The sequence below is a fragment of the Helianthus annuus genome, chromosome 9, assembly GCF_002127325.2.
Source record: "Helianthus annuus cultivar XRQ/B chromosome 9, HanXRQr2.0-SUNRISE, whole genome shotgun sequence".
Lineage (NCBI taxonomy): Eukaryota > Viridiplantae > Streptophyta > Magnoliopsida > Asterales > Asteraceae > Helianthus > Helianthus annuus.
The window spans coordinates 17,076,123-17,148,211 of record NC_035441.2 but is presented as its reverse complement, the minus strand read 5'-3'; the positions used below and the strand labels follow the sequence as shown (position 1 = coordinate 17,148,211).

The 72,089-nt window shown below is 38.4% G+C and overlaps 3 protein-coding genes across 6 annotated transcripts; 2 read left to right on the top strand and 1 right to left on the bottom strand.

Annotated features, from left to right (window-relative positions):
* The first annotated feature begins 24,884 nt into the window (after window positions 1-24,884).
* Window positions 24,885-47,875, top strand: LOC110877253. Of its 4 annotated transcripts, none has more exons than XM_035977353.1 (5): window positions 24,885-25,036; window positions 25,315-25,357; window positions 26,391-26,492; window positions 30,096-30,146; window positions 47,280-47,875. In XM_035977353.1, exons 3-5 carry the CDS (start codon window positions 26,457-26,459, stop codon window positions 47,766-47,768), a joined length of 576 nt encoding a protein of 191 aa, XP_035833246.1. In that variant the 5' UTR covers window positions 24,885-25,036; window positions 25,315-25,357; window positions 26,391-26,456; the 3' UTR covers window positions 47,769-47,875. The 4 variants fall into 4 exon arrangements, 1 of the variants encoding a protein (XP_035833246.1); XR_004866565.1 differs by lacking the exon at window positions 47,280-47,875 and adding an exon at window positions 41,440-42,474 and having other exon boundaries at window positions 24,894-25,036; XR_004866564.1 differs by lacking the exon at window positions 47,280-47,875 and adding an exon at window positions 40,547-41,430 and having other exon boundaries at window positions 24,894-25,036.
* Window positions 45,132-46,485, top strand: LOC118481982 (serine/threonine-protein phosphatase 7 long form homolog). Its single transcript, XM_035977352.1, has 3 exons — window positions 45,132-45,220; window positions 45,299-45,745; window positions 45,827-46,485. The coding sequence occupies exons 1-3, from the start codon at window positions 45,206-45,208 to the stop codon at window positions 46,106-46,108; spliced, it is 744 nt and encodes a 247-aa protein (XP_035833245.1). The 5' UTR covers window positions 45,132-45,205; the 3' UTR covers window positions 46,109-46,485.
* Window positions 47,876-52,006: 4,131 nt separating the features above from the next.
* Window positions 52,007-54,022, bottom strand: LOC110875339. The gene has a single exon (XM_022123536.1). The coding sequence runs from the start codon at window positions 54,020-54,022 to the stop codon at window positions 52,007-52,009; it is 2,016 nt and encodes a 671-aa protein (XP_021979228.1).
* Between the last annotated feature and the right edge of the window lie 18,067 nt (window positions 54,023-72,089).

Below are 72,089 nucleotides of genomic sequence, written 5' to 3'. Positions count from 1 at the left end.
TGCCCCGTAGGGGCTTTTCGGTCATTTTAAAGACTTTAAAAGGGATTTTCGAGTTCTACAGGAAATCTGAGTTTCCCGAACAGCTTATAAAGCTTAAAATACTTTATTTATTATTTAAAACCAGTAGCAACTGGAATCGGGTCAAAAGACCTTGTAGAACTCCCGTTTTGGTCAAAAAGGGCATATTCGGTATTTACCGAACCGTAGCCATAACCGCAGGTTATGAGCAAGGTAAAAATTATTAAAAATCTTTAAAATTCCCAAAATATTATTTTACCACAGTGGGTAAAAGTTTTGGTGCCGAAAACTTGGGTTAGATGAGCGTTATGCTAATTGCGCCGTTAATTACAAAACTTTCTTAAAAGTGCGCCTTTTAGCATAACTCTCATTCTAGGCCTCGGATTGACGTGAAACTTTAAGGACATGCTTATATTTTAACAAGCAAGGTTTTGGTCCGTTCACGTGTCCGAAATACTCGTTTTAATTTTAAAAGGCCGTTACGGTCAACTTTTTGGCGAATGACGGAAATGCGCTAAAGACTCGGATAACTCATGAACCGACCACAGAGGCTTATACCAACATGTGACCTGGTCCTAAGAGAGTCCTAGGGTATATTTATACCTCACTAAAACGGGTCAGAACTGAAGTCAAAGCAATAGTCAAACTTTTGCGACTTTCGGCTCCGAACCGGTTCTATATAGTAAATGATTGATTAAAACGAGCGCAAACATGTTTATATACTTATTATCATGTTTTATGATTGTCAAAACAGGTTCCATAACATATATATTACAGATTATGCATAAATCGCCAAAATAGCTTTCTGTTGACTTTTTAACCGCACGTTTGACTCGATATTTGACATAGTTAGAGTGGTGATCAGGGGGAACCCTTTTAGAGGTTTAATACCCACATAAATACCAACTCAAAACTACTTTTGGTTCGTCATAAGACTGAACCATTTGCAAGGTATTGCAATGACAACCGTTAGTTACGACGGTTGCGTTTATAGGCTATAACTATGGAAATGTGAAACCAAAATGGTTATGAACGACTTACAGAAGTTAACTCTTGATGAGAGAACAGAAGGGAAAGCTAGAGAGCTCTTGAATGATCAGTTGCAAGTGTTTTGTGTTGTGTGATTGGTAATGCACAAGATGTGGCTATTTATAGCCAAAGAAGGCAACTTATGATCATTACAAGCACTACTATCAGTCCAGAGCTGATGGGTAGTTGTCCCCTAAGTGTATGGGTTGAGCATAGGGTGCCCATGCCCCATAATTATGTGCATGATCGTTCAAAGGTGCCAAAAGCCAAGTAGTTACAAGGTTTCTGCATCTGGGCGTCGTACGCGACCCGCATGGACAATCCATGCAGCTTGTACGCGGGTCGCCTGGGATCAAAAGATCAGATGCGTAATTGAGGAAGCTCGCGGCCCACCTCAACTTATGTTTAAACCTTACGCGGGTCGCGTGGGGTTATATTTTCAGAATTTTCCAAATCTTTTTATAATCATTACAGAATCGGGCCATTAATAACGAAATCTTTCGTAATGATTCACCTGGCCTTTCGGTTCTGAAGGGGTAACTTTGCGGTTTGGCCCTCGGTTATTTACCGATAGGGGCCTCGTGTTAATTACCCGCATTATTAAGTCCCCGGTTTATTTATTAATTATATTGGAAAGCCTTAACTTTCACTGTTGACGCTTTTAACCCTTCTTCTACGAATTCGATCGTAACTTTCTCGTTTCATATCGAAACTTCGCGAAATTCATATATATTATTTTAGTGAGGGTATAATACCGTTACAAAGTCTTGGGAACGTTAAAGGGTCACTCAGAGGTATTATTAAACATGTTGACACAGTTAACCCCTGTAGTTTGTAATCTCTCACTTTCTTCCGCGTTTTAGTTTTGTACGATCTATAATTTATTCGTTTGAAGGTTTAAGCATTATTTAGGGATACTATACAGTATATTTACCCTTGTTGACATTTATAACCCTCGAATTTATATACTTTCAAGGTTTGTCAAAATTAGTCCTTTATTTATTATAGATGCCATGTGTAAACAAATGACACGTGTTAACACATCATTGGACACAAAATTTCGAGGTGTTACATCCTCACCCCCTTAAAATAAATCTCGACCCGAGATTTACTCAAATAAATAGGGGTATTTTTCTTTCATTGTAGCTTCGACTTCCCACGTATATTCAGGACCTCTACGAGCATCCCATTTGACTTTAACAATCGGTACGTGCTTTCTGCGAAGCTTCTTCACCTGTCGATCTTCAATCGACAAAGGTTTTTCTATGAACTTTAAGCTCTCATCTATATGCACATCTGTGTGTGGAATCACCAACGATTCGTCGGCGAAGCACTTTTTGAGATTGCAGATGTGGAACACATTGTGAATTCCATTGAGCTCTTCAGGCAAGTTCAGTTTATAGGCAACTGATCCGACTCGTTCAATGACCTCAAAAGGCCCTATGTATCTCGGACTCAGCTTGCCTTTCTTGCCGAAACGCATCACCCCCTTCCAGGGTGACACCTTAAGTAATACTTTTTCACCCACTTCGAAGTGAAAATCCTTACGCTTTGGATCAGCGTAGCTTTTCTGCCTATCGCGGGCAGCCTTGAGACGTTCCCGGATCTGGACAATCTTGTCCGTTGTCTGGAAAACAATCTCTGGTCCCGACAATTGGACCTCTCCTACTTCCGCCCAACAAACAGGCGATCTGCATTTCCTACCATATAATGCCTCAAAAGGCGCAGCCTTTATGCTGGTGTGGTAGCTATTATTGTAGGAGAATTCGATCAGGGGTAGGTTTTTATCCCAGTTACCACCTAGATCGATCGCACATGCACGAAGCATGTCTTCTAGTGTTTGGATAGTACGCTCACTTTGGCCGTCCGTCTGTGGATGGTAAGCCGTACTAAAGTTTAGACGCGTGCCCAAAGATTGCTGGAAACTCTTCCAGAAGTGAGATGTGTATCTAGTATCTCTGTCGGAGATAATAGACACAGGTATGCCGTGTAAGGCTACAATCTTATCAACATATAGTTGGGCTAACATATCGGAGCTATACGTCTCCTTAATGGGTAGAAAATGAGCTGATTTAGTCAGCCTATCCACTATGACCCATATAGTATCGTTTCCTTTCCTGGTTTTGGGTAACTTGGTTATGAAGTCCATAGTTACGCATTCCCACTTCCACTCGGGAAGTTCAGGCTGTTGTAGCAAACCAGACGGCTTTTGGTGCTCGGCTTTGACTTGAGCACAAGTCAAGCACTTTGCTACATGGGCGGCAACAGACTTTTTCAAGCCTATCCACCAATAATTTGCCTTTAAGTCTTGGTACATTTTATCAGCACCAGGATGGACTGAGTATTTGGAACTATGGGCTTCCTGGAGAACAACATCTCGTAGTCCCCCATAAATCGGAACCCATATACGTCCATTCAGCCTAAGAATTCCATCCTTGCTAAGAGTCAACTGCTCCTCAGTTACTCCCAGCTTTTCATTAGGATAATTAGCTTCCAACACAGCCTCTCGCTGTGCAGCTAATATCTTTTCCATTAAATTATTCTTAACCTCAATGCTCTTGGCATTGATTCGAATGGGTTTTACCCTTTCTTTCCTGCTCAAGGCATCGGCGACTACATTCGCCTTGCCGGGATGGTACCTGATTTCACAGTCATAATCATTCAGGGTTTCCATCCAACGGCGCTGTCTCATGTTCAACTCTTTCTGGTTGAACAGGTGCTGAAGGCTTTTGTGATCTGAATAAATCACAAATTTAATACCGTAAAGGTAGTGCCTCCACAACTTAAGTGAAAATACAACGGCACCCAACTCCAAATCATGGGTGGTGTAATTCTTTTCATGCACCTTTAATTGTCTTGAAGCATAGGCAATCACCTTGCCCTTCTGCATAAGCACACACCCCATGCCTGTATGTGATGCATCGCAGTAAACTACGAATTCATCTGTACCCTCAGGTAAGGTCAACACAGGTGCGTTGCTTAGCTTCTGCTTCAGTATTTCAAAGGACTCTTGCTGCTTCGGGCCCCAAATGTACTTTTCTTTCTTCTTGGTCAAGGAAGTCAAGGGCGCAGCAATCCTTGAAAAATTTTCAATAAATCTCCGGTAGTATCCTGCTAATCCCAGGAAACTACGGATTTCGGTAGGCGTCTTTGGCTCTTGCCAGTTCATGACTGCCTCTACCTTAGCGGGATCCACTTGGATACCACGCTCACTCACAACGTGTCCTAAAAATTGAACTTCTCGTAGCCAGAATTCACATTTCGAGAACTTGGCGTAGAGTTTCTCACGTTGTAGTAATTCGAGAATGCAACGGAGATGCTTCTCGTGGTCAGCTTGATTCTTGGAATAGATAAGGATATCGTCAATGAAGACTATGACGAATTTGTCCAAGTACGGCTTGCAAACGCGATTCATGAGATCCATGAACGCAGCCGGTGCATTTGTGAGCCCAAAAGGCATCACTAGGAACTCGTAATGACCATAGCGAGTCCTAAATGCTGTCTTATGTACATCTTCATCTCTGACCCTTAGTTGATGATAACCCGACCTTAAGTCGATCTTTGAGAAGTAGCTTGCTCCTTGCAGCTGATCGAATAGATCATCGATCCTTGGTAAAGGATATCTGTTCTTTATGGTAACTTTATTCAGCTCTCTATAGTCGATGCACAACCGCATCGATCCGTCCTTCTTCTTTACAAATAGGACAGGAGCTCCCCAGGGAGATGAACTAGGTCTGATAAAACCTTTCGCCAGCAGTTCATCCAACTGGGTCCTCAGTTCTTTCATTTCCGTTGGCGCTAGCCTGTAAGGTGCTCTTGCTATCGGAGCTGCTCCAGGAATGATGTCAATTCTGAACTCCACTTGTCTATCTGGTGGCAAACCAGGTAGTTCTTCAGGAAAAACCTCGGGGTATTCAGAAATGACAGGAAGATCCTCGATCTTCGGCTTTGGTTCTTCAATTATCACCTGAGCCATGTAAATTACACAGCCTCTGTTCAAACACCTTGAAGCTTTCAGCATAGATACGTCTTCGGGCAATCCGTACTGCGTATCTCCTCGAATGGTAAGAGATTCACCACTCGGAGTCTTTAAAACTATTTGCCTTTTACCGCAAATGATTTGGGCCTGGTTATGGGATAACCAGTCCATGCCTAGCACGATATCAAAACCCGCAAGTTTGAAAGGAAGTAGAGATAAAGGAAAAGAATGGTTCCTAATTGATTGGCATATTTAGTAGTTGGCAAAATTTCTGGTCTACAAAGGATTTGTCAGCGCCAGAATCGAACAGTACTCTTGCAAATATATTATTTACGAGAAAAGTACCTGTAAGCACATTGTCGTCCTTGACCGCTTCCTTTGCATCCAAGCGAAAAACTCTCGCATTTGTCTTCTTAGTCTCTTCTGCCTTCTTGGCATACTTCGGGCAATTACTCTTTATGTGCCCCTTTTCATTGCAATTAAAGCAGGTTGCATCCTTTATCTTTTTGCACTCCACTGTCTTATGATCCTTGGACTTGCATAGCCCACAGGATGGAGTCTTTTGTTGCGACTGTGAACCAGACGCAAACCTACACTTCCCGGAGTGAGGTTTCTTGCAGACCTTGCAGTAAGGTCTTCCATCTGCTTGCTCCTCCTTCCTTGCCTCCGACCCTTTCTTGCCCTCACCGTTTCCACGGTGCTTTTTACCGGACTTTCGTGAGGTATCATCCTCACGCTTTCGCTTCTCAGCCTCCTTGCTCCTTTGTGCCCTCAGACGGACAGCATCAAGTGTAAGAGACAAGGAGAGGTCAGTAACTGACCTGAAGGTCGTCGGCCTAGAGGCTTTTACGCTGGCCTTGATCGCCGGCTCCAAGCCCCCAATGAATCGGGCAATCCTTCGTGGTTCTGGTGTCACAAGATATGGCACCAGGCGTGACATAGTGTTAAAGCTTGTCAGATAAGCTTGACAATCCAGGTTTGTCATCACCAGTGAGACAAAATCTGCCTCAATCTTTTCAACCTCGTGCTGAGGGCAGTAGTTTTCTTTTATGAGGGTAATAAACTCCCCCATGACATTTTGTACAAGGCAGACTTACCTGAAGCCTGCACCAGAGCTCTCCACCATGCCAGGGCCTCGCCCTTGAATGACTGGGACACAAACTTAACCACGTCCCTCTCAGCGCACCCGCTGATGTCCACAATCGTGTCCATCTCGTCCAGCCAGGTGATACAATCAACCGCACCTTTCTCCCCTGTAAATTCACGGGGCTTGCATGATACAAAGTATTTGTAGGTGCAACCCTTAGCACTGGACGCATCAGTATATTCTCTATCGCGGTGAACGCTGTGCTCAGTAGACGAATGCTTGTCGTCATCTTTCTTGGGTTCAGAGGGTGGTTTGGAGTGTGTCTTTGGTTTAGAGGGTGGTTTTGACACAGATCTGCCTTGAGACTCAGTATGTTGACGATCAATAGCTGCCTGGACAGCATTGTTGATCAGAGCCTTTAGCTGTGCGCCTGTCAAATGTGCTGACGCATTGTCATAGTCATCTTCATTCGTGTGGCTGTTCTCTCCATTGGGATCCGCCATTGTAACTTGAATCTGTTACAGAAGATAACAAAATTTTAATTTAGGAGATTATTATAAAATTGTCTTTTATGACAATTTGTCAACCATGGTACAGAGACCATATCTGGTTAACTTATTATTTCATTATATATTAGGATCTGAATATCTCCTATTTCAACTATATAAATAGTATTGGCGGCATAAAGCCTAATCATGATGATGTTTTATAATGTTAGCCGAGATTTCAGAGAATCAAGGCATAGAGAGTTGAACCGTAGTTCTTTTATCTCTTTCTGACAGAGAGTCATAGACTACCACTGCCTTTAGTCTTTATAAGACAATTATTATGGCCCATAGGCACTACACCTCTAATGGATGTCTTAATATGGTCGGCCCGTAGGCACTACATCTCGAATGGATGTTTTTAATATGGTTGGCCCGTAGGCACTGCATCTCTAATGGATGTTTTTAATAATATTGGCCCGTAGGCAACGCATCACTAATGGATGTCTTTAATAATTCTGGCCCGTAGGCACTGCATCACTAATGGATGTTTTAATATGTTGGCCCGTAGGCAATGCATCACTAATGGATGTCTTTATAATACTGGCCCGTAGGCACTACATCACTAATGGATGTTTTAATAGTTCTGGCCCGTAGGCACTGCATCACTAATGGATGTTTTAATAGTACTGGCCCGTAGGCATTGCATCACTAAATGGATGTCTTTATAGTACTGGCCCGTAGGCATTGCATCACTAAATGGATGTCTTTATAGTACTGGCCCGTAGGCATTGCACCACTAAATGGATGTCTTTATAATATTGATCACCTTTATTGGTGATGTAACCCACGATCTATATATCATTTAGTTGGGTTTTGAAGTCCTCAAAGGATTATTGTATAAGAATGACGTGCGTGATTATAACGAATCACATCTGCCATGAATGTTAACATGCGTACAGAGGTTAACAGGGAAATCAGAATCTTTTCAGCTAGGTCGTACCATCTTGACTGATCTTAAAAGACCCCAAGCTAGGTTTCACCCCCTTAAGATTCTTTATTTAGGCAGATCAATATAAAAGGAATGGTTTTGATTTATTTTTATATATATTAAAACAAAACTCATAACATACATTCCGAAATTTCAAATACAATTACATATTGCCCTAAACGGGTCTTTCAAATAATACATACCTCCAGAGAGGTTTAAAATAGGTGACAAGTCCACGCAGGGACTAATATAAGATAGGTGTCCGTGCAAGGACGAAAGATAAGTCCACGTAGGGACTGAAATATGATAAGTTGTCCACGCAGGGACTTATTTCAAAATAGAAATTACATTCGTACTACTATTAAGGGCTAGTGGTCACGTTTCTTCTTTTTGCCCTTTAGTAAGTTCGCCAAGCCCTTGAGAAATCCTCGGTGGCTTTTCTTCTCTTCCTCGAACTCTCTCTCCACACGATCTAGTCGATGGAGTATTTCTTCCTGTTCAGGAGGAGAGAATCGTGGCTGTGGCGCTTGATGCGGAACTGGAGGTCTGGGAGGTATCGGATACCCATGAGCTGAGTAGTCCGGTGGTCCCATGTTTCCATGTGCTCCGTCAGGGTAGCGCGCATTATATCTAGCCGACACCACATATGGGTCGCGCTCATAGCCGTAGTTGTATTGTGCTTGTGACGGTTCAAACGGGTTGTAAGCCGTTGGACCTGTATAAGCAGGTATGGGTTGGTCATACCCAAATGGTGGCGAATTTCGTGCAGTAGGTGCGGAGTTCGCTTCTTGTATAGGATTTGAAGGTCCTTCTTCTTGTAGCGGCGGATAGTGGCTCCTACTAGAATGTCGAGGAGTGCTGAAGTGGTTACCCCCTCCTCCTCGTGTAGACATACGAGCATTGGTCCTCCTACGCCTCGGCGGATCAGGTATTACTGGTTGTGCCGGTGGCGGAGGTGGTGGCGTAACTGCCTCAAAGCGTGAATCCTCAGAGGGATCCTGTGGATGTCTCGGTTGTTGTGTCTGATGAGATGGTGTGTTGTACCACTCATGTCGGTCAAACAAGGCCATAAAGCTATCTGGGCCTTGATACTGCGGACCATGATATGAAGATCCATCAGATACTTCTATCGGATGCGTGGGCGTACCACGAGCTGGTTCAGTTGGATCCTCATCTTCCTCCATGGGATCTTCAGAAAAATGGTCTTGTGGCCCTAGTGGAACAAAACCTGAAGGTTCCTGTATGTAGTCAGCCGGATTAAACTGAGCTACGTAGTATGGACTAGGGTCGTCGTAGTTTCGGTGCGATACCGAACGTTGCAGAGGTATGAAGGAAGGTTGTGGGTTGTTGGGATTATTTTCTGAATCTGGCCCAAAGGAGTGCCGGTAGGATGGCGTCGAGCTGTGCGAAGTGGAATGCCTCGCTGGTTCGTAAAGATCTCTTCGTCTCTGTGGCTCTTCGCTTCTTGTCATCGAAGGATGTCTTGTACCAGATGGTCCAGCTTCTTGATCGTGATGTGTCACGATTTCTCCTCGGCCTCTACGTCCCCTTCCTCTTCCTCGGAATATAACAGGTGGCATTTTCCTGCTCCAAAACTTATTAAAAAAAAATCAAATCGAAAAATAAAGACAAAAAGGAGTAATAATCCGAATTTGTCCTAAGTTATTGTCTAGACTCAAGTATGTGCAATTGTGTTATTGAGATTAAACACAATAGGATAGTGTTTAATTCACTCAATGTTGGCTCTGATACCAACCTGTCACACCCCGATTTCCACGTGTCTCACCGGTGGGCCCGGTGGGGGATTACCGTGACGATGTTGGCAACCATATAGTCAAACCACACAATTATATAATGCACAGCGGAAGCATAATTTAAATATATAATTTCAACCTCTGATCGTAATATCAAAATGTATTACAGAAGTTGAATATCCACAGTGGATCGTAAATACAGATAAAGTATTGTTCCATTAGATACTGCAATCAAGCTTGCGAGGCTTATCCCGACGCTAGGGAGCTAATACCAGCCAATTACGTTTAGGTACCTGCACTTAATCTTTTTGGGGAAAATACGTCAGTTTACACTGGTAAATACATTCAACTGACACATTTGAAAATGTTTATTAAAATTGATTTGAATGCACAAGGCACAAACTCTTTTATAACTTGGGAAAATTCATAATGATCTTGTGAACGTTTTACATGTTCTTTTATGCGTTCAGTAGCCCGGGTCGTGCCGGGTTAAAGATTTATAGACACACCACGTTTGCGTAAAACCGTAGTGCAGAAACCAACGGCTACGTCTTTTAGTTTTAATGTCGACACTTTATACCGGGTGTACGCCTACACCGGGATGTCGATGGTCGTGGCCATTTCGTAAAATGATGCCGAGGATATCCGGGACAACGGTCATTAAACCCCCCAAAGGCTTATAAGCAACAAAACTGTTTAAATGAGCCGATCATATTATTTAGTTATCCACCTAAGCGATGGACGAATATAATGCTCAATCAAGCGGTATTAATATACCGTAACCCAAGCCCATATAGGGGAAATAAGTCAAAAGTATTTACCTTTGCAAGTATTAGTCCTTATTTTAGATCAAGTCACCGATAGCTTTTACTGGGGCTCCTAATCTGGAACGAAGGTTTTTATTAACCTCTTAGAATCCTAACGGTCCTTGTATTAGCCGTAGCTTAAACCGGTTGATTCCGATATTTAGATATGGTTAATTCGCACGAAAAGGCGAAAACCGAGAATGGAGTATGATTTGGACCCAACAAGTTCAGAGACTTGTTTTATATGGGTTTATAGTTCATACTCTGGATCTTGGGGTTCAAATAATATATTTTGACCCGTATCGGCTAATGTATGAAAACTAGCTTCATAGGCCGAACCGTGCGCGCAATAGGCGAAACGGTTAACTATGAGAGTCGTACGCTTATTTCCTAAGTCAATATGCCTTAAAAGTATTTTGGTATCAGTAGGATACCTTCCGTAATGCCCGTAACGGGTTTAAGTTTATATTATGCCCCGTAGGGGCTTTTCGGTCATTTTAAAGACTTTAAAAGGGATTTTCGAGTTCTACAGGAAATCTGAGTTTCCCGAACAGCTTATAAAGCTTAAAATACTTTATTTATTATTTAAAACCAGTAGCAACTGGAATCGGGTCAAAAGACCTTGTAGAACTCCCGTTTTGGTCAAAAAGGGCATATTCGGTATTTACCGAACCGTAGCCATAACCGCAGGTTATGAGCAAGGTAAAAATTATTAAAAATCTTTAAAATTCCCAAAATATTATTTTACCACAGTGGGTAAAAGTTTTGGTGCCGAAAACTTGGGTTAGATGAGCGTTATGCTAATTGCGCCGTTAATTACAAAACTTTCTTAAAAGTGCGCCTTTTAGCATAACTCTCATTCTAGGCCTCGGATTGACGTGAAACTTTAAGGACATGCTTATATTTTAACAAGCAAGGTTTTGGTCCGTTCACGTGTCCGAAATACTCGTTTTAATTTTAAAAGGCCGTTACGGTCAACTTTTTGGCGAATGACGGAAATGCGCTAAAGACTCGGATAACTCATGAACCGACCACAGAGGCTTATACCAACATGTGACCTGGTCCTAAGAGAGTCCTAGGGTATATTTATACCTCACTAAAACGGGTCAGAACTGAAGTCAAAGCAAAAGTCAAACTTTTGCGACTTTCGGCTCCGAACCGGTTCTATATAGTAAATGATCGATTCAAACGAGCGCAAACATGTTTATATACTTATTATCATGTTTTATGATTGTCAAAACAGGTTCCATAACATATATATTACAGATTATGCATAAATCGCCAAAATAGCTTTCTGTTGACTTTTTAACCGCACGTTTGACTCGATATTTGACATAGTTAGAGTGGTGATCAGGGGGAACCCTTTTAGAGGTTTAATACCCACATAAATACCAACTCAAAACTACTTTTGGTTCGTCATAAGACTGAACCATTTGCAAGGTATTGCAATGACAACCGTTAGTTACGACGGTTGCGTTTATAGGCTATAACTATGGAAATGTGAAACCAAAATGGTTATGAACGACTTACAGAAGTTAACTCTTGATGAGAGAACAGAAGGGAAAGCTAGAGAGCTCTTGAATGATCAGTTGCAAGTGTTTTGTGTTGTGTGATTGGTAATGCACAAGATGTGGCTATTTATAGCCAAAGAAGGCAACTTATGATCATTACAAGCACTACTATCAGTCCAGAGCTGATGGGTAGTTGTCCCCTAAGTGTATGGGTTGAGCATAGGGTGCCCATGCCCCATAATTATGTGCATGATCGTTCAAAGGTGCCAAAAGCCAAGTAGTTACAAGGTTTCTGCATCTGGGCGTCGTACGCGACCCGCATGGACAATCCATGCAGCTTGTACGCGGGTCGCCTGGGATCAAAAGATCAGACGCGTAATTGAGGAAGCTCGCGGCCCACCTCAACTTATGTTTAAACCTTACGCGGGTCGCGTGGGGTTATATTTTCAGAATTTTCCAAATCTTTTTATAATCATTACAGAATCGGGCCATTAATAACGAAATCTTTCGTAATGATTCACCTGGCCTTTCGGTTCTGAAGGGGTAACTTTGCGGTTTGGCCCTCGGTTATTTACCGATAGGGGCCTCGTGTTAATTACCCGCATTATTAAGTCCCCGGTTTATTTATTAATTATATTGGAAAGCCTTAACTTTCACTGTTGACGCTTTTAACCCTTCTTCTACGAATTCGATCGTAACTTTCTCGTTTCATATCGAAACTTCGCGAAATTCATATATATTATTTTAGTGAGGGTATAATACCGTTACAAAGTCTTGGGAACGTTAAAGGGTCACTCAGAGGTATTATTAAACATGTTGACACAGTTAACCCCTGTAGTTTGTAATCTCTCACTTTCTTCCGCGTTTTAGTTTTGTACGATCTATAATTTATTCGTTTGAAGGTTTAAGCATTATTTAGGGATACTATACAGTATATTTACCCTTGTTGACATTTATAACCCTCGAATTTATATACTTTCAAGGTTTGTCAAAATTAGTCCTTTATTTATTATAGATGCCATGTGTAAACAAATGACACGTGTTAACACATCATTGGACACAAAATTTCGAGGTGTTACAGATTTAGAAGTTCTGACATTATAATGACAGAACATGAAAATAAGAGAAAGAAAAGAATTGAGCAGTGATCGAGTTAATACCCTGATTCGTAGCAGCGCCTCGTTATATTAATTTTTGAAATTGAGCAGTATGTTTTCGTTTTTATGAAATGATTTCGACACCAGATGAAAGCTCGTAGCCTGTCCTATTTATAACTAAAATTTGGGTCTTACGCGGCCCGCGTAAGCCCTAAGACAAACCTTACGCGGCCCGCGAGGGCAACAAGGCGGCACTAGGGTTGTTGAGTCATCCACACGTGGCGGCACCAGGTTTTCGCTCATCGTTGAGCTTTCGCGGCCCGCGTGAACTCAGAGAAACACCTACGCGGCCCGTGTGAGCCTTCATGCTCATCCGGAATAATTTTAAGTTGACGCGGCCTGCGTAAACTTATGCTTACATTTACGCGGCTTGCCTGAAACTTGATTTTCTTGTTTTCTTGGTTTTTCATGCACATTAGGGTTTCAGGGGTTCGGGTTTCCACTTACGGAGCGTTTTAGGATATTTTTGGGTGAGTCGTTACATCCTCCCCACCTTATTTTAAATCTCGTCCTTGAGATTTGGTCTGTGATATCTTCTTGGGGTTACGTTACTTTTTTTTTAATAAAGACAATATATCATGGAATGGAATCAAAAGATATTCGATAGGCATAAAATTTGAAATAAAATGACTTGTAGAAACAATAGGATTCAATGTCAGAAAAGAACTTACTTTGATCAATTGAGGGAGATTCTGAATTAGTAAATCTCTATTTGTTTGTGAATGGAAGTATGAAAAAATGATTTGTCAATGATCAAACCGAAAGTCAATATCGCTTACTTAAATGGTAAGGATACACTTGACAATAGAATTTAGTGTATCATGGTCTGAATACACAACTGTATCAGGACTATTAAAATAATGAATTAAACGAATGACGTATGAATAGGGTTTAGCACAGGCTATAATTTATACAGACACTGCAAGATGTTGTAATGATTGAAAGAATTCAATAATTATGGTGATCGAATAAATTCACCGTTTTTGAAATTAACTGAGAGTTTCAAGGAAGCGAATCTGGATATTTCAAAAGATGAGATGTTCAAATGAATGGGATGAAATGATATAGTTTCCAAGGTGATTAGATTCAAACCAAAAGATATATGATCAATAGATATTTAAAATGAAGGTGAAGGATTTTTAAAATTAATAAAATTCTTTGTCAAAAGAAAGCTTACTTTGATTGGCACCTGAGGAAGACTTAGAAATGGACAGGTTCAAAATGAAATAAGAGCATGAAAATGATTTGTCAAATATTGAATTATGATATGAGAAAATTAATGTGCTGAGATGAGTGAATTGCAAGGATACACGAAGAGATAATAGAGTTAGTGTATTATTGTGTTAATACATAATTGCATTAGGACGATTTTTAATCAAAATGTTCGATCAAAGATAGGTGATATTTTAATTTATTAAATATTTTTTTCTTTTATGTTATCATAAAGTAAAATAATAAATTAATATAGATAGTTTTAAAATATCAAAACCCGTGGTAGTTTCGACAAAATAATGATATATGTTTTATAAATATGTTTATCCAAATATCCTAGAACTCATTATTATTATTTTTAAAATCAAGCATGTTTAATTATAAGATTTTATAACAAGATATTTTAAATCATAAAAGTAAAATAATAAATGTTTATTTTAATATCAAACATACTTAAATATTGGCTTGAGTAAATAACATTTGATATTTTAATATATTAAAATACATATATTATAAAATAATATTTTTATAAGTATTTAATAGTTGTGGAATATTAATTAACATGAACAATTACTTATAAAATGTCTTGTCCATGACTACTTAGACAGTTATTTAGATAATTTTATTTGTCCCTCTAATTTTTGGTATTGTTTTATGAAAATATGTCTTCTCCTAATAGTACAAAGTATATATATTTTTATATACATTAACTAGTCATTATCATGGTTGGATATTGGTTAGTGCTGCCTTGTTAAAGCATAGGTGATCAGTCCATGCCTAACTAAGGCTGGGCTATCCAATATTTGCCCTTGACAATAACCCTAGTACTTTAAAATAATGCTAACACTATTACTATTAATATATTATTACTAATAATAAAACTAATATTAATTACCAATAATAAATAACTAAACATAAACTTAAATGAGAGTATACCTCAAACATAATTTACATACGTAAAAATATACATTCTTTACCTTAATGGTTTAACAAGAATTTTTAAATATAGGAATACTATATTTTAAATTAGGTAATTACTTATGTAAGTTTCTATATATAATCAATTAAATTTATATTTAAATTTTAAATAAATATTATAGGATTTTCAACTGATGATGAAAGATCAAATAAACATCATAGAATTTTTTTTTTCGATCAATGATGAAAGAAACTTTAGAGATACACGGAATATGATATGAATTTGTGTACTCTTATCTTAACACATAATTGTATTAAGATTGTTTTAAGATAATGAGCTAACAAAATTTAATAAATAAATCCGTACATAGGTGTGAAAAGAAGATTAGCTCAAATTTCAAACTAAAGAAAACGCCACCCCAAGGTGTCGTAGTAATTGAAACAAGGCAATAATAGAAGTGATCAAACAAGTATTACCGTGTTTTGAAATTAAGCGAAGGGTTCACAAAGTAGATCTGAAGATTTGTTTCAAATAATTTTCATAGGATCTACAACTGAAAATGGAACGAATAAACAATATTTTTTTTGAGTAAAGAGGAAAGGCAATGAATATCACGAAATGTTCGCTCGATGGTGAAAGAACCGTTAAGAGGTACACCGGAATATTTAACACGAACTGGGGTACCATTATCTGAACACATAATTGCATTAAGACTGATAATACATAGATCGAACAAGCGGATTTAATATCAATACACAATAAGTAATTAAATAATTAAATCCGAGCATGGTGCGAGCAACGAGATTAGCGCAAGCTTCAAACTTGTGAAAACGTCACCACAAGGTGATCGTGATTAAAGAAATGATTTGATGAATTCGAAGATCAAACAAGCATGTTATGGTTCAAAACAAAGGAAGTGCTTGTTGGGATTTATTTTGAATATGATAGCTGCAATCCATCATATGAGATCTTGAATTGAATACGTAAGTTCAAACAGTTGAACTTGGTTTAAACACAACGAGTCCAAGAAGTTCTGACATGGTTACTGTTGGGTGTCAAATCCAGCAAATAAATATAAAATAAACCTACTTGACACACTAAAAATAGTATGAATGGAAGTAAGGTTCGTGTCCTCAGGGATACAGATTAACTAATTATGCCAAAATGTTTTGAACACCGATACAATTGCATTGAAAGGGGGGTTTTTTTATTTAACTAAATGTTAAAACAACTTATAATTTTTAGATTAAAAAGAAAAGCTAATTAAAGTGGTTGAGAAAAATCAAATGTTAAAAACTAATTTCAACACCAGGGCAATTTCTTGATTCGGTTCGACTTACGATCATTAACGGTCACCGTGCAATGATCCTTTTTAAATAATAGTTTGTATCGACACTAGACATCACGCAGTTCGGACATCCACTCTATCTAATGTCTAACCAAACGCCGTTCGTTGATTAGGGCCAACCCGCTACTCTAAACTCACGCCGTTCGGATTTTAGCGTGCGGGTTGCGGGATAGAAGTATCAATTACAATCAAACACTCAAGCCGTTCGGAGTGCCTAATTATATTGTATGATTCTATAATAATTTTGGGTTCATAGACAAACTCAAAATATTATTTGTTCCTTGCATCAAAAATTAAAACTTTATTAGGGTTCTAAAAATTGATTGAACTTTATTAGAAAAATTAATAAGTTGATCAGGTTTATTAACAATCTAAGATTTTCCGGATTGGATCCGTATTAAAAACAAGAATCCCACAAACAAACCACTAAAATAATCGGATCTAACATAACCGTTTCACATAGAGTTGTGAACCAAATCAAAGAAAATAGACCCTAATGTTGAAACTATAAAAGACTAGCCGGACATAATGGCTAGTTCAATCAATACAAATATGAAACCAAACATCCAAAACTTAAACTTACTAAACAAAATTGTTCTCCAAAATCACCCAAAAAAGAAAATGCCCTTTTTCGATCTCGAGTTGCAGCAGCCGTCCAAGATTGTCCCCCCGTTTTTTTTGTCCAGGTTGTTGATGATTATTATTATTTTTTCAATTGCCAAAAGGAACACCCACTTTGTGGGTTCAGTTTTCTTTTCGTTGGCAGCCCAATTTCCTTTAAGCCTATCTTCAGCCCATTTATCTTGTAAACAACCCAACGACCAAAACAATTTCTATTAATTGTAAGCCATCTTCGATACTTGTTGGCCTCCAATATATTTTGCAATCAACTTCCTTTTATACCATCTTCAAAAGACACTTTAAGTCATCAGCTTCATAACGAATCCTTTCAAATAAATCCCCTTGTCGTTCCTCGCCATCGCTCCATACATGCAAAAACAATTTAAACGAACCAAAGTAGATTCTATTCCACAAAAACAAGTGTTTTGCAAAATAATGAGGTATGACTATTAAATATGCATGATATGTAGTGAATTTTAACATAAATATGCTATAAAAATGTGCCTAAAAGTGCAACTAACAGTTACCGCAAAAACCATGTATACCATTCAAAAGAAAATCGAGTTTTTCAGGAAATTCATTGATTTAATATCAAAGAATTATTGTTTTGCAAAAATGCGGTTTACAATGCAAAGATCAAGTATAGCGAAACGAGATTTGAATATTTGATAAAACAACAAATTGGAATGAAGCCCTCCTATGGTCTTCATAACTCAAATGAACCACATGCACAACAAACAGTGCATGTGTAACGTGTGGATTTATCAAGAAATGAAATAGATCAATAATTGCTACTTATGAAAGAAATCCTCATGGTATGATGACCATTAGGGAAAGTAGAAACGCGAAGGTAAACTCATTATATGCAGAAGTCAAGATTTCAACGAAAGAAATATAAGAACTTTATCTGGAATTTCGTGTGATAACCTATGTTAAGTGACATTACCAGGGAATGTCGACTAAAATGAAATAGGGGATTCGCAAAGGTTTGTGACTTCTTTTGCAGTGCCAATAACTATGATTCTGATTAGACTGTGCACCGATGGTTGTGAAGTCTTGTTCCAACGTACTTCAGCGATATTCAGATTGTTTGTAGGATCATGTGGCAAAGTGCCTCTTTTTGATCAGTAGTTCTCCCACTGTCGGGATTAGCATGTTGTTGTCGTGCCCAATCATATTTTCCAAAGGTCTTGCCTTGAAAGTCGGGTGTGATATACTTCGACGTATGTGGTCGTATAATTTAAGTTTCATGTGTTTTCTTGTGCACTAGCACAACTTTACATGCTTCTTACTTGCGTTAATATTTTATGGTAACGCATTGGAAATTCTTATACTTTTGATGGTGTCCCAACTTAATGGTTTCCATTGTTATTATTGTCGCTCGAGTTACGAGGTAGATGATCAAACCAAATAATGTTTGATATCGATATATGTAAGAGATTCTTGATAAAGGAATCTAGATTTATTATTGACACATATGCTTGTACTTTATTCTTTAATTGACTTTTTTGGAATTCCTTATAGATATACATATCTATATAATCATATTTTCACATGTTGTAATATACATGCCTTTAGTAAGGTCAATGCATTTAACAGATTCATATTTCCAAAAGCAAGTTAGATATCAGGTCATGATACTATTTAGGGGAATCTTGTCACTTGTTTGACATATTATATACTTGCTTACCCGGTTCTAGCCGGAGAGGTAACCTTAGTATATCCGGACAAGTTGGAGAGTCTGCTACACCATACCCAGTCTTGTCGGAGAAAATTTATATTTCCCATAAATAGTATTTTTATTAAATCATGATTTAGAAAGTGCATTATGACTTTCAACAAGGACTAAGCAAATTAGTCTTCACATGACGGATCATGTTCTAAAACAAAGTAGTACCAATAAATAAGAAATAACAGGGGTCAAGTGTTATTGCTTATTTATTATACTTGCAATGTTCTAGTTATCATTCTCATGGCATACCAAAAATTCTATCATACTTTATTTACACAAGTATTTAGCTTAGCTTACACTAAGGCATCTTTTCTTATGTTCAAGTCTAAACACTATCATGTGTGCTACCAGTTAATAGTAATTTCCTAACTCTTTTATTTAAGCTTAGGTATTATTATCACAACACCTATTGGCTTAAATCAGTGGCTCTGATACCACCTTCTGTCACGACCCCCGACCCCACCCTAGATGGAATCGGGAGCCGCGAGCAGCCAAGTGGTACCGGTGGTTATTTAGAAAAACATTGCAGCGGAAATTTCATCAGGACAGTGAGTTAGGAAAAATATCAGAGTTTAGAAACACCGAATTTTTTTATTTATTAAATAGATGGGGACAAACCCATGTTTTACAAAGGTAGCTTTAGCATGACAACATTTATTGATTTAGTTTAATTGATAAAATAAGCCACTTCTGTAAGTCTTTTGGTGCCGTATCCATCTCTTACTCCAATCTACTGTAATTAACTGAAACGCGTTTTAAAAAGGTTTTGTTAGCAGGAAATACTGAGTGAGCTCATTCAGGTTTTATAAAATGACCATTAGTTATAAATTACAGCATAAGAGCGATTACAATGGCAGTATCTTATTTTTATCTGGCCTTGCCACCCGTGTGACGATGGTCATACCACTATTGGGTCCAGTCACCCAATTAGTGACGTTTTGTCACTGTTAGGTCTTATTAGCCTAACCTGTGTTTGGGCTTATTGCCTAACCGTGAGAAATTAGTAATGTGCACAATACCCCACTAGCCAGTGATTAAGATAACTACGACTTAATCCCTGTAATTATAACATTTGAAAATAATTTTAGGTATTGTAAAACAGTTGATAAAAAGAGAATGACTCACAGTATAAGCATGCAGTATTTGATTTAACAAGCTTCTTGATTCTACTCCTTCTGATAATTAAGCATATACTTTATTATTTTGGATCTTCTGATGATTAAACATCCATTTTGATTGTAAGCGTATAGTTGGGAGTATTCGGATGGTTAAACATATAGTTTAACATAATGGAATACGTATTTGTGTAAAACCATATCAAACCTAACGATGATCAAGAGATTCGAACCTTAACGAATTTCACAAAGTATAGTCTTATTCAGACAGTACTTTGGTATCCATTTAATGAACTCACAAAGTATAGTACTTTAGATACCGTTTATCGAAATTCACAAAGTACAACACTTTGGCATTCGTTAGATGGTTCCTGAATCGATCGGACAGAACATCGCTATGGTGATTATTGGTTAGAACACCAACGTATAGAGAGAAGAATAGAAGAAATGAATAAAGGAAAATGAATCCTAAGCTTCCTATTTATAGGTAAGGTAGATTTATTTCTTAGCCAAGAAGTTTCCTTAACCATTAAGTTTCCTTAACCATTAAGTTTCCTTAACCATTAAGTTTCCTTATCCATTTAACTAAATAACTTACTTAGCTGTTTACTTAATCTTATATAGCTGTTTAATTAATCTTGCTTAGCTTAATTAATCTTGCTTAGCTTAATTAATCTCGCTTAGCTTAATTAATCTTAATTAACCTTTCTTAACTTAATTAATTAATTAACTATTTAACTAATTAATTTATCTTAACTCTTATAATTTGCTTAGTTGATTACTTAACTTATTTAGCAGATTAATTAATCTACTCAACTAGCTTAACTGCTAAGTTTCCTTAACAACTAAGTTTACTTAGCTATTAAGTATTCTAGCGATTCTCTGCTTACGAGTTCTAATTTCTAGATATGAGGGAACTCGTATTAGTGTATTAACTCAATTCAACTTTATCGATAATCACGAGATAAAAACCCTCACAACGAATAGAAAAGTGCGATACTTAAACATTCATCGAATTCACGACGAATGACAAAGTATAACCCGAGTTTGAGCAGCACTTAAACATCGATCGGATAGTTTCAATCGATCGGATAAAGTATCGTACCAGTGATTAGAGTTATTACTCTAATAACGGGCAGAGTTTAGGGATTTAGAAGTTCTGACATTAGAATGATAGAACAGGAAAATAAGAGAGAGAAAATAATTGAGCAGTGATCGAGTTAATACCCTGATTCGTAGCAGCGCCTCGCTATATTAATTTTCGAAATTAAGCAGTATGTTTTCGTTTTTATGAAATGATTTCGACACCAGATGAAAGCTCGTAGCCTGTCCTATTTATAGCTAAAATTTGGGTCTTACGCGGCCCGCGTAAGCCCTAAGACAAACCTTACGCGGCCCGCGAGGGCAACAAGGCGGCATTAGGGTTGCTGAGTCATCGACACGTGGCGGCACCAGGTTTTCGCTCATCGTTGAGCTGTCGCGGCCAGCGTGAACTCGGAGAAACACCTACGCGGCCCGTGTGAGCCTTCATGCTCATCCGGCATAATTTTAAGTTGACGCGGCCCGTGTAAACCTATGCTTACTTTTACGCGGCCCGCCTGAAACTTGATTTTCTTGTTTTCTTGGTTTTTCATGCACATTAGGGTTTCAGGGGTTCGGGTTTCCACTTACGGTGCGTTTTAGGATATTTTTGAGTGAGTCGTTACAGGCCGACCCATACTGGGCTGCCCTTTGGGTTATGGATTCGAGAAAGAGTGTGGACCGAGAGGATGTGGTGCGATTGGATTTATCGTGTGCGGCCCAAAGGTGTTGTGCGATCGGGTAGCGTTGTGCGACCAAGAGTTGTTAAATGTTCTTACTTGTATTACAACCACACATAACACATAGCATACAACTTATAATTATTCATTAAAACCAACATATCAAATAATCACACAATGTTCAAGCATGTTACATCAAGGTACAACGAAAGGTTTGAAATACGAGTTGTCACATCATCTCCAAGTTGAAAGAAATTTCGTCCCGAAATTTAGCACGTTGTCACTTAGGAAGCTAGTTAGGTTGCGTGGTTTCCTGGTTTCCCTGGGGTGTCACATCCTTCCCCTGTGGATTTGGAATTTCGCCCCGAAATTCCGCTGTAGCTTCAGTAGTGGACTCACGTTCGCTGAACAACTGGGGATACTTGTGCTTCATTTGATCTTCTCGCTCCCAAGTGAACTCTGGGCCACAACGGGAGTTCCAACGAACTCGAGCAATGGGTATCCTGGTACGCTTGAGAACCTTTACGTCTCGGTCTGTAATCTCTACTGGTTCCTCGACGAATCACAACTGATCGTCGATAGTGAGTTCCTTGAGCGGAACTATGAGGGTCTCATCTGACAGACACTTCTTCAGATTCGACACATGGAATACGTTGTGAACTCCGCTGAGTTCTTCAGGCAGATTCAGTTTGTAGGCCACCTTGCCTATTTTCTCAGTGATTTCGAAAGGTCCAACATAGCGTGGATTCAGCTTGCCTCGCTTGCCAAAGCGAACTACACCTTTCCAAGGTGAGACTATAAGTAGCACTCGATCCCCAACCTGGAATTCGAGTGGTTTCTTGCGCTTATCAGCGTAGCTTTTCTGACGGTCACGAGATGCCGCCATTCGTTGTCGTATCTGGGCAATCTTCTCCGTTGTGTCAACGACGAGTTCTGGGCCAGTGATTTGGCTGTCACCTACTTCTGCCCAACAGAGAGGTGATCGACGTTTTCGTCTGTACAATGCCTCAAATGGAGCAGCCTGGATGCTGGTGTGGTAACTGTTGTTATATGAGAACTCCACCAAAGGTAGATGTCTTTCCCAGCCATTACCAAAGTCGATTACACATGCTCGAAGCATGTCTTCAAGAGTTTGAATGGTGCGTTCAGACTGCCCATCCGTCTGCGGGTGGTATGTTGTGCTCATGTCCAGGCGTGAGCCAAAGGATTTGTGCATCGCTTGCCACAATTCAGATGTAAAACGTGAGTCACGATCAGAAATGATGGAGGTTGGCACCCCGTGCCTCGAGACCACTTCCTTAAGATAGACGTCTGCAAGAGTAGAGAACTTATCCGTTTCCATGATAGCCAGGAAATGTGTAGACTTTTTTAGTCGATCCACTATCACCTAAATGGCATCGTTTCCTCGTTGAGATCTAGGCAGGCCAGTAACGAAGTCCATGGAAATTTGCTCCCATTTCTATGTCGGAATCTCTGGTTGCTGATGTATGTCTGATGGTTTCTGGTATTTGACCTTGACCCTAGCACATGTCAAACATTTACTGACATAGGTTGCTATGTTAGCTTTCATGTGAGGCCACCAGTAAGTAGTTTTGTGGTCGTGGTACATCTTATTAGAACCAGGATGTACTGAGTAACAAGACTTGTGTGCTTCATCCATTACAAGCTCACGTAGATTTCCATAAAATGGAACCCAGATGCGCCCTGCCAAGTAGTAAGCACCGTCTTCCCTTAGTTCTAACCGTTTCTTCGATCCCCGCAGGGACTCAGCCCTGATGTTCTTTTCATTCAATGCTTCGACCTGAGCATCACAAATTTTGGCAAGAAGACTAGAGTGGACGGTAAGCTGTAACGCACGTAGACGCTTAGGCTTGGTTTCTTTATGACTGGGGGCGTCAGCCACCACATGGGCTTTGCCTGGATGATACTTGATCGCGCATTCGTTGTCGTTAAGAAGTTCGACCCATCGACGTTGTATGGAATGTAGGAATCCGTTCGTGCAAAAATAAATAAAATGGGGATGTGTGGATAACCGAAGCCTTAAGAAACTGTAAGGAATGTAGGAATCCGTTCGTGCAAAAATAAATAAAAACTTTAATTATTAACTTAAATCACAAGTGGAAAGGGAAGCAGAAATAACATACAATTACAACTGAAATAAAATTAAACAAGAACAGAATTTGCAAAGAAAATTAGTTCTTGGCTGAGGATCGTGTTAGACACGGGTCCCTTAAAACAAATTTGTTCTTGGCTGAGGATCGTGTTAGACACGGGTCCCTTAAAACAAATTTGTTCTTGGCTGAGGATCGTGTTAGACACGGGTCCCTTAAAACAAATTTTGTGTCTCCCAGGAGAACACGTTTGTTTCCAGGATACAACAGCCCAAAGCAGTTGCACTGTCGATCTTGACTCTAACCCGAAGGTGTACCTTGCTGCTTGAAGATAAGAATAATTCAGTAGAGAGAAAGTTGTTTGCTGTGTTTTCGGTGTGTTCATTCTGCAGTAGGAACCTCATATTTATATTGCAGGTCCAAGTCGAAACTGAAAAAAAGAATTAAATGGGAGAATTAAACTGCATTAAACGTCTTCAATGCACTTTAATTCGTCATTTAATTCTCAGTCAAAAGCATTGACTCGTCTGTTTCGAATGCTGAAGAGTAACTGCACTGGCATTAATTGCTGGAAGCTTCTGCGGCCGCACAAGATACACTGGTGCGTGCGCGCCCTTTCGCGCACAGGTCTGCACGCTCATGCGCGCATGCGCCATTTTGGCTCACTTCCATTAAATCGCCTCATCGCACACGCCACGCGCGCGCGTGTGTGTGTACTGGGGTGCGCCCTTCACGAGTACACTTAGTGAGTGTTTCCATCAAACAATAAAGATGAAGAGTTCCCACTTAAATACCCCTTTAAGTTTCATCTCTCCTCCTATGTGGGACAAGGTGCCACTTTCCCACTTTTTTAGCATTTATGTTACAAACACCGAACTTTGAGCATCGATATCTCATTAATCTTAGCTCCGTTTTGGACGTGATTTAGTTCGTTTTGAAGCTCTTTCGAACATAGAACACAAACCCACAAATAAATATATAAAACCCGCTCATTTTATTATATTTATTTCTAGTCCAAAGTAGAAAAAATCTTTTTCCTATATTATTAAAAGTGCTATTTTCACAAATTTCCAACAAGGAATATAAACTGCATTAAGAGGAGATAAACATCTCGGATTCCTTTGGTTTAAACATCCTGCAAAGGTTCAAAGTCTGCACTGGGCGTGGTGTGATTTGAAATGTCTTGTTTGAATTTGTAGCCTTGTGTGTTGTCTTTTGCTGTTTAAAGTATCAAAAAGAAACATGGGACCCCAAACCGTGAAAGTAGCGAATCTTTTATGAATTTGCTCAGATGTACGTCTACTTTACACTGTTTTTAGTCTCCATCTATGTTAATAAGAACACAAATCCACAATATCCAAGTGAAGAACGTTCAATTCGTCCATCCTCCTCGCTAATAAGGTAAGTTTTAAACCCGTTAATTTAGTACATACAACCTGATGGTGGATTTGATTCACGTATTCAGTTAAAGTTACACTTGCATGTTGTATGTTTGTAAGCATTTAATTAGGGTGATACACCTTTAGTAAGTTTGCTATACTATTGCTGTTAGTTTATGAATCTTCTTGTGTAAAATGTGAATGTTGTTGTAGAAACTGTATTGTGTATTCAAGCCATTGTATCCTGTTAATATGTTGATTATGAACTTAATGTATTCTGTATTATGTTAATTTTTGTAGATTTCTATCAAAGCCACTGGAAATCAAAGCCACTGGAAAGCTGGTATATTTTATTGAAGTTATTTTGCTTTATTACTAGGGTAGTGTTTCCGTCAAAACAAAAGAAAAGAAGTTAATGTTAATTAATTTATTAATATATATTTTAGTATAAACAAGGCTGGTATATTTTATTGAAGGTATTTTGCTTTATTACTAATAAAGATAAGTTATTGCTAAAGATTATTTTTTGGGTGAAACTAAAGTTACTAACCTGTATGCTTAACACTTTTTTTACGCGAAAAAATAAGTGATGATATAACTACATTGGTCTGGGAGAAAGATAGATATAATAAAAAATCATAGAGCAAAAGCAATCTTTTTTTTTTTTTTTTTTTTGTTAACAGAAAAAAAAATATGTAGATTTTGTTCAAAAAATAAATTTTATGTAGACACGGTTACTCAAGCAAAACAAATAATATCTTTTAAAAATAAAACAAAACTAAAAGTATTAAAAGATGTGAAATTTTAACATTATACATGGTAAACCTGTGGAAACATTCCTAGAGGTGTTCCAAGGCTTGTGAAAGTAAAAATGATGAAGAAAAGTTGAAGAAAATGAAGTTACAATAAGTTTATATAAATCAGAAAACAAATCTAACTTTGGAGACTTATATAAGTGATGTATCTCGTGACTACACCTTGGTGAATCTGGGATAACATCCTTAAAGGTCCTCCAAGTATATTGGTACAAGAAACATGAAGAAAAGTAGAGAAAAAAGTGCTCAAAGTTTCATGTTTTATCAATTCCATTAGGTACAATAATTGGAACCTTGATGAAGGGGCTTCTTCTATTATTTGTAAGGATAACACTGTTAAAAGCATATCCAATATGAGTGTAGTAAGACATCTTGAATCTCAAGATGTCAAAGATGTGTTAGTTAAACCATACATTGGACAAGATTATACTTCACAAAACCAGGCCTTTCATTTAAAAGGCACCATTAGTTCACTTGAAAGCAATCTGGTGTGTTTTTTGTTACTGATGATTTGGTCAAGTTTAATGTTATGTAATGGGTATTTTGTTTAAATTCTTATAGGCTTCCGACCCCTCATATACTCAACCCGAACTTTCCATGCCGCATTTTTCTTAGTCCAGTCAGACTATGCCGCTCTTTCCTCTGTCCGACCTTTCCATGCAAGTAAGTTATTTTGTTTTTATTTCACTTTCTTTGAACAATTTTAAGGTCATATGATGAGTATTTTGTTCAAATTATTTATAGGCTCCAGTGTAGGTCCACTCGGAGGATCAAGAAACCTACTTTCTTGTTGTTAGAACACAAATACAAGTGCGGAATCCTTGTAAATATGCAACCAAAGAAAAGTATAAAACACACACGTAACCAAAGATTCACTTATCTTGATTAAACGGAAGAGAACACTTACAACACATACACACAGTGTTTACAGACTCACCAAGCTCTCTTACATGTTCTGCATAACACAACTGTCTTATATAGACCTCCCAGCCCAGTAACATCACGAAGAATGTTACTGGGCCCACGAACAACCAAAGCCCACGAAGAACTAGGTTCTTCGTGAACTATCACTACGAAGAACCAACATGTGCATAAAGAAGGGTCTTCGTGAAGGTCCAATCCCACGAAGAATAGGTTCTTCGTGTGAGGCTGCAAACAGCAAAAACATGACAGTCACTTGTATAGAAACAGAAAGATAAAGCCAAACAACTTGCAGTCATGCAAACATGTACTGCATAACATATCAAAACACTATAACTGTCGTACCAAGTCAAGATAGGAGGATATCTTGACTTGGTCGACTCGACCAAAACATATAGACTCGATAATACGAAAAGACCGTTCATTACATTACAACGCAAACATAATAAGAACAAGCGACATACACAAAAAAGTGCATCAACAAACTCCCCCTTGCCTGTTGCTTTGTCTTCGGTATTTTGCCCTAGAACATACGTATGAAAACCACCTTTCTATGTTGGATAATCGTTCATGTGATTTAGCTTGGGGGGACGATTGTTGCTTCCCGTTTCACTCTCGCTTAAGAGAAGATTTTGAATGTTGTGATTTTGATTTGCGACACATGTCCAATGATTTGCGGTAATTTCTTACTTGGGCATTAATCCTTTGAACCATTGTGAAAGATCTTGGCTTGTACTTGAGTTATCACTCCAATCCAAGGATTTGAGCTCATTATGAATGGTTATTTTAAGATAAGTACTTAAAAATGTGGAGTAGTTAACAATGAGAGAAATAAAAACCTTCTATGAAAATTGTCTGACACTTGGAGTCATGAAGAACTGACTTACACGAAGAACCTATTCACAAAGAATAGACTCACGACGAACCTATTTCAACAAAAAACCCGGGGTCTTCGTTGACACTGGTTCTTCACATGTGATGGTTCTTCATGGAAGGTCAACTCACGAAGAATGGGTTCTTCGCCTATGGGTTCTTCATTGATGAGTGTTTTTCAGAAATAGATTCTTCGTAAAATGGTAGGTGAATGGTTACTAAAAAAAGAAAAATCTTATCCCTGCAATTTTGAAAGGTGTTTGGTGAATCACTCAAACTGGTATATCAGATAAACATTCGAAAATTCAATTTTTAGAAAAGGTACAGGAATATCCTTCAACAAAAGGAATATTCCGGTGACTTCTCCGGTCAAACACTTGCTGGAAAAGTTGTCGAGCAAAAGTTTTGCAAGAAATTTTAAGAAAAAACGTATTTTAGCATGTTTCCATGTATTTTAACAAGGTTTTTGTAAAAAAATTCAGCAAAAAAACAAGATTTCCTAAGTTTTCAGGCCATTTTCTAACAAAAACTCAAGTATCTTGTTTCAAGCTCAAGAACACTTCCAAGATGCTTCACAACTTGTTCAAACACACTACTATGCTTGGTTTTCAACAAGAAAGAGAGCCAAAGCTCTGATACCACTTGTAGGTCCACTCAGATGATCAAGAAACCTACTTTCTTGTTGTTAGAACACAAATACAAGTGTGGAATCCTTGTAAATATGCAACCAAAGCAAAGTATAAAGCACATATGTAACCAAAGATTCACTTATGTTGATTAAATGGAAGAGAACACTTACAAACACACACACACAGTGTTTACAGACTCACCAAGCTCTCTTAGATGTTCTGCATAACACAAATGTCTTATATAGACCTCCGAGCCCAGTAACATCACGAAGAATGTTACTGGGCCCACGAAGAACTAGGTTCTTCATGAACTATCACTACGAAGAACCAGCATGTGCACGAAGAAGGTTCTTCGTGAAGGTCCAATCCCACGAAGAACGGGCTGCAAACAACAAAAACATGACAGTCACTTGTGCTGAAACAGATAGATGAAGCCAAACAACTTGCAGTCATGCAAACATGCATTGCATTACATATCAAAACACTATAACTGTCGTACCAAGTCACAATAGGAGGATATCTTGACTTGGTCGACTCAATCAAAACATACAGACTCGATAATATGAAAAGACCGTTCATTACATTACAACGCAAACATAATAAGAACAAGCGACAGACGCAAAAAGTGCATCAACATCCATGCACTTCCTATATGCTACACAACCCGTCACCCTCTATTAGGCGTGGCCCGAACTTTTCGGAGGACGAGCTTGCGGAGTCTGACGAGGATTGATGACGATAGTGGTTATGTTAGTTTTATATGACGCAGTATTGTACGAACAATTTAATTTTTATGTTTTGATGTATGAACAATTTAATTTTCAGTAGTTATAATATTTGTTTAATTTGGATATGTTTGTTTTGATATGTTATAATGTACAAATATGTTTAGTTTGTTTGAATTGCTTAATTTCACTAAGTTTTAAAAAAAAAAATTATGATAAAAAAACCAACTTAATTAATTTAAAAAAAAAATAATGTCTAAAAAGATACTAATAACTATATGCTGCTCTTAAAAAAAATTCCTCCAGGGAATGTATTGCCATATATGATTGCCCTGATCCCCTAATCATTGGTCTGAAAAGTTTGTACTTCAAGTACACTATAGGAAGCGTATTACTCAATACGCCTAAACCCAGAGGAATCGTGCCCTATACGATTCCTATAGAGTTTCAAGAATGCACAAATAAAATGGGGATGTGTGGATAACCAAACCCTTAAGAAGCTATAAGGAATATAGACCACATTAAGAGGAGATAAAACATATCGGATTCCTTTGGTTTAAGCATCCTGCAAAGGTTCAAAGTCTGCACTGGGCGTGGTGTGATTTGAAATGTCTTGTTTGAATTTGTAGCCTTGTGTGTTGTCTTTTGCTGTTTTATGTATCAAAAAGAAACATGGGACCCCCAACCGTGAAAGTTGCGAATCTTTTATGAATTTGCTCAGATGTACGTCTACTTTACACTGTTTTTAGTCTCCATCTATGTTAATAAGAACACAAATCCACAATATCCAAGTGAAGAACGTTCAATTCGTCCATCCTCCTCGCTAATAAGGTAAGTTTTAAACCCGTTAATTTAGTACATACAACCTGATGGTGGATTTGATTCACGTATTCAGTTAAAGTTACACTTTGCATGTTGTGTGTTTGTAAGTATTTAATTAGGGTGATACACCTTTAGTAAGTTTGCCATACTATTGCTGTTAGTTTATGAATCTTCTTGTGTAAAATATGAATGTTGTATTTTGTAGAAACTGTATTGTGTGTGTATTCAAACCATTGTATTCTGTTAATGTGTTGATTATGAAGTTAATGTATTCTGTATTACGTTAATTTTTGTAGATTTGTATCAAAGCCACTGGAAATCAAAGCCACTGGATCAAAACAAGGCTGGTATATTTTATTGAAGTTATTTTGCTTTATTACTAGGGTAGTGCTTCCGTCAAAACAAAGGAAAACAAGTTAATGTTAATTAATTTAGGCCATAAGTCTCTTTACACCTTGGTTGGCTATCTACACATTTAGGGCTTACCTACGCTGCGTATAAGTATAGAGTTACCCTTCTACGAAGCGTATAGGTCTATATGGAGCGTAGGTAAGTGGTAGGTACACCACCAAACAGTCAAACCTAGTATCATTTCAAATCAGTCTTACATACGCTGCATATAGATCTATACGCACCTATACGCAGCGTATGTACATAAAGTGATACGTAGCGTATAGACCTATACGCAGCGTATGTCAGACAGATTTGATACTGATACGATGTTGTCTAGGCACGTGAATAAAGCTATACGCAGAGCATAGAGCTATACGAGGTGTATGATTGTGAATTTAAAAGTGTATTTAGACATCCAACTCTGCCTACGACTTTAAACACAACTTCGATTCCTTTCAATTCCTCTGTATACATTCATTTCCAATATTGTTAAAATGTCATCATTTTGAGACGAGAATTATTTCCTTAATCATTATTCTAACGGTGCGCCTTTCATTGTTACTAGGGTACACGTTTCAGGGCATATCTCAGACAACAAAAATTTTCAACGATGATGGTATTGAAACAATGAACTATTTAGCCCAAGTATCGGAAACCAACTTCATTGCCGAGATCTATGTTCAGTGGGAGGCAGTCAGTCCTGTCCAACACATGAGTTTCACAAACCTTCTGCATGACATTACACAACGTAATGTTGTTGACACCCAAGATTCTGATGAAGATGATGAGGGATACGGGCAAACAACTCAAGAACACCACTTGATGCCTCCTGTTGATAACATAGTAGGTCCGTCCTCCCAGTTTCTGGTGGGTGACAACAATAATGACGGTTTTGATGATTCGGAAAGTTGCAGCACCGAAGAAAGTTCTGAAAGTGAAGAGGCACCACCATCCGACGATGGTACTTCTGACGACGAGGCTGCAGTCAACCAACACACTGAGTTGACCCTGGCTCAGCCGAGGCCTATCATTCCAGCGACACATGACGACCCAGACGAGGACGAGGAACTTAGGGATTACATGTGTCCGGATTATGAAGATAATCCAATGGACATATGGAATCCAAAAGTAAAACAAATACGTCTCGGCATGTATTTCAAGTCAAAACAGGAGGTGGACCTTGCTATCCGAGAATGGAACATTCGCCGTGGAAGGGAAACTTTTGTGATGGATAGCAAACCAACTTTATACAAAGTTAAATGCTACACGAGAAACAAAAATTTTAAAAACCCTTTCCCTCATGCTCCTTTGTGTGAATGGCGTGCAACGGCATCAAAACAGAAACACCAACACCTTTGGCAAATTACCAACTGGGCGCCTGCCCACACTTGTTATTCCACGGTGGTACGCAACAACAACTGGTGCCTTAGATCTAAGGATATCACTGCACACATCCGGCCACAAATTCGTACAGACATTGCGTTGAAGGTGAAACACATTAGGACGCATATAAAGCAAGCGATGTCTGTCGATGTTACGTATACGAAGGCGTGGCGTGGACGAAGAAAGGCATTTGAGAGGATATATGGAACCTGGGAAAGCAACTTTCAGGAGCTGCCAAAGTACGTGTTACGGCTTCAGTCTCGAAACCCTGGTACGGTGGTTTCATGGTTTCATCACCCGCACTCGGCTCTAGGACATCCAACATTCAAATATGTTTTTTGGGCATTTGGTCCTTCTATTCACGCGTTTCATCTTTGCCAGCCTGTCATCTCTGTGGACGGCACACACTTGAAAGGAGGGTACCGTGGTAAGTTGTTGGTTGCGGTAACCAAAAACGCCAACAACTACATAATGCCAGTGGCGTACGCGCTAGTTGACGAAGAGACGGTTCATAGTTGGTGTTGGTTTTTCCAAAATTTGAGAGAGAATATGTCACCAAAGACTGTAACAGTAGAATTTGTGATCTATCAGACCGTCATGCCGGGATAATTAACGCGATGGAGAACCTTCTGGATTGGAGGGAACCAAACGCCTACCACCGTTATTGTCTTCGGCATGTCAGAAGCAATTTTAGTGGTAGGTTCAAGACCAAATCTCTTAGGAAGCTGTGTTGGATGATCGGGAGCACAAGTCAACGAAGAAAGTATCTTTGGGCTGTGAGGGAAATGCAGATGTTAAATCGGGGTGCTTGGAACTACCTGAACGACATCGAAAAAAGCAAGTGGACTATTGTTCATGACCGCGGAAACCGTCGTTGGGGTAACCTTACGACGAACATATCTGAGTCTATGAATAATGTCTTACGGGAAGCAAGACTCCTGCCAGTAAAAGCCTTGATTCATTATACGTTCACCAAGGACGTATCAGAGTATGCTCGCCACGCGCAGATGGCACAAAGCTGCAATACCCCTCTACCCCCTCGAATTTGGTCCAGGTTTAACAAGTTGCATTCCGTAGCCATGCAACATGAAGTGTCCGTCTACGTTGTCAGAGAAGGTCGTTACGCGGTGGTTTCAAGGGAAGAAACCAATGATGACGTTGGAAACGAGTACACCGTTGAATACAGACGCCACCGGTGCTCATGCGGGAATTGGCAAATGCTTAGATTCCCTTGTTCCCATGCTATCTCCGTTTGCGCTTGGAGGGGTGAGCAACCACATGACGTTACCCACTCCATATTCCACACGACCACCTATCAGGAACAGTATAGCGGTCATTTTTTCACCCTGGGACACAAAGATGAGTGGGAAGAAGCGGACTTGACAATTCAAGGGGACCCTTCGAGGGTCACAACACATCGAGGCAGGGTTCGTTCAAGAAGAATTCAAAACGAGATGGATGTTAACTACCACGATGAACCCCAGGCACGTCGATGCAGCAGATGCGGAGAAACCGGGCACAACAGGAAGACCTGTGGCCGACGTTAAGTTAGTATCTTTTTGTAGTTTTAATGTTAACTGTTAGGTGTATCCTCCTATGTTTTGTGTTTGGTATTTCTGTTTGAATTCTCAATTGGTGTAATTTAAAAATTAAGACATGTGTTCCAAAAAAATGAGTTTTTACGACTATTAATTTGAGAAAAATTCACAAACACAAAACACAAAATTCACAATCTTTTACATTGACCATCACAATAATATAAACATCAAAGAACATTACGCGGTTTATTTTAAATTAGGAGAATTCACGAACACACAATACATCTACACATACAGGAACCCCTAAGTCACTAACGACAGCATCATCTGATAACGCATTCGAGTCATGCTCTGGAATCAAAAGGATGTATCAGAGTCGCTGTCAATCTTGTGATATTGTTCACATGGATCATCACTAACGACGACATCATCTGATAACGCATTAGAGTCACGATCACTGTCGTATTGGTGGTAGCACAAGCTACGGTAGATGCATCCAAACCTACATATCGGGGGGTATGGTTCTAAAACCCTTAACGATGCAGGGTTAGGGTTCTGCACAATCCAAGGACTTTGAGGTCGTTGCATAAAGGAGGTAGGATTTTGATTTTGATGTTCAACATATGGTGGTGGGCGAGGATCTTGGTCGAGGGGTGAAGGTCTGGGAGGGGCATGCAGGTGTTTAGTGGAGGGGAGCACACTGTTAGGGTTTGGTTGTCGAGCAATATGGTTACGGTTGGTTTGGGGTTCAAGAAAGTTACGGTTGGGATGTGGTTGAACAGAGTTAACGTTGGGTTGTGGTTGAACAGTGTTACGGTTCGGTTGTGGCTGAATAGAGTTACGGTTCGGTTGTCGTTCAACATTTGCAGGGTTTGGCTCCCCTTCATGTATATGCAAATGAAAATGAATGTGTAATTCGTTATCACCATCTGCCATCCGAATAACTAGTGGGGTGAGGTAAAGATGTGAAGACATATTTGGGTGATAGGTGGTATTTATAGACAGGAGAAGTATAAGGGTGGGTAGTTATTATAATACTAGTAAAATAACCTACTGATACAATAAAGTATAATAACCTTCTTCCACTAAAGAGATAGAAAAGGACAAAAAACTTTCAAGTAAACACCACTACAACAAACATCATGATAGAAAAGGAGCAACCCTATTTCCAATGGCAGTCACCTCTAGATGATAGTTCCGAGTCTGACTCTTCTCCAGAATATAGGTTGTGCCAAACACAGGACCAATCTTCTTCTTCTTCCTCATAGTTCCAAGCTTCCTTCAGGACTTCTGGGTCGTAATCCTCCTCCGAGTTAGGGTTGAAATCAAACTGTTGATTGTCATAGGTCCAAACTTTTTTAACAACGGGGATTTCTTCAACCTGTTTGTTTCTTCCACGAACGTCCTTCTGTTTCGCCATTTGCTGATTCACAACTGCACCGGAAGACGATCCTCCTTCCTCGACAGGTTCTGATTTTGTTGATTTCTTTCCTTCCTCCAGAACAGTAACCTTTGCGGACACTTCACCTTACTTTGTATTTTACTGGGACGTGTACTTCAAGTGTTTCTGATGGGTCAAGCTTGATTCAAGTTAGGGTATACCCAACCCTAATAAAATTTGAATCGTTATTCGAAACATTTTTGGAACAAATTGCATACTGGGAACATTCTGGACGCCCACATGTGGAAAACACAATGGTGACACATACTGAAGTTTGCCAACATCAAAAGGAAAACCCAAGACCAGATTCAGGGGTGTTAGTTTGTATGTTGTTAAGTAAACTGGTTAATGACGAGGACGTCGAGATTGGGGGAGATGTTGTCGAGGCTTGCGCGAAATACAGACGAGAGATGGCGGATGAGTTTTATGCAGCTCGTTTTTCACCCCCAAAACCAATGGAAACGACCTCTGGCGAGACAACGCCAATGCCCTAAGTCCTTATTCACCATTACATGTAATAAAACGTGTAATTGTTTATCGTACTTGAATTAAATTATTAAATATCAATTTCCACTTTTTTTGTCAAAAAGTCAAAAATGCCTTTTTGGCCGTTTTGCCCCCCCCCCCCCCGCAAAACGAGAGGAAACGACCTCTTGCGAGACAACGCCAATGCCCCAAGTCCTTATTCACCCTATCATACGACACGAAGAAACTCGGTGATGGCGAACTGCGACACACCGGTGAGATAACAGACCCAGAAAATGCAAGGTTGGCCCTTTTTGACAAAAAGTCAAAAATGGCTTTTTGGTCGTTTCCCCCCCTCAAAACGAGAGGAAACGACCTCTGGCGAGACAACGCCATTGCCCCAAGTCCTTATTCACCCTAGCATACGACACGAAAAAACCCGGTGATGGCGAACTGCGACGCACCGGTGAGATAACAGACCCCGAAAACGCAAGGTTGGCCCTTTTTGACAAAAAGTCAAAAATGGCTTTTTGGCCGTTTTCCCCCCTCAAAATGAGAGGAAACGACCTCTGGCGAGACAACGCCAATGCCCCAAGTCCTTATTCACCCTAGCATACGACACGAAGAAACCCAATGATGGAGAACTGCGACGCACCGGTGAGATATTAGACCCAGAAAACGCAAGGTTGGCCATTTTTGACAAAAAGCCTAATATGTCGGAATATGAGGAAACATTAAATTTTTATTATAAAGAAAGTACGAAAGCACAATTCATAAACAAAAACAACATTCATCCTACATACAACACCATCTATAAAGCTAGTTAGCCATGTGGCGACGGTAGTTGATACAACTCTCTTCTACGTCAGTTTCATCAATGAGCGACTTGCCTCTTACAAGGTTCTCCATCATCATACAGATAAGCACCCCTGAATTAACAATGTTATCATTGTCCTGGGGCACACCATCTTGAACATAACCAAATGAAACTTTTTTCTTTGTGCAGTATCTCGAGTTTCGCCAATAGTGGATTTGGTCAAGAAAATGCTTGAAGAAAATTGGAAAAATGTCCATCACATGTTCAACCAGTCGTCTTTTTTCATTTCCCCATCTTTTATCAGTCCAATATTGTGTTATTTCCATGTTAAACATATCAACACGGAATAGTAACTAGTCCTCCTGCTTAATCCATATCGGAATATACAAATAATCAACCTACCAAAATGGAGGGTACGGTTCCTTCTTTCCCGCCATGTCTACCGCTCTTAAACAATCCTTCGTATAACACACGTCTTCATAAAATTGCGGAGGTAAAACCGTCCAACGCAATTTCCTTGACGGGTCTTTTAAAAGTTTTGATTGTCGAAGCCGCATCAGCCTTAACGTCCACGCTTCAACATGCTGCCATAAAAAAATATATCTAATCAGTGATTTGTATAATCAAAATTTAATACTGGTAGGATTGGGTTTACAATGTCATTTAGGCATGCACTAGATTCGTAGCCTAGTAGGCTACCCCAAAAGCTTCTAGGTAGCTGTATTTCCCCTAAAAAGAGAGAATAACAAAAAGGGGAATCCCCGTTTAGGTAAAACTCAACAGCATCCCTTGACCAATTTTCGGAATTTTCGGTTGGAAATGCAAAATTTTTTCTTTCTGGAGGGCTGCCACCAGGTTTACTCGACTGAGCGGACGACCCACGGTTATTTAGCATGACCTGGGTCGGCTTTGGAAAAGACGAAGTGCTAGAACGACCGGTTGGACGTCTTAACTTGTTTAGAATCGAAAATGACTTTCTCTTGACCACATGCGAATTGTTTTGCTCATCAGCTACTTGATTGTCACCTTGGTTAGCCATAAAGGTGGTTGTGGTTTTTGTGGACTTTTCATTCCCTATGGTAGGGGTATTTATAGTGGGTGGAAATTGAATTAAAAATACTTTTTCTTTTTGAGAAAAATGCTTATTAGTTAAAAATTGTGAAATGTCCTTTATACCCTTAATGATAAACAAATATAAATACCTCATGATTGTGTTAGTTTATGTGTTTTTTTAGTATCAGTTTACTTAGAACAATAAAATAATAATAAAATATATTGCACAAATAACAAAAACAAAAAACACAATATATTTATTTCACAATGTATTACACAATATATTTATTTCACAAAGTATTACACTCTATGGGTCATTCGGTGGTGGAAACAGGTTCAAGTCGAGACTCCAGTCTAAGGGGTTTGGTTCAACATCTGCATAACGGTTCCGGTGATCTTCGTTACATTGGTTTGGGGGCCAGTACTGATAGTCTGTTTGGGTCTCCGGCATATATGTTAGCATCTGTGACGCGGGGGTAACAAACCCTGCCAGACTTGTGTTGGGGTCCATCATATGGGACGAGGGGCTAAAAAACCCCGCCTGAGTTATGTTTGGGTCTACAAACTGATTGTTGTTACCCATATCATTCTGTTGGGGGTTCAATAAGTCACCGACGTCAAAACCCTCGGAGCATGTCGTAGCCAACACTGACTGCCATGATCTACACATATCAGTATTACCAAAGTTTCCCGCAAAATTTACATCTTCGTTACCACCGGATCCTAATCCCCATTGTTTCGAAGTTTGGGCCCCAATTTGATGTCCCGGCCTCTTGAACGCTTCTACCACCACGACCACGACGTCGGGGCCTCCCTACCCTCTGTGTACGAGGATATGAAACACGGTCCACCGGCTCCTGTGACAGATGAGTTAGATATTGTGTGTATTTTGGAACATTAGACATCTCAAGGGCCCGATACGCCGCACCATGAATAACGTCCACATCTCCAGATCGGTGAATTAGAACCATCGTCTCCGACTGCAAAAAAATAATTAATAATTAATTTTTTTACTAACAATAATAAAGGTAACTTTCAATAATTTTAAACTTGTATATACCATCATTTGGGCCCTTGCTCCTTCGTCTTGAAAACCGCTCGTAGGGCCAGCTGACAGCTGACAACTGTGGGTTAGACACATATAACACGGTATGTTCCATGTACCACGGCATGTAATCATTGGCAACTCCAACAGATGTCATGAGTTCCCCGGTGACCAAGTTTTGATGACGTGCCTCCCACTGACAAACATAAGGTGCGTGACGACTTAACCAGTTCCAGCCGGTTTTCCCGCTACGGTTCATGGAATGAAGCCTGGCATGCTCATTATGATCTATGGCAGTTGAGTTAGGTATATACTGGAACATGCCAAACTGTCTCATCACTCGTTGGAAAGTGATGCTCCACAACCGAGTAGTATAGAAGAGGGCAACAACTCCGCCAAATTCCCATACCACTCCGACATATATCGGGGAGTCTACCCATAATGTCGTCGTATGGTCTCCAATTAAACTGAAACAAAAAAAAAATCAATCTTTAGAAACGTGTTCAAACAAACTTATATTTTATATGTTAACAACTAACAACCATAATGTTGCCTCGGTCATAGATTGCAGTTAAGATCTATATGTTCTCAGGCAATGTGTGGAAACATCTGTACACGTTGAGCTTCCCTTCCACCTAAAAGGATAAATAAAAAAATAAAATAGTGTTATATAGATACCAAATAATAAATTTAATTATTTCCAATTCACAATACCGAGCAGCTAACGGGGCATTGTACTGGAACCGGCCAACAGCAGGAACAAAACAACGAAACCTCTCCCAAACCCACACTTGTAGAAGCGCAACTGGGCCAGTAATGGCTATAGCATTAGGTGCTACAGCATTACAAAGGTTTCTGGAAAGGAGAGCTAACACAGCACTGCCCCAACTATATCCCGAACATGCGGGCAAGTCTACGAGAAAGTCTAAAAATTTGACATCAATCAGGTGGTTTGCATTATCAGGAAAGATTGTGCACCCTATCAAATAAAATATTATTTGACGTGCACGAAAAATGCAATCTTCATCTGATGCTTCATTTTCAGAAAAATTGGATGACGTTATTTGTTCTAAAACTCGGGAGGACTTAACCCTTTTGCCCTTCACATCAGCTTCCACAGGGGTAAACCCCAACACCTGTTGACACTTGTCTCGTACAATATACATCGACATACCAGTGTCAGCCCCAGAAATAGGCAACCCATCTATTGGTAGCCCCCACAACACGTTGACATCCTGTAATGTCATAGTCGTTTCTCCAAAAGGAAGGTGAAACGTGCGAGTTTCTGGCCTCCATCTCTCAACCAACGCAATTATTAAGGCGTGGTCTACATACTTGTACCCAATTTGCAGTATCCCGCTGAATCCTGCTGCATGTATTAAACCTTCTACCCTTCCACCAACCGGATTTTCTTTCATATGCTGCCAGAACGTTCGATCTGATCGTCTAATATTTAATGGCTCATCATACGCTGTTGGATTTTTGAATACCTCAAACGCACGGTGATTCTTGTCCAAGAACAACACCGATGCATTAAGAGGACCAGGATGACATTCAAAATTCATCTTCGGCTGATAAAAGTTGTCTGAATATTTATCGGTAATGAAAGGATTGAAGCTTCGTTTGATATTGAAAATGTATCTCGAGTGCTTTGCTTTATGTTCATATGTAAAGACTTCAATCTGTGCATCATTTTTCGAATTCATGGTGAAAGCCAGTATTTTTCTTACACTACAATATTTTTCTTACACAAAACTATTCAAGTTAGCAGGTTTGATTCCATATCATGTGAGAGCCTAGGGTTTAGTCATATCACCTTTACATTCACCACTCACATTTCATGCTGCATAAAGATAACAAGGTGAAACAGTCACATATTACTAGCAAACGAAAGTTGCATGTAAATTCTGCAAACATGACAGTTATTTTAATAAGCCTGTGACACCATTCTGCGATCTTTAATAAGCTTGTGACACCATACAACGACCTTGAATAAACTTGTAACATGAAACAGCGACCTTGAATAAGCTTGCAGAATCAAACAGTGATCTTTACTAAGCTTGTAACATGAAACAGGGACCTTAAATAAGCTTGCAGAATCAAACAGCGACCTTGAATAAGCTTGCAGAATCAAACAACGATCTTTACTAAGCTTGTAGTATGATTCTGCGACCTTCAATAACATTGTAGTATGAAACTGCGACTTTCTATAAGGTTGCAAGACAAAACAGCGACTTTCAGAAGGTCGCTGTATGAAGCTGCAACCTTCAACATCTTTTGTAGCTTTTGCAGATCATGGCAGATTTGGCAGGATACTTCATTGAAGGTCGTTGTATGAACTTGCAACCTACCTAAATGTGAAAACAAAATGTTTAACCACCTAATAACACTCTTTTCTTGTTCAAAACACCTATTATTGCAAAAAATTCTAGAAGAAGCACCATTCATCAATGTCCCGATTACCGTTCCTAAAGGTATTGATAAAAAGCAGAAGAGAAATTCGACAAAATCTTCTTTGGCTTCTGCAAATAAGAGCTTTCCAGTCGACTTTTGCAAACATACTTCCAGGACCATCTTTGAACTTGTAGATGTCTCTTTTTTGATGAAAACAGATTGATCAGAAGTTGAACCGGGCCCAGGAACAACTAAGCCAGCTATGATAGGATTGTTGTTGTGGAACATTAATCGAGTGAACGAAGAATCAAGAGATAGTGCAATCTTTAGAAGATGAAGCATCTGAAAATAAGAAATTTGGTAGAACCTTTTTACATGAAATTTACTAGACTTCTAATGCATAGACAAAACATCTTAACTCCTTTGATATATAGCTAACTTTCTTTTACTTTTAGGAACATATATAATAAAATGTTACTACATATACATATATACTTTTTTGAGCAACAATTGCCTAAATACCACATTACCACCAAACCTTACACTTGCAAAGATTTGAACCAACACAACTAAGTCAAGGGTTACTATAGATTTATATCAACATGCATATATAAATATACATACACACACACAAAATAATTTGATTTAGTATTTTCAAATTAACGCTACCTGTTTGGAACTCAAATCTAAATTTTTCTCCTCTAGATGACTCGTGTCATTTATTCCAAGATCTGTGAGTATTCCAAAAAACTTGTCACACTATAAGGCATCATAGGAAAATCGTCTGTGATGATGAAAGTTGCAACATCGGAAACAAACACACCACCACCACCAACAACACGAACGTTGGAATTGTAAGAATGAGTTTTATTCATCAAGCCTCCATCAAAGAAGTGGTTAACAGGCTCTGTGTCATCTATCTCTAGTTTAAGATTTTTGCAGTGATCATATGATAGACTTCTGGGGTTAAGAAGCATAAATTTACATTCTTCTATAGCAAAGTAACGCTTAGGAAAATCTTTCAGGCTCTGATACAGATTGTTCAAGCTCCCAAGAGCCTCAAACTTTGCATCAGGAAGTTTCCCTAACATTTTGACAATTGTTCCTACAGGTAGTGTCATGAAGCTGAATAGAATGTCAACAAAACTGTGATCCGCTTCAGCATACACCACTCTTTTTTCACTTTGTCTATAAATACTTTTGGCCATAACTATCTGCACACCTTGGTTGGCTATCTACACACTTAGGGTTTACATACGCTGCGTATAGTTCTATACGCAGCGTATAGGGTTACCCTTCTACGCAGCGTATAGGTCTATACGGAGCGTAGGTGAGGGGTAGGTACACGACCAGATAGTCAAACCTAGTACCATGTCAAATTAGTCGGACATACGCTGCTTATAGATCTATACGCAGCGTATGTACATAAAGTGATACGTAGCGTATAGACCTATATACAACGTATGTCAGACAGATTTGACACTGATACGATGTTGTCTAGGCACAAGAATAAAGCTATACGCAGAGTATAGAGCTATACCAGGCTTATGATTGTGAATTCAAAAGTGTATTTAGACATCCATCTATGCCTACGAATTTAAACACAGTTTCGATTTCTTTCAATTCCTCTGTATCAAAAACAATTTCAATTCCTCTGTATACATTCATTTCCAATATTGTTAAAATGTCATCATTTTGGGACGAGAATTATTTCCTTAATCACTATTCTAATGACGCATGGGGAGTAAATGATATAATGAGGAGGAGGAGGTTGTGTTTGGCGTCCATGTTGATCAAAAAATACAGTTGCCAGACTTGAATGAGATTCCGACTCCACCTGTTGATGAAACATATTACCCGGCGCATCAAGTGTATCCGGATTACGGATACGGGTATGAATCTTCGTACATGCAACAAGGTAATCTGGATAGATACGTAGGATACAGTGCTGAGAATGCACCTGCTGATGAACCATATTACCCGACACAGCAATCGTATCCGGGTTGCGGATACGGGGGTGAAGTTTCTTACGTGCAACAAGATAATTCGGATAGATACAGAGGATACGGTGGATACAGTTATGAACCTTGTAACACACCACTGTATGATGATTATGAACCATCTACCCCGGGCAATCCGTATCAAATACAGGAGGTATGGCATTAATATTGGTATCATTCTTATAATAATTATTATTATTGTTAAATTATATTCTTATTGTTATTATTAATATTATTTCTCAAATTATATTGTTATTGTTATTGTTAATATTCGTATTTTTGTTATAATTCTTAATAGTATAATAATTATATTGTTGTTAAAATTATTATAGTTATTACTATTGTTAAAATGATATAACTATTGTCAACATTATTATAATAATAATTATTATTGTTATTAAAATTATTATAATTTTTATTATTGTTAAATTTTTCATAATTATTATTATTGTTAAAATTATATAACTATTGCTATTATTATTATTATTATTATTATTATTATTATTATTATTATTATTATTATTATTATTATTATTATTATTATTATTATTATTATTATTATTATTATCATCATCATTGTGATTGTTCTTCATCTTATTATTATTATTATTATTATTATTATTATTATTATTATTATTATTGTTGTTGTTATTGTTATTATTATTATTATTGTTGTTATTATTATTATTATTGTTATTACTATTGTCATTATTAGTATTCGTATTGTTGTAAAAATTAAATTATTACTGTTAATATTATAATTATTATTATTGTTGTTGTTTTTATTATTATTATTAATATTCGTATTGTTGTTAAAATACGTATTATTATTAATATTCGTATTGTTATTGTTAAAATTATTAAAATATTATAATTATTATAATTATTTTTATTATTGTTAATATTCATATTGTTGTTAAAATACGTATTATTGTTAATTTATTTATTTATTTATTTATTTATTATTATTATTATTATTATTATTAGAGTTAATTGCTCGGATGGTCCTTGATTTTTTTGCAATAATAGGTGTTTTGAACAAGAAAAGAGTGTTATTAGGTGGTTAAACATTTTGTTTTCACATTTAGGTAGGTTGCAAGTTCATACAGCGACCTTCAATGAACTATTCTGCAAAATCTGCCATGATCTGCAAAAGCTGCAAAAGATGTTGAAGGTTGCAGCTTCATACAGCGACCTTCTGAAAGTCGCTGTTTTGTCTTGCAACCTTATAGAAAGTCGCATTTTCATACTACACTGTTATTGAAGGTCGCAAAATCATACTACAAGCTTAGTAAAGATCGCTGTTTGATTCTGCAAGCTTATTCAAGGTCGCTGTTTGATTCTGCAAGCCTATTCAAGGTCGATGTTTCATGTTACAAGCTTAGTAAAGATCGCTGTTTGATTCTACAAGCTTATTCAAGGTCGCTGTTTCATGTTACAAGTTTATTCAAGGTCGCTGTATGGTGTCACAAGCTTATTAAAGATCGCAGAATGGTGTCCAAGCTTATTAAAATAACTGTCATGTTTGCAGAATTTACATGCAACTTTTGTTTGCTAGTAATAGGTGACTGTTTCACCTTGTTGTCTTTATGCAGCATGAAATGTGAGTGGTGAATGTATAGGTGATATGACTAAACCCTAGGCTCTCACATGATATGGAATCAAACCTGCTAACTTGAATAGTTTTGTGTAAGAAAAATACTGTAGTGTAAGAAAAATACTGGCTTTCACCATGAATTCGAAAAATGATGCACAGATTGAAGTCTTTACATATGAACATAAAGCAAAGCACTCGAGATACATTTTCAATATCAAACGAAGCTTCAATCCTTTCATTACCGATAAATATTTAGTCAACTTTTATCAGCCGAAGATGAATTTTGAATGCCATCCTGGTCCTCTTAATGCATCGGTGTTGTTCTTGGACAAGAATCACCGTGCGTTTGAGGTATTCAAAAATCCAACAGCGTATGATGAGCCATTAAATATTAGACGTTCAGATCGAACGTTCTTGCAGCATATGAAAGAAAATCCGGTTGGTGGAAGGGTAGAAGGTTTAATACATGCAGCAGGATTCAGCGGGATACTGCAAATTGGGTACAAGTATGTAGACCACGCCTTAATAACTGCGTTGGTTGAGAGATGGAGGCCAGAAACTCACACGTTTCACCTTCCTTTTGGAGAAACGACTGTGACATTACAGGATGTCAACGTGTTGTGGGGGCTACCAATAGATGGGTTGCCTATTTCTGGGGCTGACACTGGTATGTTGATGTATACTGTACGAGACAAGTGACAACAGGTGTTGGGGTTTACCCCTATGGAAGCTGATGTGAAGGGCAAAAGGGTTAAGTCCTCCCGAGTTTTAGAACAAATAACGTCATCCAATTTTTCTGAAAATGAAGCATCAGATGAAGATTGCATTTTTCGTGCACGTCAAATAATATTTTATTTGATAGGGTGCACAATCTTTCCTGATAATGCAAACCACCTGATTGATGTCAAATTTTTAGAATTTCTCGTAGACTTGCCCGCATGTTTGGGATATAGTTGGGGCAGTGCTGTGTTAGCTCTCCTATACAGAAACCTTTGTAATGCTGTAGCACCTAATGCTATAGCCATTACTGGCCCAGTTGCGCTTCTACAAGTGTGGGTTTGGGAGAGGTTTCGTTGTTTTGCTCCTGCTGTTGGCCGGTTCCAGTACAATGCCCCGTTAGCTGCTCGGTAGTGTGAATTGGAAATAATTAAATTTATTATTTGGTATCTATATAACACTATGTTATTTTTTTTATTTATCCTTTTAGGTGGAAGGGAAGCTTAACGTGTACAGATGTTTCCACACATTGCCTGAGAACATATAGATCTTAACTGCAATCTATGACCGAGGCAACAGTATGGTTGTTAGTTGTTAACATATAAAATATAAGTTTGTTTGAACACGTTTCTAAAGATTGATTTTTTTTGTTTCAGTTTAATTGGAGACCATATGACGACATTGTGGGTAGACTTCCCGATATATGTCGGAGTGGTATGGGAATTTGGCGGAGTTGTGGCCCTCTGCTATACTACTCGGTTGTGGAGCATCACTATCCTCAACGAGTGATGAGACAGTTTGGCATGTTCCAGTATATACCTAACCCAATTGCCATTGATCATAATGAGCATGCCAGGCTTCATTCCATGAACCGGAGCGGGAAAACCGGCTGGAACTGGTTAAGTCGTCACACACCGTTTGTTTGTCAGTGGGAGGCACGTCATCAAAACTTGGTCACCGGGGAACTCATGACATCTGTTGGAGTTGCCAATGATTACATGCCGTGGTACATGGAACATACCGTGTTATATGTGTCTAACCCACAGTTGTCAACTGGCCCTACGAGCGGTTTTCAAGACGAAGGAGCAAGGGCCCAAATGATGGTATATACAAGTTTAAAATTATTGAAAGTTACCTTTATTATTGTTAGTAAAAAAAATTAATTATTAATTATTTTTTTTCAGTCAGAGACGATGGATCTAATTCACCGATCTGAAGATGTGGACGTTATTCATGGTGCGGCGTATCGGGCCCTTGAGATGTCTAATGTTCCAAAATACACACAATATCCGACTCATCTGTCACCGGAGCCGGTGGACCGTGTTTCATATCCTCGTACACAGAGGGTAGGGAGGCCCCGACGTCATGGTCGTGGTGGTAGAAACGTTCAAGAGGCCGGGACATCAAATTGGGGCCCAAACTTCGAAACAGGGGGGGATCAGGATCCGGTGGTAACGAAGATGTAAATTTTGCGGGAAACTTTGGTAATACTGATATGGGTGGATCATGGCAGTCAGTGTTGGCTACCTCATGCTCTGAGGATTTTGACGTCGGTGACTTATTGAACCCCCAACAAAATGATATGGGTAACAACAGTCAGTTTGTAGACCCAAACATAAGTCAGGCGGGGTTTTTTAGCCCCTCGTCCCATATGATGGACCCCAACACAAATCTGGCAGGGTTTGTTACCCCCGCGTCACAGATGATAACATTTATGCCGGAGACCCAAACAGACTATCAGTACTGGCCCCCAAACCAAAGTAACGAAGATCACCAGAACCGTTATGCAGATGTTGAACCAAACCCCTTAGACTGGAGTCTCGACTTGAACCTGTTTCCACCACCGAATGACCCATAAAGTGTAATACTTTGTGAAATAAATATATTGTGTAATACATTGTGAAATAAATATATTGTGTTTTTTGTTTTTGTTATTTGTGCAATATATTTTATTATTATTTTATTGTTCTAAGTAAACTGATACTAAAAAAACACATAAACTAACACAATCATGAGGTATTTATATTTGTTTATCATTATGGGTATAAAGGACATTTCACAATTTTTAACTAATAAGCATTTTTCTCAAAATGATAAAGTATTTTTAATTCAATTTCCACCAACTATAAATACCCCTACCATAGGGAATGAGAAGTCCACAAAAACCACAACCACCTTTATGGCTAACCAAGGTGACAATCAAGTAGCTGATGAGCAAAACAATTCGCATGTGGTCAAGAGAAAGTCATTTTCGATTCTAAACAAGTTAAGACGTCCAACCGGTCGTTCTAGCACTTCGTCTTTTCCAAAGCCGACCCAGGTCGTGCTAAATAACCGTGGGTCGTCCGCTCAGTCGAGTAAACCTGGTGGCAGCTCTCCAGAAAGAAAAAAATTTGCATTTCCAACCGAAAATTCCGAAAATTGGTCAAGGGATGCTGTTGAGTTTTACCTAAACGGGGATTCCCCTTTTTGTTATTCTCGCTTTTTAGGGGAAATACAGCTACCTAGAAGCTTTTGGGGTAGCCTACTAGGCTACGAATCTAGTGCATGCCTAAATGACATTGTAAACCCAATCCTGCCAGTATTAAATTTTGATTATACAAATCACTGATTAGATATATTTTTTTTTTATGGCAGCATGTTGAAGCGTGGACGTTAAGGCTGATGCGGCTTCGACAATCTAAACTTTTAAAAGACCCGTCAAGGAAATTGCGTTGGACGGTTTTACCTCCGCAATTTTATGAAGACGTGTGTTATACGAAGGATTGTTTAAGAGCGGTAGACATGGCGGGAAAGAAGGAACCGTACCCTCTATTTTGGGAGGTTGATTATTTGTATATTCCGATATGGATTAAGCAGGAGGACTGGTTACTATTCCGTGTTGATATCTTTAACATGGAAATAACACAATATTGGACTGATAAAAGATGGGGAAATGAAAAAAGACGCCTGGTTGAACACGTGATGGACATTTTTCCAATTTTCTTCAAGCATTTTCTTGACCAAATCCACTATTGGCGAAACTCGAGATACTGCACAAAGAAAAAGTTTCATTTGGTTATGTTCAAGATGGTGTGCCCCAGGACAATGATAACATTGCTAATTCAAGGGTGCTTGTCTGTATGATGATGGAGAACCTTGTAAGAGGCAAGTCGCTCATTGATGAAACTGACGTAGAAGAGAGTTGTATCAACTACCGTCGCCACATGGCTAACGAGCTTTATAGATGTCATTGTATGTAGGATGAATGTTTTTTTGTTTATGAATTGTGCTTTTGTACTTTCTTTATAATAAAAATTTAATGTTTCCTCATATTCCGACATATTAGGCTTTTTGTCAAAAATGGCCAACCTTGCGTTTTCTGGGTCTGTTATCTCACCGGTGCGTCGCAGTTCTCCATCACCGGGTTTCTTTGTGTCATATGCTAGGGTGAATAAGGACTTGGGGCATTGGCGTTGTCTCGCCAGAGGTCGTTTCCTCTCGTTTTGAGGGGGGAAACGACCAAAAAGCCATTTTTGACTTTTTGTCAAAAAGGGCCAACCTTGCGTTTTCTGGGTCTGTTATCTCACCGGTGCGTCGCAGTTCGCCATCACCGGGTTTCTTCGTGTCGTATGCTAGGATGAATAAGGACTTGGGGCAATGGCGTTGTCTCGCCAGAGGTCGTTTCCTCTCGTTTTGAGGGGGGAAAACGACCAAAAAGCCATTTTTGACTTTTTGTCAAAAAGGGCCAACATTGCGTTTTCTGGGTCTGTTATCTCACCGGTGCGTCACAGTTCGCCATCACCGGGTTTCTTCGTGTCGTATGATAGGGTGAATAAGGACTTGGGGCATTGGCGTTGTCTCGCCAGAGGTCGTTTCCTCTCGTTTTGCATTGGGGCAAAACGGCCAAAAAGGCATTTTTGACTTTTTGACAAAAAAAGTGGAAATTGATATTTAATAATTTAATACAAGTACGATAAACAATTACACGTTTTATTACATGTAAGGGTGAATAAGGACTTGGGGCATTGGCGTTGTCTCGCCAGAGGTCGTTTCCATTTGTTTTGGGGGTGAAAAACGAGCTGCATAAAACTCATCCGCCATCTCTCGTCTGTATTTCGCGCAAGCCTCGACAACATCTCCCCCAATCTCGACGTCCTCGTCAATAACCAGTTTACTTAACAACATACAAACTAACACCCCTGAATCTGGTCCTGGGTTTTCCTTTTGATGTTGGCAAACTTCAGTATGTGTCACCATTGTGTTTTCCACATGTGGGCGTCCAGAATGTTCCCAGTATGCAATTTGTTCCAAAAATGTTTCGAATAACGATTCAAATTTTATTAGGGTTGGGTATACCCTAACTTGAATCAAGCTTGACCCATCAGAAACACTTGAAGTACACGTCCCAGTAAAATACAAAGTAAGGTGAAGTGTCCGCATATCAACACGAACCATGAACCAGTCTTGAAGGTCAACACAGATTGGAATATAAACCTGAGACAAAAATAAATAAGTTAAACGTATTTGGTTTAAGATATACAGTGGGGGATGTAAGTGTTACCGTATCGATGTACCAAAATGGAGGGTAATATTCCTTTAATCCAATAGCAAAAGGTAACGCACGATGGTTAGGATTCTCTTCCAAAAGGTCGAGAAATTGAGGTGGGAGAATCGTCCATGGAAACAGTTGTTCTGGTCTTTTGGATTTTTTTATTAAAATCCATCTGAACCTCATCATTCTCGTCACCCACCCACACACATGCTACAACGGTGATAGTTTTATAACATAAGAATAAAACTAAATTTTCGGATGGTTTTAATAATTTATACTCCTTACCAGTGGCGACAAGTAACCGTAGTTCTCGTATCCAAGTAGGGCACCCCAAAACTCGGACCCGAGTTGTCTCCTTCCAAGGAATCCGCTATAACAGAAAGAAGAATCTCCATTATGATAGAACGCCATTACATTTTTTGACCACGATCTAGACTCTTCTGTTAGGTAATAATACCAGCGTGTCTTTCTGGGGATCTTCTCAGGGGGGGGGTATCAGGGACTTCCTCCAGCTCCAATAACGAGTCTTGCGGGTCCCCCATTTGTTGTGTGTCGTTGGTGCAATTCGAGATGGGGGTATGAGTGACTATTTATCCAGAGATGTTATACTAGGTCGCTGTTTCATTCAGAGATGTTATACTAGGTCGCTGTTTCATTCAGAGATGTTATACTAGGTCGCTGTTTCATTCAGAGATGTTATACTAGGTCGTTGTTTCATTCAGAGATGTTATATTAGGTCGATGTTTCATTCAGAGATGTTATACTAGGTCGATGTTTCATTCAGAGATGTTATATTAGGTCGCTGTTTCATTCAGAGATGTTATATTAGGTCGCTGTTTCATTCAGAGATGTTATACTAGGTCGTTCTTTCATCTATAAAAGGCCCTCCATTGGTACCACCTCATCACTCTTCTTTGCAATACCATTTCATAGTAATGGATAAGAGCAATGGTAAGAAACGGTTGCCTCCTTTCTCCCACTTTCAAAACAATTGCTTGACTGAAGAAGACATGAAAGCTATTTTGGAATGGGAACTACCCCCAAAGGTTACTGTTCTGGAGGAAGGAAAGAAATCAACAAAATCGGAACCTGTCGAGGAAGGAGGATCGTCTTCCGGTGCAGTTGTGAACCAGCAACTGGCGAAACAGAAGGACGTTCGTGGAAGAAATAAACAGGTTGAAGAAATCTTCGTTGTTAAAAAAGTTTGGACTTATGACAATCAACAGTTTGATTTCAACCCTAACCCGGAGGAGGATTACGACCCAGAAGTCCCGAAGGAAGCTTGGAACTATGAGGAAGAAGAAGAAGATTGGTCCTGTGTTTGGCACAACCCATATTCTTGAGAAGAGTCAGACTCGAAACTATCATCTAGAGGTGACTGCCATTGGAAATAGGGTTGCTCCTTTTCTATCATGATGTTTGTTTTAGTGGTGTTTACTTGAAAGTTTTTTGTCCTTTTCTATCTCTTTAGTGGAAGAAGGTTATTATACTTTATTGTATCAGTAGGTTATTTTACTAGTATTATAATAACTACCCACCCCTATACTTCTCATGTCTATAAATACCACCTATCACCCAAATATGTCTTCACATCTTTACCTCACCCCACTACTTATTCGGATGGCAGATAGTGATAACGAATTACACATTCATTTTCATTTGCATATACATGAAGGGGAGCCAAACCCTGCAAATGTTGAACGACAACCGAACCGTAACTCTGTTCAGCCACAACCGAACCGTAACACTGTTCAACCACAACCCAACATTAACTCTGTTCAACCACAACCCAACCGTAACTTTCTTGAACCCCAAACCAATCGTAACCATATTGCTCGACAACCAAACCCTAACAGTGTGCTCCCCTCCACTGAACACCTGCATGCCCCTCCCAGACCTTCACCCCACGACCAACATCCTCGCCCACCACCATATGTTGAACATCAAAATCAAAATCCTACCTCCTTTATGCAACGACCTCAAAGTCCTTGGATTGTGCAGAACCCTAACCCTGCATCGTCAGGGGTTTTAGAACCATACCCCCCGATATGTAGGTTTGGATGCATCTACCATAGCTTGTGCTACCACCAATACGACAATGATCGTGACTCTAATGCCTTATCAGATGATGTCGTCGTTAGTGATGATCCATGGGAACAATATCACAAGATTAACAGCGACTCTGATACATCCTTTTGATTCCAGAGCATGACTCGAATGCGTTATCAGATGATGCCGTCGTTAGTGACTTAGGGGTTCCTGTATTGGTAGATGTATTGTGTGTTCGAATTCTCCTAAATTAAAATAAACCGCGTAATGTTCTTTGATGTTTATATTATTGTGATGGTTAATGTAAAAGATTGTGAATTTTGTGTTTTGTGTTTGTGAATTTTTCTTAAATTAATAGTCGTAAAAACTCATTTTTTTGGAACACATGTCTTAATTGTTAAATTACACCAATTGAGAATTCAAACAGAAATACCAAACACAAAACATAGGAGGATACACCTAACAGTTAACATTAAAACCACAAGAAGATACTAACTTAACGTCGGCCACAGGTCTTCCTGCTGTGCCCGGTTTCTCCGCATCTGCTGCATCGACGTGCCTGGGGTTCATCGTGGTAGTTAACATCCATCTCGTTTTGAATTATTCTTGAACGAACCCTGCCTTGATGTGTTGTGACCCTCGAAGGGTCCCCTTGAATTGTCCAGTCCGCTTCTTCCCACTCATCTTTGTGTCCCGGGGTGAAAAAATGACCGCTATACTGTTCCTGATAGGTGGTGGTGTGGAATATGGAGTGGGTAACGTCATGTGGTTGCTCACCCCTCTAAGCGCAAACGGAGATAGCATGGGAACAAGGGAATCTAAGCATTTGCCATTTCCCGCATGAGCACCGGTGGCGTCTGTATTCAACGGTGTACTCGTTTCCACCGTCATCATTGGTTTCTTCCCTTGAAACCACCGCGTAACGACCTTCTCTGACATCGTATACGGACACTTCATGTTGCATGGCTACGGAATGCAACTTGTTAAACCTGGACCAAATTCGAGGGGGTAGAGGGGTATTGCAGCTTTGGGCCATCTGCGCGTGGCGAGCATACTCTGATACGTCCTTGGTGAACGTATAATGAATCAAGGCTTTTACTGGCAGGAGTCTTGCTTCCCGTAGGACATTATTCATAGACTCAGATATGTTCGTCGTAAGGTTACCCCAACGACGGTTTCCGCGGTCATGAACAATAGTCCACTTGCTTTTGTCGATGTCGTTCAGGTAGTTCCAAGCACCCCGATTTAACATCTGCATTTCCCTCACAGCCCAAAGATACTTTCTTCGTTGACTTGTGCTCCCGATCATCCAACACAGCTTCCTAAGAGATTTGGTCTTGAACCTACCACTAAAATTGCTTCTGACATGCCGAAGACAATAACGGTGGTAGGCGTTTGGTTCCCTCCAATCCAGAAGGTTCTCCATCGCATTAATTATCCCGGCATGACGGTCTGATAGAACACAAATTCTACTGTTACAGTCTTTGGTGACGTATTCTCTCAAATTTTGGAAAAACCAACACCAACTATGAACCGTCTCTTCGTCAACTAGCGCGTACGCCACTGGCATTATGTAGTTGTTGGCGTTTTTGGTTACCGCAACCAACAACTTACCATGGTACCCTCCTTTCAAGTGTGTGCCGTCCACAGAGATGACAGGCTGGCAAAGATGAAACGCGCGAATAGAAGGACCAAATGCCCAAAAAACATATTTGAATGTTGGATGTCCTGGAGCCAAGTGCGGGTGATGAAACCATGAAACCACCGTACCAGGGTTTCGAGACTGAAGCCGTAACACGTACTTTGGCAGCTCCTGAAAGTTGCTTTCCCAGGTTCCATATATCCTCTCAATTGCCATTCTTCGTCCACGCCACGCCCTCGTATACGTAACATCGACAGGCATCGCTTGCTTTATATGCGTCCTGATGTGTTTCACCTTCAACGCAATGTCTGTACGAATTTGTGGCAGGATGTGTGCAGCGATATCCTTAGATCTAAGGCACCTGTTGTTGTTGCGTACCACCGTGGAATAACAAGTGTGGGCAGGCGCCCAGTTGGTAATTTGCCAAAGGTGTTGGTGTTTCTGTTTTGATGCCGTTGCACGCCATTCACACAAAGGAGCATGAGGGAAAGGGTTTTTAAAATTTTTGTTTCTCGTGTAGCATTTAACTTTGTATAAAGTTGGTTTACTATCCATCACAAAAATTTCCCTTCCACGGCGAATGTTCCATTCTCGGATAGCAAGGTCCACCTCCTGTTTTGACTTGAAATACATGCTGAGACGTATCTGTTTTACTTTTGGATTCCATACGTCCATTGGATTATCTTCATAATCCGTACACATGTAATCCCTAAGTTCCTCGTCCTCGTCTGGGTCGTCATGTGTCGCTGGAATGATAGGCCTCGGCTGAGCCAGGGTCAACTCAGTGTGTTGGTTGACTGCAGCCTCGTCGTCAGAAGTACCATCGTCGGATGGTGGTGCCTCTTCACTTTCAGAACTTTCTTCGGTGCTGCAACTTTCCGAATCATCAAAACCGTCATTATTGTTGTCACCCACCAGAAACTGGGAGGACGGACCTACTATGTTATCAACAGGAGGCATCAAGTGGTGTTCTTGAGTTGTTTGCCCGTATCCCTCGTCATCTTCATCAGAATCTTGGGTGTCAACAACATTACGTTGTGTAATGTCATGCAGAAGGTTTGTGAAACTCATGTGTTGGACAGGATTGACTGCCTCCCACTGAACATAGATCTCGGCAATGAAGTTGGTTTCCGATACTTGGGCTAAATAGTTCATTGTTTCAATACCATCATTGTTGAAAATTTTTGTTGTCTGAGATATGCCCTGAAACGTGTACCCTAGTAACAATGAAAGGCGCACCGATTCTTTCTGAAGTTGAACATGATTACAGATTTAATCCACCAATTCGTCATACGACGATTTATGTCGCATAAGGAAAGAGGTTGTTAGCATGGATTGGTCAAACTGAACAGCCCCGTTAACAAAGGAAAACACACCGCCCCAATATAGTCTTACGAGGTATGGCCGAAAAGAATCCATGAACTAAGAAAGTGAAATGTTAAGATATGTTAAGGATGAGTGGGTTGTGTAAGCTGGATTTCGTTTGTTAGGAAATGTTAAGGATGAGTGGGTTGTGTAGTGGGTTGAGAACCTAATACAACTAGTATTTATAGTGTTGGAGTAACAAGATAGTTGGTGGAGCCCACCATCTTCTGGATGAATATACATATAATAATATTTTTCAAATATTCAAAAAAGTAAAAATGGTAGTTCTCTTAAAACAACTTTAAATACATTGAAATGGTTATTTGTTTCAACTAATCAGTTAGTCGGATTTTATTATTCGTTTGAAGTGGTTCTAATTTTTTTTCAACCATCATTGAAATTAGGGTTACAACAAGGCATGATACAACACAAAATTTAAAAAGGTTATTTATTTGGTAATTCAACAACATTACAAAATTACAATAGGATCTATCAAACTCGCAAATTACATAAATGTAGTATTATTTTAATTACATACAGGCAGAAATACAATGTTCACTTCGTAGTATTTTAACAAATCATTTCTAATTGCAAGACTATTTGTCGGGGCAGAAATACAATGTTCACTTCGTACTATTTTAACAAATCATTTCTAATTGCAAGACTGTTTGTCGGGCTTCCAATTAGAAGTAAAATACAGTGAATCCCGTCCCATTTCTTCTTATATCGAGCTTCCTGATGCAACTTTTTATGCGAAGGAAATGTGAGGTCGAAGGTTAAGGATGCTGAAGGTTCTGCATGGGGCTGATTCCCCCACCAAAACTTGCAGAATAATTTACGGGAGGAGGTGGTGGATGACAAATACCTCAGCGTCTGCTAAATCTTTCATAACACTCAATAGCAGACGTTGACGCAACCACAGCAGCAAATTTCATTATCTTCGTACACCTTACGGGAGGAGATGGTAGATGAGAATAATCTTTCTCCTCCACACAAGATCTTCCCACTTGATATACGAAAATTAAAACTGAGAAAAACATCATGACGAATGATCCAAGAGAATCATCATCATACGTTGACCAAATTTTCCTATCGGCAGAAATATCAACCAACGAACATTTTTAATAAAGAACATGATACAGAGACACAATTTAAATTTCAACATTATATTTTTTTAACAAACACAGTATGTTGTTCACAACACACGAATTGTTGTGCATCTCTTATGTGTAGTTGGGTTATAAAACATATAACATTTCAAATTTCAGAACCCATATCAACATTACAATATCATTCTGCGACTTTAATAAGCTTGTGACACCATTCTGCGATCTTTATTAAGCTTGTAGTATGATTCTGCGACTTTCAATAAGCTTGTATTATGAAACAGCAACCTTCAATAAGCTTGTATTATGAAACAACAACCTTCAATAAGCTTGTAGTATGAAACAGCAACCTTCAATAAGCTTGTAGTATGATTCTGCGACTTTCTATAACATTGCAAGTTGATACATCGACTTTCAGAAGGTCGTTGTATCAAACAGCAACCTTCAACATTTTTTGCAGCTTTTGCAGAAACTCTGATATTTGGCAGAATTGCTTCATGAAAGTCGTTGTATGGAACCACAACCTACCTAAATCTGAAAACAAAATGTTTACCCACCTAATAACACTCTTTTGTGGTTCAAACCACCTATTTATGCAAAAAATTTGCTTCTTCTATTAGTAGTATGGATAACATTTTCAAAAGAATTTCAAATATGGGTGTAGGAAGATACCTCAAGTGTCAAGACATCAAAGATATGTTGCTTAAACCTCATTTTGGGCAGCAGTATTCTTCAAAACACCAGCTGTTTCCTATAAAAGGCATCTCGACTGCACAAAACGTGATCAACTCTGCTTATCAACTCAAAGATCCAAGGTCAAATGAACAATTACTACGACCATCTGGTATGTTTTTTTGTGACCGATGATCTAGTCGTATCCCCATCATCATCACAATTGGCCATGAATACTCTGGCAAAGTATAAAGTTACATTGAATGAGATCGAAAAGTTTGAAATAAGCATTGGCTTGGAAGAGGTATCACATTCTAAAACCAATGGTTTTCTGTAACTCGACTTCTTTGTGTTTTACTTTTTTAACAACATATTGTATTTGCAGGGTTTAAGATTGCTGAAAACCACGCTACGATCTAGGTCGACTTTAACAAGCATTCTTGAACATCAACTGAAGAAGTGAACATGGAAATTTTATCTGAATTTCGTTGTAATGTGTTTCTGATTTCCTAGTAATGTTATGGTACTTATATGTAAAGTGTGGCCATTACATATATGTTACATATATGTGAGGCATTTTATAGTTATATTGTTATGAAATAAGCGTAAATTTTATATGCGAGTGTTTGCTCTCAACAATTGTTTCAATTTTTCTTTTGGTTTTTTGTTAGCCCATGTAGCGTCATGGTTGTCACCGAGTCTATTTTGGAGAGTGCAATCTAATCTAACCTGTTTTAAATACTTATTATTATTATTATTATTATTATTATTATTATTATTATTATTATTATTATTATTATTATTATTATTATTATTATTATTATTAGTATTATTATTATTATTATTATTATGTAAATACTTAATAGTTATATATCTAACTATATAAATAAGATAATATTTAATTTATATAGTATTTAGTTTCAAAATATAAATTCTAATTTTAATATCAAGATTTATAAATATTATATATTTAATTAAGTAAATTAAATAATCTTATGTGCATTAAATAATGTATTTGTGGGTAAATTAAAAATTATCGCATTATGCATTTGTACTTGGGCAACAAAATTTTCCTTAGAGCACCAATAATAACAAAAAATATATATATTTTTAGGTGCATGTAGGAGTGAGTTGCCTACATTGAGAAGAGAGATAAATGGTTTATATTTCCTTGGTAAAAGACTAGCTAAAAAAACATGTGTGTAATTAGTTAAGAGAAAGTAATATTTTTATGTGTTATGTGTAGGGTTGGAGATAGAAAGTTTTCTATTGATAGAGCAAGTGACATATATATGTCACATGAAAGATCCACAAGAAACGTTTTCTATTGCGGATGATCTTAAGCATCTTAAACTTTGAGATAAATTTAAATGGTTTTCTCATCATATGTATCATATACTAATATATAGATATAAATATAGATAATTAGAAAAGGGATAAATGAAGTAATTGTTTACTCTATTGGATACACACTTTTTAGTTTTCATCTTTCAAATGTTGAAGTAAAAGCGTTTTAAAGTCAGGAAAAATTAACTAAGTATCAAATCTTCACTACGTCACTTAAGCTAACTGGTATAAGTTAGCGTCCCTTTCACCTCAGCCAAAAAACAATTATTAGCGCCCCCCCCTCCTATTTCTGAAGCACTACTAGGGGGCGCCATTCGTGAGCCCAATAATCAGCCTTAACAAATCTATTTGGTGGGGCCTTTTAATAATGAATGTTTACAACAGTTAATAATAAAACAAAAATTAACCTATTTTTAACAACTATCTATACCATTTCAAATTTTACACACAAAGCTCTAACTCTCCTCTCCCAAATAAAAAATATATCTCATTTCACAACACCCATCCATCATGTTTCCAATTGACAATGATCCAGGCGCTTTTGATCCGGACCACCCGCGTTACCTAAACACTCAAGACAACCCATTGGTGGTCAATACCAATACCGGCGGAAAATTCCCCCCATGGGACACACCATCCCCACAAAGTCGACAAATGTCCCCACCCGTACAAATGTACAGTTATTTCATTTATCCCCCCAACCCCTATCTAGCCCATATATGTCTCAACCTATGTGTCCACCCGAAACCTAAACCGTACCCAAAACTCAACCCGCATCTGAAACCCGCTTGACTTAATCCATAAGTAGACATCGTAGGAAGCAACTGGAAGAAGAACGTGCACCAAGAACACACGAGAAGTGGTCAAGTAAGGAGGAGTTAGCTTTGGCACAAGCGTGGCTCGACGATTCCAAAGACCCCATTATTGGTATATAGTTATTTAATCGTTTAATGGTTTATTTAAAAAATATTTTAAATGATTAAATTTGTTTATTTTATGAATTTAAAAAAAAATATATTTAAAAATATTTTAATAATGAGTTATTGGATTTTATCATCCCAAACTATCAGGCTTTGGTCGTTGCCAACCCCAACTAACACTTTGACACCCGACACCCCAACTTGACATTTAGTTTGTGCTGGCACCACTCAGTTAAATCTTTACTAACAGGGTTTGTTTCTTATCCTACATGGCACATACTTGATGAGGTGGACAGATTACGTGGAAGGGTAATTGTTTACTTAGAAATATTTTAATTATTTAAATAGGTGATGATCAAGAGGTAATTGTGTTTTGGAAAGGGCATTCGTGAAAAAATTTGGGCCACTATGAACCGCGAACCGTACCGTACTAAAGATTCGTTCTCGGGAAAACGGGCGTTAATCTGACAAAAAATCGGCAACCTCAACAACATTTTCAACCGTCATACAAAAAATCGTCAAAGAGGAAGCGGTTCGAACAACATGTATGTCTTGATGACCACCCATGAAGAGTTTAGATTAACATACGGTTGCACCTTTAACATGACATAACTTTGGGAGTTACTTCGAAATTCGCCAAAGTGGTATCTTGTGCCACTAGTCAACCTAGGTCGATCGTCAAAACATTCCAAGAGTACTTAATTAAGGAACACCAGAGCCAAACTCGTTTATAGGTAGACCAGATGCTTGTTCCTATTTGGACCTAAACAACAACACCGATGATCTTGAGTTTGAGGAACCGCAAGAGTTGCAACGCCTACCCAGTAGAGATAAAACCAAGGCAGCTACAAGAAAGTTATCATACAACCTCTAAACTTTAATAAGGTTACTATTTTCTTGTTTTTTATGACAACATCACGTGCTAGTACTGTGCTAATACCTTCGTAACACGCACGATAAAATACTAAAGTTATCTTACAATCCCTAAACTTTAATAAAGTTACTTTTTATTCACCTTTGGCAACTACACAACGTGTCAATATTGTACTAATACCACCGCAACACACGTGATACAACACTAGTCATACATAAAAACTTCACAAAATAAAAATATTTTCTATTTGTTATAAATAAGTTATATTAAGATGACTATCCACATTCTAACTCCCGTCTCTTCATGTCCTTTGTATTAATGTAAAAACACTTTATGTAGAGGTTCTTTGTATTGCATGTACACATCTCAATGAATAATAATTCTTTATTCTATCTTTCTCCCTGTGTTCCTTTGATTATGTTCATAACTAGTCGCTAGTAGGCCGTTGTTTTACAACACGTTATCAGCACGAGTTGCTTTAGCGCGAGTTGGTTTTGATGACGGATCACATTATCATGAGGTATGTCATTAACTTGTTATTGTTATCATCTTCAAAAGAGTCCATATTATAATTCATACAATTTTGGATATATTGAGATTTAGAATATAGAAACTGCTTCATATGAGTCGACCGACCAATTGATTTATATAGTGGTGTATGATATTCATTGTTTAGGTATATGCTGAAAATGTAGTTTAATCACTAATCTTTGTATAGTCTATTAATATTATGATATTTATCTGATTGTGTGTGCGTAAGTTGTTTATTTTTCGATTAAAGTTTAAACGATTGTACACATTCTTATTCTTAAGTGTGATTGCTCTAAAGGATTAGTTGTGTTAAGTTGGTTATGACTGAATTTTATCAATTTCGATTAAAAAAATGTTGTGATTCCTTAGTACTCTTTCTTAAAAATTAAATAATACCAAATAATTGACAAGTGCATAACTGAATTTTGTTATATATATAATAATATTCTTATGAAAGTGTTAAACTATGTTTTAATGGCTATAAAATAATGTATTGTATGATTTGTATAATGAGGTGATGAAACTATATTGTTAATGATGGTGAACTATGTTTTATATTATATGACAATTTGTGATCATAAAAATATTTGCTAGAATTTGGTTGTGATGCAATGATTAGAAGACTTTGTGAGTAACAGTTTGTTGAAAATGCTTCGAAAATGTGATAATAATCAAAGTGATACTTAATAATTCATAGGTAATGTAGTTTTTTTTTTTTTTTGTAATGATGTTTACTCATTTATAATGTTTTAATAATTGTACTTATTAACTATGAAGTATGTGTACTGGATCAAGTATGTGTAAACAATGCTACAGGTTGTTGAAGTAAAAAAAAAATTGTGCAAATAAGAATTGTCAAAGAAGGAAATAGTTTGTATATTGATGATAAACTTATAATTATATGCATACCTTTGCATTGTTTTTTTTGTGTTTCTAGGGTTAGATTAAGCTTAATTGCATATCTATATCAATTTGCATTGTCTTTATTATTGTGTTATTTTGATCAATGATATGATGTGGGTTTCTTTCCAACCATAAATATTTATTGTTCGATCGGTTTAAAAACCCACTCAAATTTCTTTTAAGTTTTCTCATTGGAAAATCTTGTAGGGCTTGGCAATCGATTTTTGGTTATATTAGATGGTTGTCTTTTGATTTAAAATATGGAAGATGAAAAGTTACCATTAATATTTATTATATTGGATTTATCACAACATATAAATGAATATTCATTATCTTAGTTTTTTTATTTAATTGTAGTATTAGTATGAAAAGTTTCAATGAAATGTTTCAATTATTGAATTTTATTATATTATTAATATGAATGAATCTTGCTTTATGTCTATATAATTAAGTTATTTATGTATGAGATATAATTCGGTATTTTGTTTTTAATATATACTTTATCTTCAGCTTAATTACTTTATACTTTTAATAGTGGGATAGGAACTCGCTATCAAGCTAAGCAACGTATTTATTTATTGTATACAAAATTAAATCAGTATATTATTTTAATGGTCTTTGCTTAGATAAACATGGAGTTGTATTCTCATACATATATTAGTTTCTATCATATGTTTAGATAAAAGATGTAATTTTAGAAAATTATCACATTTCATAGGGAAAACTTAGTCATCAAGGTTTCACCATATTCTTTTCTTACCATATTATAGAATATATAATTATGAAAAGAAATAGAACCATCAGACCTAAACAATTGTAAGTTGGAGTTATAATAATTGCTTTTTATGGTTCTCTGATTCATTAAAGAACAATTCTATTCGTGGTAGTTTGATATGCATAAAAGGAATTAACTGATATTTCAGTATGAAATCTATATGCATGCATATAGAATTGCAATTCATGATTCATAATGCCTTTCATTTTATATCAATCATCTCCTTTATGGTAAAAACATAATATTGAAAAACATATATGACGCTGCCTAATGATGTCTAATGATTTTTATTTGGAGATTATCATTTATATAGATATTATTGAATAAGGCTAATAAAGACCAAAGTTGTGTATTATTGTCATTCCCATGAAAGTTTATAAGCATGCTTAAAAGACCCGTTTATTTGAAATAAATTGAAGTAAAGATATGACATATGAAGTGTGGGTCTCACGTAAGCTCATTATAAATTTATGGAAGCTCCTAAGATTTTCGATCGACAAATTTTGTTGTCTCAGTCATATAACAGTAGGAAATAGGTTCACCTTTTGTAAAATATAATTACAAAATATATCATAACGAGACTCTCGTTATTCGTAGGAAATATCATTGTACAATACTGGTTGCAATAACTAAATAAAAGAATATAAATATAATTATATATACCAATCTTGATTCAAGCCGCATCTCTGGTGGGTCCTTCACGCGCACTTGATAGCATCCTAGACTCGAGTATTCATCATCTTGAGTCTTGAAAAATACTCCTTGACTGCAAGAAAGAGCACACTAAAACGTTGACGATTTTGGTTGAGGCACGTGTTCAACACGCTTCCCTTAAAACAGATTTCGCGCCTCTACTAAAGATGACGCGTCTGTCTCCCAGGGTACAACAGCCGAAGCAGTCTGTACTGCCGGAGATGGCCCACCGGCCCAAGGTTACATCCGGTAATTGTAGTGTTTGAACTCATGTGGTGGAAACAAGTAGAGAGTACTGATCTCTCTAGTTGGTGTTCAAGTGTTCATACTACTTCTAGTATTCTTCATGTATCAAGCAATATCCTATTCTTGTTGTAACTAGCCTACTATTTGAACAAGACTACTGAAAGGATTCACTTAATTATTCACTTAATTAGTCACTTAATTAGAGACTTAAAAACTCTAATAAAACTAATTAAATATTCAAGAGTTACTCTTTTATATACCACATGAATATTCTAATTAGTATTTATAATTTCATTAAATTATAAAGATATTTAATATCCATTCACCAAATTTCCATCAATCCCCCACATGAATGGAGATCATTCAAAACACTTAAAATTTCCAATGTAACCTCAACAGTTGAGTTTTGCATACGATAGGTAGGTGTTACCCTTTGAACCTTCGCTCATGAAATGCACTTAGCTCACTAGCTCTGAGTAGATCTCGATGTCTTTGAACTCGTCTGCCGTTTGTGTAGACGACAATACACTTCACACAAGACTCTCCCTAGCCGGGTCATCTCCTCATAGTCGTGTCCAATAATGGTCATGGAACACTTTCCTGGTTCTGCGAGAGCTCTAGGAATTGTGCCCTCAATTCCATTCGAAGCGACCCCACTTCTCTCTCTAACATAGGTGATTCTCCTTAGATCATTAAAAGGATTGTGGTTATCATGATCTATCCAAATCATTTACCACATATTATGCTTAGCCTCACACTTGTCACTTTTAGGAATGGACTAGGAAGTTTATTAATCTTTATAATAAACTACCTTATTAAATGCATAGGGTTATTTCCCCAAAGTGACCTCGCTTATTCATACAATTAGGTTTTTCTGTTGAACTCAATTCTTGGGATCTCCAGTCTACTGAGTTAGGTTTCCATCATATGAACTTCATTTTTCAAGGGCTTCAGTCCCATTCCACAACTTGATCTCTAATAAACTCTCAGGTTGTTGGATCCATAACATTAGCAAATAACTTTGCGTATTTGAGATCAGTTGTCATGATGTGTTCTTAACTCGTAAGTTAATTTTGCCTATTGTCAACTTCTAAGACTATAACCTCAGTGGCCATCTGAATCTGGTTATAACATATGTCTTCGTAAGATACGTGTATCATTTAAGGCAAATACATCTCCATTATACACTACGACCTTTGTGTCCTCCACTTAGTCGTCTATTTGCAATGTTAGATTGGATTACAAAATCCTTATTGCTAAAAACAAATGCAAGACACCCCCCACATTTAAGTGTTATTGGATAACATTTAGATGTGTTAATGAGAACCATTTCTACATACCCTTATAGGGTTGTTTCTTAAATGGTTCCTCCCCCACATTTCTTGCCATTTGATCAACATTTCCGTAACACCACTTATGGCGACATTTATACGCATATGATTGAACAAGACCAACCTTATTGTATCAGTGAATTCAACTCATATTGTATTAGCTTACACAAGCTTCCGAGCTGACCAAAGCAACACATGCCTTTGTCATAAGTTTGTCACCAACTTAGAATAATTCTAATTTAGCATCTAGAATAAGCTTAGACAACGAGTTCTCCTCATTAGCTTTTCGAATAAACTCTTAAAAGTTACATGTCATTTCCTTATACTGAATGAAAATTCTCTCTCAACTTTTTCCATACACAAATTCTTTTTGTGTTCATACACATTTGAATGTTTAGAGTTAATTAGTCTCCATCAAGACCCATAATTAACCAAGTACTAGTCTAGCATGCTTTAGACTACAATACTTTAGCATGTGAACAGAAGATGCATCATTCTGATTCTTCACAGCCCTAAGGATATCATAATATCACTTTGCAACATTCATCCCTTGTTAAGACAAAATAATGACACTTATTCATAATCCTAAAACATCAATATTTAGGAAGGTCTCACAAATTATTATATATAACACATAGCTAAATTTCATCATTCATTTAAGGAACATAACTTGATTACCTTTGATCTCCAACAATCTACCAATGGCTCATAAGTACTGATGTGTGTAAAATGCAACATATAAATCACATCAATTAAGGCATAAAACTAACCCTTTTTAAGTACTAATGTTGGAAAAAGAGTGTTTTTGTCTTCCTTTTGTATTTTCAGGATGAAATGAGCTCAAAATCACAAAAGAAGCAAAAAGACTACTAATTCTACCATAAATACAAGAAAAGGAACAAAAGTGGACTGCCCGGACCCTCAACGGCACCTCCCAAGGCAAAGGAGAAGAAACAGAGTCTGAACACGCCCCGTGTCCAGCGAACACGGGGGCGTGCCCAGGAAGCAGCAGAAAAGACAAACCAGTAGAAGCTTCCATTGCCCACCACGGGGCCGTGTCCAGCGAGCACGGGGGCGTGGTGAAAGTACAGCAGGCGCATTAATTGTAATTTGCAATTACAATTAATGAAGTGAGAGAATGTCAGACGGGCACGGGGCCGTGTCCAGCGGACACGGGGCCGTGTCCAGCCTTCTGTTCAGCCTATAAATAGAGGAGCTTGGCTTCATTCTCTCTCATCCCTTGGCACACCACCTCTCTCACACCTCATCCACCACCCACCACCACCATAACACCATCATCCACCACCATCATCCATTGTCCATCGTAGAGTGTGTGAGTCGTCTCGGGATCCAAGATTGATCGTAAGAGTTCTTGACAATCAAGGCCATGTTTGCCTAAGTCTCTTACATCACTTGGTGAAGACAAGTGTTTAGTATAATACTTTTTATTTTTAATCTTTTGCACTTTTTATTTGGTTTTGTATTAATGACTTTAATAACTAGTTACTTATGTTGAAGGTGATCTTTCCTTATCGTTTGTCCGTGGTGTCTTGGCATTATTTTACTGTCTATATAAAATAAAAGATTTTCACCATTCATATCTCCACGGTCTATATGGAGGTATGTTGGCTACCTGGTCGGGGGTTAAGGGAACGGTTTGGTAAGGGTCTTGCCCTTGTTCAGCGTTTAGAGGTCCTGCTTGGGACCTGGGTCAAATTTAGTAGGATCTCCTTCAATGCCCATAGGTATTGGATGGCGGGGATCCAAACTCTTTGACCCCCTCATAAGTTAACTACTATTAATATTATAACCCGGCTATTTAGGACTGTATCCCTGCGGACTCAGACTACTTAGCCGAGGGTAACGTCACCGCCAAAAGCGGGGCCTACCACAATTTGCATTAATAACTTAATTCTTTATCTTTCAATAATCCGACCCTTTAGGATTGTATCCTTGCTGACTCAAACTACTGGGTTGAGGGTAACGTCGCCTTCAAAAGAGGGGCCTACTACAATAACTAAGATAATCTCTTAAACAAGTGCAAAAGTGTGAAAATAATCAAAGGTTATACTAATACACGTGTCGGATCCAAGTGATTCATCTTGTCTATCTGTTTTTACTTTATTTTTATTTTCAGCATTTAGTTAGTTTTTATTTTTCTTAGTTTAAAACATTTTTCTCACTTTTTGATTTGATTAGACGTTGAGGATAAACCGGTATTAAAAGCTCTTGTGTCCTTGGACGACCTCGGTATCTTACCAACACTATACTACGTCCACGATGGGTGCACTTGCCCATATGTGTGTTTAGTGTTAGTAAATATCGTGTTTTATAAATTTAAAACTTGGCTAAAAGTGTAAAAAGGGGCTTAAATATACATCAAAAATATAACACACTTCACGCACATCAAGTTTTTGGCGCCGCTACCGGGGACACAAGGATTTTAAGAAAGTTAGGAATCAATGGCCTAATCATATTTTTATTTTTCTTTAATTTTTTTAGGATTTTTCTTAGATTTTTAGCTTCTGCAGAGCTCAACACGGGGCCGTGCCCGCTGAACACGCCCCGTGCTCAATCATTGGAACTGGCAATCCTGTTTTAAGTCAGACAGTAGGCTGAACACGGGGCCGTGTCTACTCAACACGCCACCATGCCCAAGATTCAGTTGCTGAAAACAGAACCGTTAGATCCCGGCGGTTGGTAATTTCTGACACAAACATGAGTGATAGTAATTCTTTTTACTTTCGGCACTCTTATGGTTAGTGGTGTCGAATATGTGGAGGCGAACATGAGGAATTAAAATGTTTTTTCCTCACTTATAGGCCCCACTATATAGACCCACCGATTCCTTGTAACCTTAAGAGGGGCGAAAGTAAAAATAAGCACTATTTCTCCCTCGAATGCGCCCAGCCAGATATTGTAGGAGAAATGCTCCTTGACGAGCTATTTCAACTAGAAGAACTACTTCTCAATTGGTCAAAAGAACTCAGGACGGATTTTTTAGATCCATCCCAAGATGATGACCATGAGGAAATGTTGGAACCGCATTCCGACAACCTCGTTGCTTCCGAAAATACCTTCTTACCTAGAAAAGACGCGGACGATAGTCGTCCCTGTGCCGATTGTGCCGTGAAGGACTCCCCATCGTCTTCGTTCGATGCATACATAGACCTGAGCGATTCGGCATACACCTTCTTTAACGAGAGCCCGGGAAAGGGTTGGACTTGTCCACCTAGAATGAAAATAGGAATTACCCTCACCGACAACCTCTTGCGTTCTCGCCTTAGTATAGGACAATTAAGGTATCTTAGGCACTTTGGGGTTGTTCCAACAAGTCAAGAGCCACCCGATATAGATTAGCTCCTTAGTAAAGACAAAACTTCATAAGACAGCTTTCCGACACGGGGCCGTGCCCGGCCAACACGCCCCCGTGTCCACCAAAAGATTCCCCTCTGATCAGAACGTCAGAATACGGACAAACTGTGTCAGAATTTCATCTGCACACGGGGCCGTGTCCAGCGGACACGGGGCCGTGTCCAGCAGGCTGTCGTTTTCTATAAATGCAGCCAAAAATCCTGCACATTTGGACCAACTTGGGGACAGAGATTTGAAGGAATCTTCTCTCAAACAATCCTAGGTAAGTCTAAAAGAAGTTTCCAACAACCCATCTTGTCCTTTCCTCTTCTAGACATTTCCTTCTTCTTCATCTTTCTTCAAGAACTACCATGAAAAGTTTGAATTTTCAATCTTTGTGGTAGGGAACAATGAGTTTTGATCATAGAATCTTGGTAAAAACATGTTATGTAACATTGTTTAAAGTTATTTACTGTCAAAAAGCTTGCATAAACTCAGAAAATAACTTAAAAACCCAAGATTCCTTGCTCCAAAATTCTACAGAAAGATGAACACGGGGCCGTGCTCAATGAGCACGGGGCCGTGTCCAGAAACTGTTTCGTCATATAAACTGCTTTTGGTTTATTTTTCGTAGAATGGCGAGTGAAAACAGCGAAACATCATCCGTTCATTCCTCAAACAGCCGAAGGGGAAGGAGGCCCTCCGTTGAAGCTACACTTGTGCACTACGTGATAGCGCTAAGGGAAGCTCTCGACGAAATGACGTCAGTAGAGGAGGTCCTCATTGACCGTATTAACGATCTTACAATGGGACTTGAAAGCAGCTTCCAAGAGATTAACCTTTTGCACCAAAGGTTAAACATTTTGGTAGCACCCCCTATGGAACCAGTCCTTCCACAACAAGACTGGAACTTGGCACTCGGTGTTAACAACCCTACCGGGTGGGGAGACTTCCCCGCAGAACCTCCTATGGAAAACCCACAGAAGTTCCAGCGGAAGTTGAAACTCCTCAAACCAATGCAAACGAGCCCTCTTTTATCCTTCCAAGGGAGGTAGAGGAGTGGCTTGCCGACATATGAGGAGAACCGCACCCGAAAGGAGGAGTTCTACAAAGCCTTATCTAACCAAGATTAGTAGCTTCTTGGAAATTTTGCTAAATTAAAATAAAACATAGGGCTAGAACTCCATAAGTTTAATATTTATGTAATTTTTATCTTTATGTAATGTCTCTCTATTAGCAATGTTATGATGGTTTTTAAGATTGATGGTTGTTTTGAGAATAAAACACACTCATGGTGGTAATGGATGAAAAAGGGAACGAGAAAAATGGAACCATGCACGAAGAACAGAGCAACCCGACAAAAATCTCCATCACAGAAGGCTCAACACGGGCCGTGCTCAACCAACACGGCCCCGTGCTGAGCCCCTGCAGAAAATCACCCAGTTCAGGTAACTGGACACGGGCCGTGTTCAGCGGACACGCCCCTGTGTCCAGGCTTCTGTTTCAATTCTGTAATTTTTGTTACTGGCACTTGACCACGGGGCCGTGCCCGGTCACCACGGGGCCGTGTCCAGGATGTCAGTAACATAAATCTTTGCTTTTTAACCCACTTTTATACATTCTAATCAACCAAAAACTTTATTTTTGGACACATTGAGGACAATGTGTAATTTAAGTGTGGGGGGATGCTAAAACCCTTGAAATTTTGCAAAATCCTAAACACAAGCCTTACACAAAACTCTATTGGAACCGCTAAACACCCCAAATTTTTTCAAAAACTTTTTCATTTTTTTTTATTTACTTGTCTTAGTTTAAGTTGGGAATAACAAGTTCTAAAAAGGTTATATTTTTACAAGTTTACAACCGATAGCGTCGTGATAAAAAAGGAACCAACATAAGAAAATTATGAAACGGTATAACAAGTCTAGTTAAAATTCGATTATATATGCTTGGTCACATTAAAAACCCATTCCCACAAAAGTGAGTTTTGAGCCTTTATTGAGCATAAAAATACACACATTTAGATTAAATGCTCATTTTTCGTTTCTTGTGTGAATAGCCGCTCGGTCCTTCAAATCTAGAACTTGCCACGACAATACATTCCCGGTCCTTACCAACTTAAACCCAAGTAAGTAAATGATGGAGGCATTAGGACTAACCATTTTTCTTTCAAAACCATTATTTTTCATTTTTTTTACCTACCCAAAATCCCCCTAGATAGCCCCTTTGAGCCTAAACCTTTCATTTCATTACCCCAAAACCCTTTTTACCCACCAAAAACCTTTTTATTTTTTTTTTTCTATTTATTTTAGTAACAAGCTCGCTTTTTCGTAAAACTCACCTTTTTATGTGACGATCGAAAAAAAAATGAATGAAGTCAAAAACAAACAAAAGCTATAAAAGCTTGTTTGGAGAAATACTTCAAAAAAAACAAAAAAAAAAAACACAAGGTACTTCACGAAAACCGACGCTTGTTACGATTTTCGCCCTTTTTACTAACCACTAACCAACCACCCACCTTTAAACCCAGCCTTAACCCAAAAAGTCCTCTTGATATTTACAAAGGTAAAAAGTTAAAAAGGAGGAGGATTGATTGCTTGGCAAGTCTATGGAAGACGTAAGTTCCGTGCCGCTCTCGAGTGATTCACTAAAATATACACCTTCGGCCGAGTGTTGAGTAATCTCCCGTGAGGTATGTGAACTTGTATATAAATGGAATTTTAATAAGGCATGCTATGCCCAAATAAGTAATTCATCTTATGAAACGTTCAAAATAAATCATAACGAATAGGATTGTAAATAAATAAAAATAAAACCTATAAAAACCTTGGATTCCCGACACTCTAGGACAAGCTAAAAAACTTCTCTTCTACCTATTCCATTTGGGAGTGTAAGCCACATTTAAAGAGTTTTGCTTGAGGACAAGCAAAAGTTCAAGTGTGGGGGTATTTGATGTGTGTAAAATGCAACATATAAATCACATCAATTAAGGCATAAAACTAACCCTTTTTAAGTACTAATGTTGGAAAAAGAGTGTTTTTGTCTTCCTTTTGTATTTTCAGGATGAAATGAGCTCAAAATCACAAAAGAAGCAAAAAGACTACTAATTCTACCATAAATACAAGAAAAGGAACAAAAGTGGACTGCCCGGACCCTCAACGGCACCTCCCAAGGCAAAGGAGAAGAAACAGAGTCTGAACACGCCCCGTGTCCAGCGAACACGGGGGCGTGCCCAGGAAGCAGCAGAAAAGACAAACCAGTAGAAGCTTCCATTGCCCACCACGGGGCCGTGTCCAGCGAGCACGGGGGCGTGGTGAAAGTACAGCAGGCGCGTTAATTGTAATTCGCAATTACAATTAATGAAGTGAGAGAATGTCAGACGGGCACGGGGCCGTGTCCAGCGGACACGGGGCCGTGTCCAGCCTTCTGTTCAGCCTATAAATAGAGGAGCTTGGCTTCATTCTCTCTCATCCCTTGGCACACCACCTCTCTCACACCTCATCCACCACCCACCACCACCATAACACCATCATCCACCACCATCATCCATTGTCCATCGTAGAGTGTGTGAGTCGTCTCGGGATCCGAGATTGATCGTAAGAGTTCTTGACAATCAAGGCCATGTTTGCCTAAGTCTCTTACATCACTTGGTGAAGACAAGTGTTTAGTATAATACTTTTTATTTTTAATCTTTTGCACTTTTTATTTGGTTTTGTATTAATGACTTTAATAACTAGTTACTTATGTTGAAGGTGATCTTTCCTTATCGTTTGTCCGTGGTGTCTTGGCATTATTTTACTGTCTATATAAAATAAAAGATTTTCACCATTCATATCTCCACGGTCTATATGGAGGTATGTTGGCTACCTGGTCGGGGGTTAAGGGAACGGTTTGGTAAGGGTCTTGCCCTTGTTCAGCGTTTAGAGGTCCTGCTTGGGACCTGGGTCAAATTTAGTAGGATCTCCTTCAATGCCCATAGGTATTGGATGGCGGGGATCCAAACTCTTTGACCCCCTCATAAGTTAACTACTATTAATATTATAACCCGGCTATTTAGGACTGTATCCCTGCTGACTCAGACTACTTAGCCGAGGGTAACGTCACCGCCAAAAGCGGGGCCTACCACAATTTGCATTAATAACTTAATTCGTTATCTTTCAATAATCCGACCCTTTAGGATTGTATCCTTGCTGACTCAAACTACTGGGTTGAGGGTAACGTCGCCTTCAAAAGAGGGGCCTACTACAATAACTAAGATAATCTCTTAAACAAGTGCAAAAGTGTGAAAATAATCAAAGGTTATACTAATACACGTGTCGGATCCAAGTGATTCATCTTGTCTATCTGTTTTTACTTTATTTTTATTTTCAGCATTTAGTTAGTTTTTATTTTTCTTAGTTTAAAACATTTTTCTCACTTTTTGATTTGATTAGACGTTGAGGATAATCCGGTATTAAAAGCTCTTGTGTCCTTGGACGACCTCGGTATCTTACCAACACTATACTACGTCCACGATGGGTGCACTTGCCCATATGTGTGTTTAGTGTTAGTAAATATCGTGTTTTATAAATTTAAAACTTGGCTAAAAGTGTAAAAATAAAAAATATAACACACTTCACGCACATCAGTACTTAAACATAAGTCTTAATCCAAGTCACTTGGTGAACACATTCATCACCAACAAGATGAATGTTCTTTGTCTACACTCACTATTATGTGGGAGATAGAATCAACTAGATCGACACTCAACAACATGGCATTCATAATTTTGCCATAAGTGATTTGCACACATCTATTGTTATTCATTAGGAGATATGTATATTTAGGATGCTCTCCCAAATGAAGGTAAAATCTCCATATAGATCTAACAATAATCAAGTGGTAGACGCATCTACTTATAAATCTCGTAAGATTTATTAAAGGTATAACATATAGTACTTTTACTTTCATATGTTAGAATTCACACTTGTGAATTTTTCAATGACTTCTAATGAAGTATGCGACATGAATGTCGTTAGTGTATTTCATCTCAGTACACTCACTACGTTCTTTCATTACTCATTCATGATGTGGTTATACATTTGATGTTTCGTCTTTGACTTTTA

Bases quoted from the DNA above. Each gene is read 5' to 3' on its own strand.
- LOC110877253 (XM_035977353.1), top strand. From the start codon at position 26,457: ATGCCGCTCTTTCCTCTGTCCGACCTTTCCATGCAA. The intron at 26,493-30,095 runs GTAAGTTATTTT...TAATTTTTGTAG, and splicing joins TGTCCGACCTTTCCATGCAA to ATTTGTATCAAAGCCACTGG. The intron at 30,147-47,279 runs GTATATTTTATT...TTTTTATGGCAG, and splicing joins ACTGGATCAAAACAAGGCTG to CATGTTGAAGCGTGGACGTT.
- LOC118481982 (XM_035977352.1), top strand. The intron at 45,746-45,826 runs GTATATACAAGT...ATTTTTTTTCAG, and splicing joins GAGCAAGGGCCCAAATGATG to TCAGAGACGATGGATCTAAT.
- LOC110875339 (XM_022123536.1), bottom strand. From the start codon at position 54,022: ATGAACTATTTAGCCCAAGTATCGGAAACCAACTTCATTGCCGAGATC.